Source organism: Aythya marila, assembly GCF_965140915.1.
Source record: "Aythya marila genome assembly, contig: HAP1_HAP1_SCAFFOLD_235, whole genome shotgun sequence".
Taxonomy (NCBI): domain Eukaryota; kingdom Metazoa; phylum Chordata; class Aves; order Anseriformes; family Anatidae; genus Aythya; species Aythya marila.
In genome coordinates, this window is record NW_028136791.1 from 25713 (window position 1) to 96185 (window position 70473).

At 50.3% G+C, this 70473-nt stretch overlaps 3 protein-coding genes and 2 pseudogenes across 5 annotated transcripts; 4 read left to right on the forward strand and 1 right to left on the reverse strand.

Annotated features, from left to right (window-relative positions):
- Window positions 1-13805: 13805 nt before the first annotated feature.
- On the forward strand, window positions 13806-14738 carry LOC309891463 (olfactory receptor 14A16-like; the record flags this gene model as incomplete). Its single annotated transcript, XM_082785831.1, has 1 exon — window positions 13806-14738. The coding sequence occupies one exon, from the start codon at window positions 13806-13808 to the stop codon at window positions 14736-14738; it is 933 nt and encodes a 310-aa protein (XP_082641957.1).
- Window positions 14739-23205: 8467 nt separating this feature from the next.
- On the forward strand, window positions 23206-24145 carry LOC309891451 (olfactory receptor 6E1-like; the record flags this gene model as incomplete). The annotated part of the gene is given in 2 exon segments (XM_082785819.1): window positions 23206-23372; window positions 23374-24145. Coding segments are annotated over 2 exon segments (939 nt in total).
- A 5185-nt stretch (window positions 24146-29330) lies between these two features.
- Window positions 29331-32532, reverse strand: LOC309891452 (olfactory receptor 14C36-like; annotated as a pseudogene). Its single transcript has 2 exons — window positions 31773-32532; window positions 29331-29514 (listed from the first exon to the last, which is right to left on the reverse strand). The product of its transcript is annotated as an olfactory receptor 14C36-like (transcript).
- A 12539-nt stretch (window positions 32533-45071) lies between these two features.
- Window positions 45072-45986, forward strand: LOC309891453 (olfactory receptor 14A16-like; the record flags this gene model as incomplete). Its single annotated transcript, XM_082785820.1, has 1 exon — window positions 45072-45986. One exon carries the CDS (start codon window positions 45072-45074, stop codon window positions 45984-45986), a length of 915 nt encoding a protein of 304 aa, XP_082641946.1.
- A 15708-nt stretch (window positions 45987-61694) lies between these two features.
- On the forward strand, window positions 61695-66728 carry LOC309891454 (scavenger receptor cysteine-rich type 1 protein M130-like; annotated as a pseudogene). The gene is made up of 9 exons: window positions 61695-62040; window positions 62155-62476; window positions 62557-62871; window positions 63207-63521; window positions 63640-63712; window positions 64090-64445; window positions 65114-65254; window positions 65900-65995; window positions 66673-66728. The product of its transcript is annotated as a scavenger receptor cysteine-rich type 1 protein M130-like (transcript).
- Window positions 66729-70473: the final 3745 nt, after the last annotated feature.

The window sequence follows — 70473 nt, forward strand, 5'->3', positions numbered from 1 at the left end:
TATCAGAAAAGGAGAACAATGAAGAAAAAAAAGGGGGGGGGGAACGACGACACGTGGTATAAGCAACCCAGACAAGTAAATCAATATTCCAATTCTCAACCAGACAAAAGTTCAAAATACTGAAAGGGTGTCAGAAAGCTTCCAGGAATTTTAGCCCACACTGAAGGTATTGGCACCCAGAGAGGACTGACAGCAGGAGTGTCTGCTGGACAAAGAAATTACTAATCACATGCGTCTACCATTTAAGTAACTTTCAAAGGGCAATCTGAATAAAGGAGGCAAAGGATTGATCTTATAGGCTAACTACTGGTATACTGGGTCAAAATCCTCTGTGAAGAGAAGTTTGAGGTCTCTTACCTAAGGAGAAGGCTTAACAACCCTTAAAATTACGCCAAAAAGTAATGTTTTTAATGCCATGGAATCTTGTCCAATCTTTATGACTTCTCTACGGCTTTCTTCCTGCCTTCTCTGTTTTTTATAGTTGCCTGAATATTTACCTGGGTGAGTTACGTTGCCCTACTAGCATTAGCAAGATTTGATTATGTGCTTAAAAGTTGATTCGGATTTTGTATCTGTCCCATTTTTTAGTGATCAATACCCGCTTGTTTTGAAATACTGTTGTTGATGTTTATGAAAAGAGTTATTTATTGACAAATGGTGCTCCACTGTGTCTAAGGACTTCCAGAATGCTTCAGCCTATGTGTCTTGAATAATGTTTTTATTTTAGACTATTAGAAAGCTCTATAGCACATTATCATTCATTAATGGAAACAGCATCCAGGTGCATTATAATAAATAAATATTGTGTTTATTGTATTTATTTGAGTCATATATCAAAATTCTGGAACCTATAATGTTACAATGCACACATGCTACTTGATCTCCACCTACTATATTTTACCACCAGCAGTTATTGCCATGAATACTGCACGAAAAATACAAAAGAGTTGCATGAACTCTATCATACAGGAAAATTAAATATTATGTTTTCTATTTTAGAAGTGTATCTGATTTTAAGCGGCACTTAGGCACTCACTCTAAGAAATTTTTAGTAGGAAGAGTGTCTGCTGTAAAGCTTTAATAGGATGTAAAATGCTTCATTAAGCATTATCTAACATGTCTAAACCAAAATGCAGACTAAAGATGTGGTACTTTGGATGTTATTATAATTTCCCCTAGCATCATATGTAGAATTACAATCCCAAGTGATTAATTTCCACACTTAAATGTCAGCAGAAAATGAAGTTCTAAGTTTGATTTCAGAATATAAATATACTGCGGTAGTGGAGAATAATTAAGGTCTTGATGTTCTCGTGTACTTTCTTGCAGATGGTTGGAGTCCTGTTAACTGAACCATAGGCTCCACATGGGAGAATAGGTCTGCCCAGGCAGACTGTAGTGCTCATGTCTCAGGCCTTCAAATGCACTGGTGTTCAGACCTTTAGGACTGCCTTTGTCTCCATTTCATAATTCTTTGGGGATAAGGAACAGAGTTTAAAAAAAGACTGGATTTGGAGACGTGGCATTTTTCAGGCTCAAGACTGGCGAACTATCCCTGATTAAACTGGTGTTTTTCAGAAATATTTTCCAACCTTTTTGCCATTTGACTGACTCGTTGTTGGAGAAAAATGTGTGAATGGCAATACTGTCTAATAAGCAATAAAATGAGAAGAGATAATGTGCTATTCAGACTCTCAAAAACAAATCTGAAAGTTGTTTTTTTGTTTGTTTTTGTTTGTTTTTGTTTTTTCCTTGATGTTTTGTCTCAGTGCTAAGATGCTTGAAACAGGATCTAGTCACATTCCCTGCATGGGTATGATCTTCAATGTTTCTGTTCAGATTTTTTAAAATCATTGATTTTAAGATTCATTAAAATCATCTACTGACAGTATCCATTTAGAACGTTTCTCAGATCTTTCCTGTACTGATAATTATTTGGCAGGGACCAGTACTTGCTACTGCAAGACTGTTGTATACTAGGGTGAGACTACTATCAACGGAAGGAGAAATTTGTTGGATTATCGGAAATCCAGAGGAAACCAGCTGTGAGGCCTGCCATTGAACACTGCTCTATGAATGCCAAACAACATCTAAAATGTTAAAAATAGGCTTCAATCCTTACAGCCATAGGCTTTCAAACCTCAACATTTGTTGGAATTGTCTTGGTGTGCGAAAGCTACTGATACTCTCATTTCTTGAGTAGTTCCAGGAATTTAAAGTCTGAGCCTCTTGCTGTGTCATGGGTTTATGTGGCAAGGTTTTGGTGTTAGGGGGCCACAGGCGTGGCTTCTGTGAGAAGGATCTAGAAGCTGCCCCATGTTTGGCAAGGGCCCCACTGCTGGCCAGAGCTGAGCCAGTAAGTGATGTTGTTTTGCGCCTCTGTGAGAGCAGATTTAAGAAAAAAAAACACAACACTGTGCCACACAGCAGCTGGGAGAGTGAGAGGAGTGAGGAACAGCCTTGCAGGCGCCAAGGTCAGTGAGGAAGGAGGGGGAGAGGTGCTCCAGGCATGGAGCAGAAGTCCCCTGCGGCCTGTGGTGAGGCCCATGGTGAAGCAGGCTGTCCCCCTGCAGCCCATGGAGTACCACGGTGGAGCAGGGTTCCACGCTGCAGCCCGTGGAGGAGCCCACGCAGGAGCAGGTGACCTGGTAGGAGCTGCTGCCCGTGGGGGACCTGTGCTGGAGCAGTCTGCTCCTGAGGGATGGACCCCATGGTATTAAGCCATGTGGGAGCAGTTCTGGAAGAGCTGCTGCCTGTGGGAAGCCCACGCCAGGTCAGTTCAGCAAGGCCTGCATCCTGTGGGAGGGACCCCACAGCACAGGGGACAAGAGGGATTGAGAAGGAGCGGTGGAGAAGCGCTATAGACTGACCATAACCCCCATTCCCCCACTCCCCTGCGCTACTCGGGGGGAGGAGGTGGAAGAGGGTGGATGGGGGGGGGGGCAAAAAGGTGCTTTTGGTTTCTTTCCTTTGTTTCTCGCTTTTCTAGCTGCTTAGGAATAGAGAATAAATCTTACTGCTGAGTCTGTTTTACCAGTCACAATAATTACTGTGCGTCCTCCCTGCCCTTATCTCAACCCTTGAGCCCTTTTGATTTTATTTTCTCCCCGTTCCTCTTTGAGGAGGGGGAGTGAGAGAGCGGTTGTGGTGGAGCTCGGCTGCCCACCCGAGTAAAACCACCACACTGTTTAAGGAGAAAAACAAGACAGAGTACACATACCCACACTTCAGGTGACATAGCAATCCAGGTGGCCATACTGTGACCTGTGATGTTTATTCATGTATCTACTCCTTAGTGTTTTTCCCCTAAAATACTGTTCCTTTCAGGGAAAGGATTACATACTGCTTTTTCTCTTTAATCATCAACTTGGTGATTAGTTTAGGTTTAACCTGACTTAACTACTGCATGTGTGAATATTTTTGTGTGGCTAAACTTCCAAATAATAAATGCAATTACATTATATAAAATTAACTTTTTTTTTTTTTTTTTTAAGAAATAGCTTCCTCAGAGAACTGAGTCCAATCTCTGTTAGCCAAAATATGGTCTTGAATCACGGTTCCTCACATTGGCGTGAGTGTCTGCCTGTAATGTGCTGTGGAGGTTCGCTATTAGGCTTTGTGCGTGGCAGCAAGGTCATTTGTGAACCTCATTCACTGGAAACAGGGAAATGTCAGAGAAACTATTGAAACATGTATCGTTTCTCTCTTCACACCTAGTCTCTACTTTTCATCTGCAGTCCCTTCTCATATACTCACATTTTTCTTCCAGCACAAGTAGCAAAACAGATGGGCTCACAGGTCATGTGGAATTTATGCTGTTACAAACGTATGTTACTGGCCACAAGATGCTTCTTTTCCTCTTGTTCAGTGAACGGGACTAGATAAAGCACTACACTTCCCTGATACAATTGCAGGGTTTTTTTGCCTTTTTTTTTTTTTTTTTTTTTTTTTTTTTCTGGCTTCATCCCTGATGAATTACTTGTATTTTGAAAATATATTCTTAAATATACCTCGGATTTTTCCCTGCATTTCCTTTGGTGAAGCTTGATGCTTTTGGGCTATCTTTAATTTATTTAATGTTCAGTAAGGGTCTGATTTTATTTAACATGCAAGTGCAACTTACCCCCCCAGTCTTAATGGCATTGCAACCACATGCACTGCACTATACATTTATTGTAATACTCCTCCCAGCTTTCACTGTATTCATCGTGTCTAGTTTATTTCTAGTCACTATATCTACATTACCCTTTTCCTGTGGCCTGAGTGGCTTTTGAGCATATTCCATAAGGAAGCAATCCTGTATTACTCTTATATTAATGCTTGCTTAATAGTTTTTCCCACTAACATTTTCCTAGGAAATGTCTAGGTAATTGAACTCCTCCACTGGATCATTACGCTGGATTCGATACAGACTTCCTTCATCTGTAAAAACGTTTCCTGATACGCTTTCTCATCCTCTCCTGAAAGTCTCTGGCAAGGTCCAAGGACTAACTTTTTCCATATCCCATTGATCAGTTTACTTCCAATAGTCCCTGTTGTGTCATCCAAAATCCTAGTGTCATTTATTTCTGTTTATTCAGTATTCTCCCTGTACGCAAATTACTCCCTCCCTCATTACTTTTGTTTTACCTCACCCATCCGCAAACTTTATACCTTGGTAATTTTATCTCCCAGTTGATAGCTTGATTTAACCAAGTCTCTGTCATTCCAATGTAATCATAATTTTCCCTCAACACATGTTTCTAATACAGCAATCTTGTTTCAGACATGTATATTTCTAGCATTTGTAAAACACATTCATCCTGTTTTTGTCATTTTTGGTCACTTTTTTTTTTTGAATGTGTAGAAAGTAAGGGTGTTCACATTGACTTAATTTACAAATTCAGTGCCCCTTTCTCTAAGCGTTAAAGTCCTTATCTTTTTTGTCTATGTGAACTCTGGCTTCTGAGTAATACAAGAAAATTAAGACTCTTTAAATTACTTTTCTCATCTCAGTCTGAAAGTGTTTCTGCAAAGTCAATCTCTTTTGATTTTGAAGGGTTGTAAAGCCTTCTCTTTAGGTAAGAGACCTCAAACTTCTCTTCACAGAGGATTTTGAACCAGCATACCAGTAGTTAGCCTATAAGATCAATCCTTTGCCTCCTTTATTCAGATTGCCCTTTGAAAGTTACTTAAATGGTAGACGCATGTGATTAGTAATTTCTTTGTCCAGCAGACACTCCTGCTGTCAGTCCTCTCTGGGTGCCAATACCTTCAGTGTGGGCTAAAATTCCTGGAAGCTTTCTGACACCCTTTCAGTATTTTGAACTTTTGTCTGGTTGAGAATTGGAATATTGATTTACTTGTCTGGGTTGCTTATACCACGTGTCGTCGTTCCCCCCCCCCTTTTTTTTCTTCATTGTTCTCCTTTTCTGATAGAGATAGGGTGATACAGAAGAGTTTGGATGCTTATTAATCAAAAATAAATCGAATTTTGGAAATGGAAAACAATCACTTATCTATCTGTAAATGGCAGAGAGCTGCTCTCTAGCTATCTTGCAGCTGCCCAGGGAAAGTAAAAATCTGGGCTCAGAGGGCTGAAATAATTACACCCTGTCGTGTTTTGAACCAGTCTAATCTTCACTCCAGCTGCTTCTGCCTAAACACAGGGCAGCACCTTAACTATCCAAATGGCTGATTAAATTATAGGTTTACCACTTTTCCTAATCTGTGAAAAGTGCAGTTCAAAACTATGTGTTTCTTAGTTGAATAAAGCCAGAGGAAAAAGTGATTCTTCCGTAACTCAGATTTATAGCTTCGCTCTTCCTTTCCTCCTTTCTCACTTTCACTATGTCCTATTGTCAGCTGTTCCTCTCCAGTTGCCTTATTTTACAGCTATTGCTTCCCACTTCTTCTGATGTATTTACCTACAACCCATGTCTACATCTGCACACCAACCTTCTCTTGTCTAGCTAACCGGAGACATATTTCACTGCAGTTCTGTGAGCTGCATGAGCTCTTATGATTCTGCCAGCTGATGAAGATTGACCTGCTGTCGAGGGAATGAAAAACTGGGACGTCTTTTCATTCTTCCTGTCAGTAAAACACCTGCTTCTAAGCCTTCCATTAAGAAAAATAATAATAATAAAAAAAATCCACCATATTATATTACAGTAAAACTACACACTGCAGGGAGATTGATTTAGGCAATATGTGTTTATGCAGATGGGAATATACTTCGAAGTCTGAGGGTGAGGGCCTCATACTTCAAAGAGCTCTAAGGATTTATGGAACAGATGGTAAGACTGAGAGTGCCGTGTGAACCCATCAGCGTGGACACAGATCTTGGAATCTAGATGTTCGTGTTTGACACATGACTGAACACATGAACCATAAATAACAGCGATCCCTGTTTGTAGGAGATGAGCCTTTGATGCGTGGAAGTGGTTCTATTTTGCTGTATCATGGGATAGCGAGCATGGGAAGCAGTGCATCACTAGTTAGTTCAGAAGTGACTGATAGATAGGGTGGACCTTGCTAGCTCTTGTGTAATCTGTTTGCTACTTGGAGAACTCCTTTCTTTCTGCAGTGAGATATATCTTGCTCAGAAGTAAATGGAATCTAATTATTTGTGGGCTGAAATAAGAACAAATGGAGATATAGAAAGAACTATGTCTAGATCAGCAGAGCAATGAAGAAAAAGTCCAAGAGGATATGGAAAGAGGATATTTCCAGGATATGGAAATGATCCGTTATGTATCAGTACAATTTCTGAACACTTGACAAGAGATACTGTGGCTTCCCCTTCAGAAAAGAGTCTCGAGAGCCGAGTACAGGGAGACAATCACTTCCCTAGCCCTCCTGGCCACACTTCTTCTTATACAAGCCAGGATGCCATTGGCCTTCCTGGCCAGCTGAGCACACTGCTGGCTCATATTCAGCCAACTATCCATCAATACTCCCAGGTCCTTCTCGGCCTGGCAGCTTTCCAACCATTCATCTCCCAGCCTGTAGCGCTGCTTGGGGTTGTTGTGCCCCAGGTGCAGGACCCAGCACTTGGCCTTGTTGAACTTCATGCAGTTGGCCTCAGCCCATTGTTGCAGCCTATCCAGATCCTCCTGCAGAGCCTTCCTACCCTCGAGCAGATCGACACACGCACCTAACTTGGTGTCATCTACAAACTTACTGAGGGTGCACTCGATCCCTTCATTCAGATCATCGATAAAGATATTAAAGAGGACTGGCCCTGGTCTTGACCCCTGGGGAACTCCTTTAGTGACCGGCCTCCAAGTGGCTTTAACTCCAGTTAAATGTAACTGGATTACAACAGCAGGCATGCTTCTAGCCACACGTGCCTTTTTCCAGAGAGAAAGCTGAAGAACATGGCAACCCACAGGCTGCTGCACCCTGCGGGGCAAGGGCAGAGCAAAGCCCAGGCTGGCACAACACAAAGCGTTGGGGACGGCCATGGCTGCGGAATGCTGGCCCCAAGGGCGGTTGGGCGGTTGGGCAGGCCTGTACCGGCTGCCCGTGCTGACGGGGAGGCTGCTCGGCTGCCTGCTCCTCCCGCTCAAGTGTCCGCTCCAGACACAACCTCAACCAGAGGGAGTCAGCTTCTTTTTCCTCTCTCTTCAAGCAGGATGGTGACACGATTGGGTTAGGAAGGGAGTGCCCGCTGCATGAGGATGAGGGGACAGGGACGGCCTCGGTGAGTCGCTGGAGACCCTCGGGCACAGAGGCAGGGGATGCCCATGGTTAGAGGGAAATGCTGCTCCGTTTGGTGCTTTTCCTTTCAGACAGAAACATCCCTAGCGATGAGACCGGACCATGGCACACTGCTGGCCTCTCTCGTTTTGAGAACTCAGCCAGAAAAGATGCCAACGCTCTCCAGGACAGATAAGACAGCCCCAAGCCATTCCCCACCACGGTGTCACTACGCTAAGTGGGAATATGGCACATTTAATCTACAAGGAACATCTCCTGGACATCAGGAAGATGGGAGATGGACAGCCTTGGTGTGAGGCTGGGAGAGCCTCATGCAAGGAGGAAGGAATGGCTTCCAGTGCTGAGAGGGGGTGGCTGCTCGGTTCGTCGCCTCCTCTATTACAGCTGGAGACACTGACAGTGCTGGAATGAAGCCATGGCACACTCCTGGACAGTCTCGCATTGAGAAGTCAGCTGGAAAAGGTGTCAACAATCTCCAGGACAGGTAAGATCACCCCAACCCACACCCACCAGCCTCTAACAGCAAGCAGGAAGGTGACATGCTCGGGCCAGGAGGGCAGCGACCACTCCATGAGGATGATGGGACAGGGACAGCTTTGGACAGCCTAGGGCATGGAGGAAGGGGCTGCCTGTTTGACAGAGGGATGCTGCTCCGTTTGGTGCTTGTTCTCTTTCAGCCAGAATCACACCGCGATTCGACCAGACCATGGCACAATCCTGGCTGCTCTCCCCTTGAGAAGTCTTCTGGGAGGAAGAGCTGCCAACGCTCTCCAGGACAGGTAAGTTTGCCCCAGTCCACACCCACCAGGGTCTAACAGCAAGGAGGACGGTGACACGATCGGATCAGGACGGGAGTGGCCGCTGTATCAGGATGACGGAACAATGACAGCCTTGGTGAGTCGCTGGAGACTGTCGGGCACAGAGGCAAGGGCAGCCTGTGGTCTCAGGAGGATGCTGCTCTGTCTCGTGGTGCTTCTCTTTCAGCCAGAAACGCACAACGATGGAACCAGACCACGGCACAAGCTTGCCGCTCTCCCCTTGAGAAGACAGCTGGGAGGAAGATCTGCCAACGCTCTCCAGGACAGGTAAGATCGCCCCAACCCACACCCAGCAGGTTCTATTTGCAAGCAGGACGGTGACACGATCTGGTTAGGACGGGAGTGACCGCTCCATCAGGTTGACGGGACACTGACAGCCTCGGTGACTCACTGGAGACCCTCGGGCACAGAGGCAGGGGCTTCCCGTGCTTAGAGAGGGATGCTTCTGTGTTTGGGGCTTCTTCTATTTCAGCCAGAATCACACAGCGATGGCATAAAAACACAGCACACTCCTTGCCGCTCTCCCCTTGAGAAATCAGCTGGGATAAGAGCTGCCAACCCTCTCCAGGACAGGTAAGATCTCCCCAACCTACGCCCAGCAGGCTATAACAGGAAGCAGGATGGTGACACAGACTCACAGAGTCACAGAATCACAGAATTTCTAGGTTGGAGGAGACCTCACGATCATTGAGTCCAACCTCTAACCTAACACTAACAAGTCCTGCACTAAACCATATCCCTAAGCTCCCTAAGCTCTATATCTAAACGTCTTTTAAAGACCTCCGGTGATGGTGACTGAACCACTTCCCTGGGCAGCCCATTCCAATGCCTACCAACCCTTTTGGGAACGAAGTTCTTCCTAATACCCAACCTAAACCTTCCCTGGCACAACTTCAGCCTGTTCCCCCTCGTCCTGTCACCAGGCACATGGGAGAATAGACCAAACCCTACCTCGCTACAGCCTCCTTTGAAACACCTATGGAGTGCGATAAGGTTGCCCCTGAGCCTCCTCTTCTCCAGGCTGAACAATCCCAGCTCCCTCAGCCACTCCTTGTAGGACTTGTTCTCCTGATACGTCACCAGCTTCATTGCCCTTCTCTGGACTCTCTTGAACACCTCGATGTCCTTCTTGTAGCGAGGGGCCCAAAACTGAACACAGTACTCAAGGTGCGGCCTCACCAGAGCCAAGTACAGGGGGACAATCACTTCCCTAGACCTGCTGGCCACACAGCTTCTTATACAAGCCAGGATGCCATTGGCCTTCCTGGCCAGCTGAGCACACTGCTGGCTCATATTCAGCCGACTATCCACCAATACTCCGAGGTCCTTCTCCGCCTGGCAGCTTTCCAACCACTCATCTCCCAGCCTGTAGCTCTGCTTGGGGTTGTTGTGTCCCAGGTGCAGGACCCGGCACTTGTCCTTGTTGAACTTCATCCAGTTGGCCTCAGCCCATCAGTCCAGCCTATCCAGATCCTCCTGCAGAGCCTTCCTACCCTCGAGCAGGTTGAAACACACCCCTAACTTGGTGTCATCTTTAAACTTACTGAGGGTGCACTCGATCCCCTCATCCAGATCATCAATAAAGATACTAAAGAGAACTGGCCCTAGTCCTGAGCCCTGGGGGACTCCACTAGTGACCGGCCTCCAACTGCTGGTCACTAGCAGAGTCCTCCATTCACCACAACTCTTTGGGCCCAGCTACCCAGTCAGTTTTTAATCCAATGAAGTATACACCAGTCTAAGCCACAAGCAGCCAGTTTCTCCAGGAAAATGCTGTGGGAAGCGATGTCAAAAGCCTTGCTGAAGTCAAGGTAGACCACATCCACAGCATTTCCGTCATCCACTAAGTGTGTCGCTTTGTTATAGAAGAAGATCAGGTTCGTCAAGTAGGATCTGCCTTTCATAAACCCATGCTGACTGGGCCTGATTGCCTGGTTGTCCTCCAAGTGCCTCATGATGACACTCAAGATAACCTGTTCCATGAGCTTCCCTGGTACTGAAGTCAAACTAACAGGCCCGTCGTTTCCTGAGTCCACCCTCCAATCCTCATTGTAGATGGGCATCATATTTGCTAGTCGCCAGTTGACTGGCACCTCCCCTGATAGCCAGGACTGTTGATAAACAATAGAAAGCAGCTTGATCAACTCTTCCACCAGTTCTCTCAGTACCCTCAGGTGGATTCCATCTGACCCCACTGATTTGTGTACATCCAAGTGCCATAGCAGGTCTCCAACCATGTCCTCATGGATTATGAGGGCCACATTCTGCTCCCCATCCCTTCCACCAGATCAGGGGGATGGGTATCTAGACAACAACTGGTCTTGCTGCTAAAGTCTGAAGCAAAGAAGGCATTAAGCACCTCAGTCTTTTCCTCATCTCTTGTCACTTTGTTTCCTCCCACATCCGGTAAAGGATGGAGATTCTCCTTAGTCCTCCTTTTTGTGTTTCTGTATTTATAAAAACATTTTCTGTTATCTTTAACAGCAGTAGCCAGGGTGAGCTCCAGATGAGCTTTGGCCTTTCTAATTTTGTCCCTGCACAGCCTCGTGACATCCTTATAGCCCTCCTGAGAGGCCTGCCCTCTTTTCAAATGTCCCAAACCCTCTTTTTCTTCCTAAGCTCTAGCCACAACTCTCTGTTCAGCCAGGCCAGTCTTCTTCCATGCTGGCTCATCTTTGGGCATGTGGGGACAGTCTGCTCCTGAGCCATTAAGATTTCCTTCTTGAAGAGTGCTCAGCCTTTCTGGACTCCTCTGCTCTTCAGGACTGTCTCCCAAAGGACTCTGCCAACCAGTGTCCTGAAGAGCTCAAGGTCTGCCCTCCGGAAGTCCAAGACAGCAGTTTTACTGATCCCCCTCCTGACTTCACCAAGAATAGAGAACTCTACATTTTCGTGGTCACTCTGCTCAAGCCAGCTCCTGACCACCACATCTCCCACCAGTCCTTCTCTGTTCTTGAACACCAGGTCTAGCAGGGCACCTCCCCTGGTAGGCTCACTAACCAAATGGGTCAGGAAGCTATCCTTGACACTATCCAGGAACCTCCTAGACTGCTTCCTCTGAGCTGCATTGCATTTCCAGGCTATGTCTGCAAAGTTGAAGTCCCTCATGAGAACAAGTGCTGGTGATTGCGGAACTTCTGCCAGCTGCTTGTAGAACACCTCATCCATCTCCTCATCCTGGTTTGGTGATCTATAAGAGACCCCCAGCACGATGCCTGCCTTGTTGGCCTTTCCGCTACCCCTAACCCATATGTACTCAACATTATCATTCCCAGATTCAGGTTCCACAACATCAAAACACTCTCTAATATAAAAAGCCACACCACCACCCCTTCTGTGCTGCCTGTCCCTTCTGAACAGCTTATAGCCATTCATTGTAGCAGTCCAGTGATCAGCGTAGTCCCACCATGTTTCAGTTATTGCAACCAAGTCATAGCTTGCTTTTTATTTCTTTGCTCTTGAGAAATGGCTACAACTATATTATACTGAACATACATCAATAAAATCTCTGTTTATGGCCCAGAGGGATTTGGCACTTCAAATATTACTCTAATGTCTCTCTGGCACCTCCATTTTCACCTGGTGTCTGCATCTGAACAGCTTCCTCCTGGCCTCTGTCTTCATTCAATGTGCTGGGAGCTGAGACAAGCAGCTAACATGCAGATTCCTGATTTGTGCATATTTAAAACAAGGCAAGAGGAATCCCAAATCCTGTGAGCTTGTGTGAGGCATGGGAGAGGCAACTAAGCCCCCTTCTAGCATCTGGACTGCAAATAAAGAAGGAGATGCCTTGAATGACCCAGCTGAAACTCTTCCCTCAGGAGAGTTTAGTTCTGACTAAAACCAGGATATAGAAAAAGTGATTCTTGGACATCATACCTCTTCTGAAATGAAAAAGGACATTGTCCCCTATCCAATGGAGGGAATCAGCATGAATGTTTACTTCGGTGTGTTTCAAAGTTGATTCCTCTGGAGGCCCAGGGACTTGTCAAGAGGTCCCTGTGCTGATGAGCTGGGCTGGGCTCCTGGGCCCAATGGGAGCTCCTGGCAAGCGGGCAGTGCTGCAGAGAGACAGCTCTGCCCAGGAGCAGCTCCTCTGCACAGCACAGCAGGGCTGGGGGCACTGCCTGCAGGGGACAAGAGTGGCTGAGAGAAGGGAGGGAGATGTTAAAGGCAGTGTGTGTGTGGGGGGGGATGCTGAGAGCTGACTGCGGGAGAAATCTTCAGAGCCCTGAACAGGGTAAGTCTCTGGCTGATGGGCAACACAGCTGTTGTTCCTGGTGCCATCTCCAGATTTGCTGGCAAATCCCACAGCCTGTGGGAGCTTTCAGGAGGACTGTCAGAGTTTCTTTGGAGAAGAGGAGAATGAGAAGCTCCAGAGCATGGATTATCTGTCATAAATAACAGAGGAACAGGACATGAGGGTTCCTTCTCACAGGGCCAGATACAGGTTGTACATGTGGCGTGCAGAGCAGGGTCCCTGCTGTGCCCCAGGGGCTGTGTGCCAGGGCAGGGCCTCTGCCGCCTGCCAGGTTCAGCACTCAGCCTGCCTGGGGAGCTGCCCAGGGTGCTGTGGGGAGAAGCTGTGGGTGGAAGGAGCCCCCCAACAAGGGCAGGACAGGGCAGGGTCCTGCTGCTTGTGGTAGGCTGCTTCCTGGGGCATGCTGCTCAGAGCTCTACAGGACACCGAAAACACATCAGAGAGGACTCCTCAACTAAGAGGTCAGAGCAAGGGATTCTTGAGGAGAAGCATTCTTTCCTTTGAAATTTCTACTTTTGCTTTGCTGGGTGGCAGTAGGAGATGCAAATTTATTTCTACATTATTATGAATGCCCTGACTCACCAGTTCTATTTACCTCCTATTAGGTCAGAGCTGCTCATTACCCACTGAACATGGGGAATTGTCCCTGAAAATTATCCTGGGACAGGGGATGTCTGCAGCGCAGAGCTGAGCACACAGTGGATGTGATGGAGTCTCTGAGCAATGGCAGGGAGGAGCTGTGGGGACAGGGAAGCAGCTGCCAGCAGGGCCAGCTTCAGGCAGCACAGACCTGGGCAGGTCACCTCCTGGGCCACCTCCTCCTCAGCTGGACCTCCAGGAGAGGAGAAAAGCCTGTGTCTTGCACTGTGATACACAACGAGGAGGCTAAGAGTACATGCCCTGCAGTGTCACTTCCATAGCTGAAATGCAAGCTAAGAGAATGGTGATTTCTGTGAGAGAAGCAGGGGGGTTTCCCTAACTTGTCACTCTTTTCCTCCATGGGCAGGTCCCCGTGGCATCAAATGTCCAACAGCAGCATCCCCACTGAGTTTCTCCTCCTGCCATTTGCAGACACACGCGAACTGCAGCTCCTGCACTTCGCGCTCTTCCTGGGCATCTACCTGGCTGCCCTCCTGGGCAACGGCCTCATCCTCACAGCCATAGCCTGCAACCACCACCTCCACACCCCCATGTACTTCTTCCTCCTCAACCTCGCCCTCCTTGACCTGTGTTCCATCTCCACCACTGTCCCCAAAGCCATGGCCAATTCCCTCTGGAACCAAACAACCATTTCCTATGCATGTTGTGCTACCCAAGCCTTTCTGTTAGTCTTTTTCATCTCAGCAGAATTTTATATTCTCACCATCATGGCTTATGACCGCTATGTTGCCATCTGCAAACCCCTGCACTATGGAACAATAATGGACAGCAGAACTTGTGTCAACATGGCAGCAGCTACCTGGGGCAGTACTTTTCTCTATGCTGTGCTGCACACTGCCAATACCTTTTCCCTTCTCCTCTGCCAAGGCAATGCCCTGGACCAGTTCTTCTGTGAAATCCCCCAGATCCTCAAGCTCTCCTGTTCAGATGCTTACCTCAGAGAGGGTGGGCTTCTTGTGGTTAGTGCTGTTTTAGCATTTGGGTGTTTTGTTTTCCTTGTGCTGTCCTATGTGCAGATCTTCAGGGCTGTGCTGAGGATTGCCTCAGATCAGGGCCAGCACAAAGCCTTTTCCACATGCCTCCCTCACCTGGCCGTGGTCTCACTGTTTCTCAGCACTGCCTTTTTTGCCTACCTGAAGTCCCCCACCATGTCCTCTTCCCAGTCCCTGAATCTTTTGCTTGCTCTTTTGTACTTGGTGGTACCTCCAGCAGTGAACCCCCTCATCTACAGCATGAGGAACCAGGAGCTTAAGGATGCAGTGTGGAACCTCATGACTGTTTTTCAGAAGCGATAAACTGTCTATCTTCCTTCTCATATCACTCAAAATAAAACTCATTCCAGGTGAGATGTATTTTTTTTCCTTATTTTGCTTTTCATATCTTGTGGTAATATTGTCCAAAATGAAATGATTTGTTCATTTTCTTCCATGTAAACATCCACCTGTCTTGAGTGACTCTGAGAACTGGTGGAAACAAGGTTTATTTAAAGTGTGTTTGAGATATATTTAAATAAATGGATCCTTCCTCAGAGACCTGTGGTGGAGCTGCAGGGGCACTTGGCTGTGCGCAGAGATGGAAGGAAGAAGAGTCCTGGCACAGCAGCACTGCCAGGAAACCCCAGGGATTGGTTTGGTGGAAGCTGCTCTCCTTTTCACCTCCCATGCTCTCCTTCAGAGCCCTTGTGTTGCTGTGAGGACTGATTGCTCTTGTTGCTTGCTCACTGTGCTGCTGTGGGGCAGTCCTGTGTCCACAGGCAGGGACAGGCCAGGGGCACTTCTCTAACATAGCTGGCTCTGTACCAGCACCTCCAGCATAAATGGGGATCTGCTTGGGGCAGTGTCTGAAGGCTCAGCTCTTCTCCCAAAGCTGCTCTCATGGATATTGCAAAGGAATGGACTCAAAGGAGGCTTCTTGCTTTGCTTGTTTCTCTGTGCGCTCAGGGCATGAGATCAGCTGATCACCAGGGATGAGCTTTTAGGCAAGAAGGGCTGATTCTGCAATTGCCTTCTGGTGCCTGGCACCCACAGAGATGGTGGCTTCACTAGAATGGATCCAGAGCATGCAATAGGGCTGAAGGCAGGCAGGCATCTTTCTAGAGGGATGCAGGAGCTGCCAGGAGAATCCAGTGGACTAGCAGGGACAATATGTGCCAGGGAGTCAGCAGGCCATAGAGCTCATAGAGTATGACCATGTCCAAGGTCAAGTGACCCAGAGACAAGATGCTAAATCTAGGTGCAAGCAGGTGAAGGAGAGCTCTGCAACTCCAGGAAACACAGCAGACACAGGGAAAGCAGTCTGCTTAATTGGTTGTTATATCTCTGGTGAAATTTCATAGACTGGATCACGTGAATCACCGTAAAATCTCTCCTGACATTGGAAATGAGTTGGACTTGATGATCCTTGTGAGTCCCTCCCAGCTTGGGCTACATGTATTCCATGAGTCTCTGACTCTGAAGGAGGCCGGCTATCTGTGTGTACCCTCCATGGCCAAAGAACCACTTGTGTGGGAGGCAGTCAGTGGCAGTGCCCCCCACCAGATGACTCTGCCTTCCCAGCCTGACCAGCAAGGCCCTGCAGAGTGCCCCCACGGCCCCGCACACCACAGCCCCCTCACTCTGCAAAGCAGCACCACGAGCTTGGGGGCTGTGGGCACATTGGACAGGGGGACATGGGATGTCCTGGGAGAAAAGCAGGGTGCTGTGTTTGTGCAGTGGTGCTGTCTGAGGAGCCTCAGGGCCAGCAGAGTTTGGGTGTGCTGTGCTGGGGAGTGGCACTGGCCTGGGGATTGCAGGATTCCTGGGGGAGAGAAAAGGGTTGGAGGCAGGGGGGAAAGGAGGGAAGGTTAATTGCAGCATCAGAGACACGACCACTGACCTCCCCTACTTCATTTGCTGCTGTGGGGCCAGCCCAGCCTGGGCTGTTCTGCTGGGCTGGGTTAGGCTGTGAAGAGGTCAGAGAATTTTGGAGCACTGGGGAGGGTCTGGGCTGTGTTGTCCTCCTAGCAGAGACAGGGAGGACCAGCAGAGCAGGGGTTGGTCTGGACCCTTGGGAAACACCCTGGACACCCTGGGAGATCCTGCCCCAGGACAATGGTCCCAGAGCAGCCCCCCACAACCACCATTGCCAGCACTGAGCTCTCGCCCCAGCTCTCACAGGTGGTTTGTTCCTCCAGCTATGGACACCAAATGACTGCATCAGGAGTCCATGTTTGCCTTGTCCGTATGAGAGTACACATGGTGTGGGTGTGGTGAGATGAACCTGAATGAGCCCAAGTGCCACAAGCTGTTACCTAAGGGTGCCATCATGTCCAGTGGGACAGATAGAGTCTCAGGGTCACTTCCCATTGGAGGTATGGCCCTCTGGAAAACCAGCTGAATAAAGCAATGCTAGTCATCATGACATGCAGTCACAAGTGGTGTCCCTCAGGGGCCAGTCTTGGGCCCAGTGTTTTTCAACATCTTTATCAACGACATAGATGACGGAATTGAGTGCACCCTCAGCAAGTTTGCAGATGACACCAAGCTGAGTGGTGCAGTCAATACAATAGACCAAAGGGATGCCATCCAGAGGGACCTGGACAGGCTGGATAAGTGGGCCCATGAGAACCTAATGAGGTTCAAGAAGGCCAAGTGCAAGGTGTTGTACTTGGGCTGGGGCAATCCCGGGTATTCATATAGACTGGGAGAAGAAGAAGTTGAGAGCAGACCTGCATAGAAGGACTTGGGGGTCCTGATGGATGAGAAGATGGACATGAGCCAGCAGTGTGTGCTTGCAGCCCAAAAAGCCAACTATGTCCTGGGCTGCATTAAAAAAGGGAAGTCCAGCAGGGAGAGGGAGGTGATTGTCCCTCTCTACTCTGCTCTTGTGAGACCCCACCTGGAATACTGCGTGCAGGCCTGGGGCCCCCAGCACAAGAAGGATGTGGATCTCTTGGAAGGTGTCCAGAGGAGGGCCACAAAGATGATCAGAGTGCTGGAGTACCTCTCCTATGCAGAAAGTTGAGGAAACTGGGCTTGTTTAGCTTGGAGAAGAGAAAGCTCTGGGGAGACCTCACTGCAGCCTTCCACTACATAAATAGTGCATATAAACAGGAGGCGGAACGCCTGTTTACATGTGTTGATAGTGATAGGACAAGGGGGAATGCCTTAAACTAAGGCAGGGGAGATTTAGGTTAGAAAGTAAGAGAAAGTTTTTCACTCAGAGGGTGGTGAGGCACTGCAACAGGTTGCCCAGGGAGGTTGTGGATGCCCTATCCCTGGAGGCATTCAAGGCCAGACTGGATGCGGCTCTGGGCAGCGAGCTCTAGTGGCTGGCAACCCTGCCCAGAGCAGGGATGCTGAACCTAGATGATCTTTAAGGTCCTTTTCAACACATGGCCATTCTATGATTCTATGACTTTCACACCAACTCCTTCACTGAAGAGTTCTCGACTTTTTCCTAAACTATATATACAGTTCTTAATTCACTTTTCCACAAAGAGGTGGTAATTTCTTTCAGTATGACCTGGACTTGCTAAAGGCAGCATCGGGAAACGTGAATCTGGACATGTGGGAGGCCTTCTGAAGCATGAGCTGGTTGGCAGGCAGAGTACCTGAGGGATTGTGCAGGACATCCCCTGCACCAGGTGTTCCTGGGTGGGCTGGGAAGAGGCTTCCTGAGTACAACAGCTCCTTGTAGCCCTGTAGATGCTAGCTGTGAGGTCACTTCTGTCCCAGAAACTGGCTGGCCAACAGCAGAAAGGAAGAGCCTCTAAGGTCATAAAGGCCATCAAAAAGCTGCCCCCAAAAGGGTGACACATTTAGGGAGGTCAGGGGAAATCTGGGAGAATAAAGCTAGGAGATTTGGGGGAGAGAAGATTGGCTTGGCTAATGGAAAGGAAAGATTTTGAAGAAGTGACAATGGTTCAGGTAAGGCTGATGGTTCTGCAATACTCACAGGGAAAATATTTATGTTATGCCCTCGTAATATTTCTAACCAGGAACATTAAAACCTAGTGCTACCCTAATTACTATGCTTCACCATGGAAAGAATATACTGCTCTAATCCCCAACTTCAAATCCTACCTTTATCTTAAACCCCCAAACACATCACCTGTTACCATTTGTCTTATCCAATTGATCACACTCATCCCTAGCCCTTAATCACTAGCATTAAATTGCCAGCCTTAACACCAACCCTTGTCCCATAACAAAGCACATAATAAAACCCTAACCAGAGACTAGTGGGGATGAACTGCTCAGGTCAGCTGTGCCTAGGGATCTCCAGAGGCAACACAAGGCCCATGGCCGTGCAGGTGGGTGTCAGGGCACTTCTGACTGAGGATATCATGTGCCACATTCAACAACATGGCCAGTGTATACTTTTATCATTTTAGCTGTCATAAGTAACTGAGGAGATGCTGACATGAAGCTAGTGTAAATATTTATTTCAAGGTCAGTCCTGACCTAGTACCTAACAGAGCTTGCATGCAGGGGTCTTCTGTCCATCAGAGAAGCTGAAAGGCCATCAGGAGGTATATGGCCTTGGAAGATGAAAACGACCTTGCCTTTATCTTGCTAGGTGCCAGGCGTCAAGGAGAGTGCCAGTTTTGGATGTTCTTAGAGGGTGTCGATTGTGCTTGAGAAACTCTGAATCCAGTCGGAAGCAGTTGGCTTTGGTGCGGACTGTGAGGTCACTTCTGCTGAGAGGCCAGCAGCAGGAGGATGGCTGGACAAGGGACTGGGAGGTACCATCTTTCTGAAGTAGCTGCCAGGTCAACCCTTGCCTCCTGGCTGGCAGAAGGGCCTTTTAGGCTCACATCTCCCAGCGTCTGTCACAGGCCAGCAGAAGGCACCTGTCTGGTATGGTGCTTGTGTGATGCCCTCTGCCCAAGTACCTGAAAGGCCCATTCAGAAGCAGCCTTGGCAGTGGGTTGTCAAATGTCTTGTGCCTGAGTACATGACTGGAGAGAGACAGTCGTGTGGCTTGGTTGTGTCTATCTGAGGAGCTGAAAGTCCATCAGGAAGGTCACATAGCCTGGAAGATCATGGTGAGGTTCCTTGTGTCTGGTCATCTGACAGGCCCCATGAAAGCTGATGGGTGTGGATGCCTGTGTGAAGGATGCCAGCATTTTCTCAACCTCAGAGCCACCTGCACAGGGCCTTGGCCTACCTCTGATCATGGCCTCCAATTGCCACCACAGTGCTCTAAGGTGTCCATGGGGCTTTTTCAGAAATGGCCCTCATTGCGACCAATCAATGCTTTGAAGAACTCTGGGGTTTGGCTTCTGACTTTGACTTTCTGAGACATTTCATCAGTCTGCTCTCAGGAGCTGAAGTTGATAGACTTAGCATCAACTACACTTTGGGGCTTATTAAGACACAGAAAGGCCTAGAGGTCTCTTAAGGAGGTCTGGACAGGTAGAAGTTTGACCCTGTAGAGACAACCTTGCTCCTTACCTCCCCAGGTTGCACCATTTCTCTCATTGATCCCCTAGGACTTGCATCACTTCTCCTGACATCAGACTTCTCCACTTAAGTCTGCAGTTGCCCCTTGTAGTTCCCTTGTCCCAGATCCCTCCTACTTTCCTTAGAACATCCTATAACTTAAAGAACTATACATGATACGTATATTACTACATTTAGCCTATGTATATTACCATATATATATATTACCATGTTTTTCTTGTATATTGAACAATATCATGCATCTTTCTTGTAACATCAAACAATACCTTCACACACAAAAAATATAAACAGCACCTTTAATGAGTACCTTAATCAAATCAAGTTCCCTCTATCAAAATTCAGGGGTGAATAAATAAAACTTTTACTCCTTTCTCTACCCATGTCTCAGAGGCTTCCTTACCAAGGTTCTGGTTTGCTCAGTGTCAGCTGGCAGCATCCTTCCTCAGCACAGAAGAGAATTGAAACACAGGGCTGCTTTAGCCCACCAATGATCACAATTCCAGGACTGTCTGCTTCTCAACTTTCAGCAAACACAACCCACACAGATCCTTGCTTGATGAACACTTTGATTGATGAGGATATTTCTCTGGAGTTTCACAAAGAGACAACATTTTTCTGAAGTCTGTAGCTCATCAGCTGAGATTTCTTCCAGACAAGAAAGCCAGGTGTGAGACAAGAAGAGGAAAGGAAATTCTCTTAACCCCCACCATGAGCAATAGCCCAGGTGCAACATGGCCAATCAAGTTGCCAAAGTACTGAGGTGATGCAGCCCACTGGGAGCAAAGGAATTAGATGTGAAGGAAGGGGTCCAGCTGGAGGAGAGATACCATGCAGATGAGAGCCTGTGAATAAAAATAGATGAGATAACCCAAACATTGGTTTCTGGGGTCATTTCTGATACCTTTGGGTATCTGATAAATCTGCATGGATCAGAAAAGCATGACATAGACCTTTAAGGTGACTGTCCCCCATTTCAGTAGCTGCATGAGGTGGAAAAGACATGGACTGGGACAGATGCTGTGCACTTCTTTCCTGGGTGCTTACAAAAGAGTGTTCCTCTTCCTTGGCTATCTCCACCAGAATGAGGAGTTCATGTATCAGGCTTGCACATGAACCCTGTGCACCTACATTTCAGTGTGAGGCTTCTGAGACAGACTGGGATGCATATCTCTTGACCTTAGCAGCAGCAGCACAAACAACTGTGCCCAGTGGGTCTTCCTGTCCTGCATTTCCATTCAAGACAGAGGTAGCTTTTAAACTAAAAGAGGGTAGTTTTAGACTGGATATTCAGAAGAAATTGATTTCTCTGAGGGCGGTGAGGTACTGTAACTGGTTGACCAGAGAAGTTGTGGGTGCCCCATTCCTGGAATTCATCAAGGCCAGGTTCAATGGGGTTTGAGCAACCTGGTCTGATGCAATGTACCCCTGCCTACTGCAGGGCTGTTGGAACTGTATGATGTTTTAGGTACCTTTGAGACCAAATCTTTCTATGTTTTTGTGGTCTTATGATTAATGTGGCTGACCAGACTTGATTCCCATCACTGCCTCCCATGCTTTTTTACCCTTGTTGTAGGGAAAAAGGTCCTTGACCAGATCCCCTCAGTGCTTAGCTGCCTGTCAGGTCTAAACCACAACATATTGCTGTTGGTGACTGGGCCAATCTTCAGCTAGAACAACTACAGCCAATGGATTAATCTGAACAAGTTTTCCAGAGGAAGCCAGTGCACAGATTCCCCTTTGCCAGTCAAGAGGCAAAGAGCAAGGCAGGTTATTTGGAGTCTAAGAGCAGCCCAAACCCCAGTCTGAAATGTCCATGCAAACATGGTTGTACTCCCCACTTCTGAGCTTCCCATTTTCCTGCCTAAGTGCACCCATTCTGCCCTGGGACAGGTCCTGAGGGGACAATACAGCCCACTGAGAAACTAATTTTCTGCCTCCAACCTGTCTTCTGCTCCTCCACCCCTGTATTTTGAGGCTGTCTCTTTTTGCAGTCATTTCTCTGATCCTTTCTGTCTAAAAACATAGGGAAAGGTGAAGGAGAAAAGGTCTGTTTTATTAAACAAGTTTCTCTCTCTTTATTTATTTATTTATTTATTTATTTATTTATTTATTTTCTGTTAGAAGAGTAGTTTGATTTACAGAAGAGAATAATTTACCAAAATCATCAGACACCTGAGACTTCAGTAATGAGTTTCACCCACTTCACTCCTGGTGCCTGTGAGAACTTGTTCTCCCGAGGCTCCCCCAACAGTCAATGGAGACAAGAGAAAGTGCTCATGGCTGGGTCATCACAGCCTAGAACTGTAATGCAAAATAAAGGTGAGGAATCTCTTTCAGATGCTCTTCTTTCTCTCAGCATTGACAGGATAGGAGTAAGTTAAATCGTTCAACCTGAATGATATAACTTTTAGACAACTGAAATATATACCTGTATGGTAATACTTGGCACTTTGTTTTTTCTAGGTGCTTCCTCTTTCTACATCAAGGACTGTCCTTAAGCTTTCAAAGATGACAATTTTTTTTCCACCTCTCAGAAAAGTAAGGCAGTTAGGTGAGGCCACTTGATTGTACAAGAGAAGAGCAAATGTTTGGAAACAACTGCATTTCTACACAGAATGAGGTCAGATGCGACTCTGTGACAGATCTGTTTCCACTGACCTGGTGGGACCATAATGAATTTTGACTTTAATTTAGAGTACTGAAAAAAGCAAGCTACACTTGCTACTTGTATTCCATCTTTCCTAAAGAAACAAAGGAAGATAATGTAGAAGAAAACAGGGCATTACAAAAGAGGTACTTGAAATTTGCTTAATTTGAAATCAAGCAAGGGATCCCCAGTGGTTGCTAGTCCAAAAAGGGTGGATACTGAAGAGGAGAGATAATAAATTCCAATGTACATATTTGAACTGATGATTTAGCTTTTACATAATAGAAAGCATTTATGCAGGACATGAAATTCCCTTTGGAAACACTGGTATGATGGATGCTTGCAATTCTTCTGAGTGGAATTTCACAGGAATAGAGTATAACAGAGTAACAATCCGTTCTTAGCCCTGTGTTTTTGTAGCGAGAATCATTTGTAGCTGATGGACAAAGGTGGAAAGAAGACAAGAAATTCTCTGAGGATTCTGCATGATATGTGAAACAGAAAAGTCAGGGTGTGAGGAATGTGCAAAAGAATCTGTGTGTGTGTTGTATAGTAAGTCTGCAAGTAAGGCAAGAGAGAAGGAAGGATATAGCCTTCTGTCCAGACCATGAAATTATTGGACTTGTTTTTGCCATGTTCTTATGTCAGCAGGATGAATGGAACTTGGGTATGGGAACAGGCAATGGAACTGTCATTTCTGAATTCATCCTTATGGGCTTCTCAGGGCTTGATCAAAGGCTACGGCTATTTCTCTGCCTGGTCCTTCTACTCATGTACCTGACAACGGTGATGGGGAATGCAGCCATCATTTTCCTGGTGTGTGTGGATAACCGCCTGCATGTACTTTTTCATTGGCAATCTGGCATTCCTGGAAATCTGGTTTACGTCCTCCACAAGCACCAAACTGTTAGTGATTCTGAGCTCTGGCAGGAGAACAATCTCAGTAGGCAGATGCTTTGCCCAGTCCTCCTTCTATTTTGCCCTGGGTGCTGTAGAGTTTTCTCTCCTTGTTGTCATGTCCTTTGACCGTTATGTTGCCATCTGCCAGCCTTTGCGCTATGCTGCCATCATGAAGCATTGGCTCTGCATCCAGCTGGTTGCTGCTGTTTGGGTCATGGGCTTCACATTCTTGAGTTACCACTTGGCGCTGCTCTCCAAGCTCACTTTCTGTGGTTCGAACAAGATCCAGCATTTTTTTTGTGACAACACCCCCTTATTCCAACTGTCCTGCTCTGATGTCACCCTGCTTTGGAAAACAGAATCGGTTTTCATATTGTTTATTGTGCTGTCTTCCTTGTGTTTAACTGTGGCATCTTACAAGTGTATCTTTTTCTGTATTCTACAAATGCCAGCAGCCTCTGCGAGGAGAAAAGCTTTTGCTACATGCTCTTCCCATCTCACCACCTTGGCCATTGTCTATGGCAGCTGCATTGCTCTCTACACACCCTCGTCAGGACATGTTTCCTTGGAGACCAACAGCATTGTAGCTTTGCTGAACATTGCCCTGTACCCATTCTTAAACCCATTCATTTACAGTCTTAGAAACAAGGCTGTGATGCTGACCCTGAAGGAAGCCATGGCCCATGCAACAGCACAGCTTTTCCCCTAACCATGATGCATTTCTGAAAAGCAATTTGAGTTCTCTGCTGTCATATCTTATGTAATACCACCATCATATACATGTGACCTCCACATGCAGATGTCTCCAGAGGTTTATGTTCTTGCTGGATTGTGTTAGGCTGTGTGATAAGAAGCATGTCTGTACACAAAACGAAGGCCCAAGGAAATGATGTCAGGATGAATAATTCAGTTCATGCCCTGCTCTGACTGCTTCCAGGCCCATCACAGGAGAGCCCTCAGCTCAACAAAAGCCCATCTCCATGAGCCCTGAAGAGCACAAAGCACAATGGCAGGTGGGAACCCAAGTCACAGGCTCCTGTGGAACCAAGATCTTGTCCCAGCTCCTTCCAGGACTGCCTTGGGAGGGCTGTCAACCCAGTGTCTAGGTGGAAACCCATCCAGATGTGTCATTGGCAGCAACTCTCCACATCACCATTTGGACCAATGGGATTGTTGCCAAGGGCTGTAGGTCATCTGATGGTCGTACATAGGGGTAGGTGCAGCAGCTGGACTAGAACCAGACATCAGAGGGCCCATGTGTCATTGTAGTCAGCAACAAGAGAGATGGGAGTGTGTGGACTTAATGTGTGTGTGCCTGTTTCTTTGTGAGTGTGTGTTAGATTGGGGTGGTGTGTGCCAGCAGCTACAGTGGGGCTGTGCCCACGGGGGCTCATATGTCCAACCGTTTTCAACTGGGCAGACTGGGAGCCAGGAACTTGTCCTGGGCAGGCTGAGTATCTGATCCCAGCTGCTGAAGGGATCTACCTTGCACACATGCACATGCACACGCATTTGCGCACAAAAGCACTGCATTTCCCAATAATGGACCTCCATCTTTGGAGGGCTACGAAGATGGTGAAAGGCCTGGAGGGGAAGACGTACGAAGAACGGCTGAGGTCACTGGGCCTATTCAGCCTGGAGAAGAGGAGGCTGAGGGGAGACCTCATCACAGTCTACAACTTCCTCGTAAGGGGGTGTCGAGAGGCAGAAGACCTTTTCTCCATTAACACCAGTGACAGGACCCGCGGGAACGGGGTTAAGCTGAGGCAGGGGAAATTTAGGCTGGACGTCAGGAGGGGGTTCTTCACAGAGAGGGTGGTTGCACACTGGAACAGGCTCCCCAGGGAAGTGGTCACTGCACCGAGCCTGTCTGAATTTAAGAAGAGATTGGACTGTGCACTTAGTCACATGGTCTGAACTTTTGGGTAGACCTGTGCGGTGTCAAGAGTTGGACTTGATGATCCTTAAGGGTCCCTTCCAACTCAGGATATTCTATGATTCTATGATTCTATGATCTTGCTCAGCCAGAGAGGCAATCAGGATAGTGCTGCTGCTGTTTGTGGTTGTGTGAAAGCTGAGTGTGCCTGCCTGCATTCACCTGTGTCCTGTGTCATTGTGGACTGCACTCTGCTGCTAAAGGGATTGAGAAAAACACATTCGTGATATCAGTCGTGGCATGCCTCTTGTCTGGCTTTGATTCTAGTTCATATTGGAGTTCTACCACGTCCAGCACTGCAGCACTCAGTAGTGGCATGATTTCATTCAGGCCATGATAGTCCACTGTTAGTCTCCACTTTTTGTCAAGAATTCACACTAGCCATATGGGACTATTAAAGGGTGAGCAAGTCTTGCTGATCACTTCTTGTCTCTCCAGTCAATAAACCAACTCATGAATTTGAATCAGGGAGTCTCAGTCAGTGCAATATTGCTCCCTGTGCACCACTGGGGTAATGATCAGCATCTGCTGCTCTTTGACCCTCAGCAACCCCACAACAGAAGGATTCTCCAAGAGACCGGGCAAGGTAAACAGCTGTTTAATGTCATCATCTTAATGTAGCTCTGCTTCAGCCTCCAATACAGTTAACTGTCAGGATTTCCCTGTCAATCCAGAAATAAAAATGAGTTCTGCCCCTTTATAGCTGGATGGCATTACAGTACACTGTGCGCTGGTGTCCACAAGAGCCTTAAACTTCTGTTGGTCTGATGTGTCAGGCCATTGAACCTACACAGTCCAATAAACTCAGTTGTCCCTCCACCCGAAGGGAGGCAGAGCACCTCTAGTTCTGGTCAGAGTATTCATGGAAATTGGAGCAGCAATTTTCCTGGAAGGGCCATTCCCCGTCCCCCGTTCCCCCCCCCCCACCCATTTTTCCTTGTAACTTATATACCCCATGCCTCTAGGGTTGAGGTAGATTTCCCATCCCATTTTCTCATGTCTCCTTCATGGGTAAAACCACAGAGTGGTATGTTGTGTGGACCGACCATATCCCCTTTCTTGAGCAGAGGCATGCTTACTCCTAACAGCTGAGGTACTGGTTCGTACATGTAGAGCGAGGAAAGTATATGCTCTTTGAGTTGGTGGACCTCTTGGGAAAGTTTCTTTACAACCAAGACACAGGCCCATAGTGCAGAAGAAATGCCTGCCATGACCATGCTGCATCTAAGGGCTATCTGCACAGGAAAAGTCTTAGAAAAACAGACCATAGAAAGAAAAATACTGTAAAGGAGTTCATGAGAGTTCTGGGAGATGGGGCAGTTTTTTAACTCCCTGAAGCTCATACATGTACAGCAACTGGGCAGAATAGAATCATAGAGTAATAAAGGTTAGATAGACCTCCAAGGTCATCTGGTCCAACCATGCCCCTACTACCAATGTCACCCACTAAATCATGTCACTAAGTGCCAGGTCCAACCTCTCCTTAAACCCCCCCCCCAGGGACGGTGACACCACCGCTTCCCTAGGCAACCCATTCCAATGCCTGACTATTCTTTCTGAGAAGAAAATTCTAATTTCTTCTTATTTCCAAACTAAACCTCCCTGGAGCAACCTGAGGCCATTCCCTCTAATCCTATCAGTAATTATCTGCAAGAAGAGGCTGATCCCCAGATCCCCACAACTTCCTTTTGGTAGCTAGAGAGAGAAATTAGGTCTCCCCTGAGCCTTCTCTTCTGCAGACTAAACAACCCCAGTTCCCTCAGCTGCTCCTCATTAGAATTGTGTTCCAGACCCTTCATCAGCTTTGTAGCCCTTCTCTGGATATGTTGCAGGGCCTCAATGTCCTTCTTGTAGTGAGGGGCCCAAAACGGAACACAGTACTCAAGGTGCAGCCTCAGCAGAGCAGAGTACAGGGGCATGATCACCTCCCTGGTCCTGCTGGCTGCACTATTCCTGACACAAGGCAGGATGCCATTGGCCTTCTTGGCTACCTGGGAAGACTGCTGGCTCATGGTCAGGTGAGCATCAACAAACACTCCCAGAACTTTTTCCTCTGCACAGCTTTCCAGACACTCTGCCACAAGCCTGTAGCGTTGCATGAGGATGCACTTAGCCAAGTTGAACCTCATCCCATTGGCCTCTGCCCATTGATTCATCCTGTCCAGGTCACTCTGAGCAGATAGACGCTTCTCCCTAACTTGGGCTCTATCCCTACACCAGCCTGTCCTTTCTGTCCCACACATGGTTCCATGGCCCCACTGTTCAGGCACAGCACAGGGAAGGGTGAGGTCAGGGTGGTTAATGGTCCCCAAGCATGATCCCCACTGCAACCCTTGCTTCCCTTTCTCTATAGCTCTCCCCTTCCCCCTGCACGTAATGCCTGCCTTGCCCTGACCATGTCCCATGGGGGGTTTCACAGACATCCCTGCTCTGGGGTCTGAAGGTGTCTGGTCCAGGGAAGAGGTTGGACAGGGTTGGCCATTCCCTCACAGAGGCAGAGAGCTGAAGGTGGGGATGGGGGTGGCCTGGCAGCAAACCCCAGCCATAAATCCGAGTGAGCAGCCAGTACTAGGAACAGCCATTGCTAGAGGCTGGGGATGACGAATGTCCTGGGCCACCTTCCCTTGCTAATCATTCCACCAATGGCCCAGAGTGACCACCTGCCTTCTGCACTTGCGTGTTACTCCTGTCCACGAGCTCTGGCTCTGCACCACAAATGCCCTGCTGTGAGTCCTCACCCAGCATGGCAACACAACTCAGACAATATCTGAGTTTTCCTCTGGTAGGACAGGACCTGTCACTCCTGTCCCCTTCCTGTGGTCCCTGAGGTGCACAGAGCTGGTGGTGATGCTCTGCAGAGTGAGGGGCCTGGTTTAAAGCCATTCTCTCTTGTCCTGTCATTATTGGCCCAAGCAAAAAGTTACTCTATCTTATTTATAAGACTCCTTTAAGCACTGAAAAGATGCATTGAGGTCTCCCAGGACCCTTCTTTTCTTCAGGCTGAAAAGCCCCAGCTCTCTCAGCCTTTCTTCACCGGAGACGTGCTCCAGTCCTCTGATCAGCTATGTGGACCTCCTCTGGACCCACTCTAACAGATCAACTTCCTTTTTGTGTTGGGGACCCTACACTCCAAATGAGGCCTCACAAGGGCAGAAGAGAGGGGCACAATCGCCTCCCTCATCCTGACATTCCTCTGTTGATGGAGCCTGGGGTGCAGTTGGCTTCTGGGCTGCAAGTATGCACTGCTGGCTCATGTCAAACTTTTTGTCCAACAGAACCCCCAACTCCTTCTCAGCAGGGCTGCTCCCAAGGACTTCTTCTTCCAGTCTGTCCTCATGTCTGGGATTGCCCTGGCCCAGGTGCAGCGCCTTGCACTTGGACTTGTTGAACCTCTTTAGATTCACATGGGCCCACTTCTCAAACTTGCTCAGGTCCAAACAGATATCATCCCTTCCTTTTTTTTTATCAACAGCTCCACTCAGCTTGGTGTCATTGGCAAAGTTGCTGAGGGTGCACTTGATCCCACTCTCTTGTCTACATCACTGATAATAATATGAAACAGTGCTGGTCCCAAGACAGGCCCTGAGGGACACTACTCCTCACTGGCCTCCACCTGGACATAGAGCCATTGACAGCAATTTCATAGAGCAATGACCTCCACTTGATAATAAAACAATTTCTTCATCCTGTTCCTGACCACAACATTGGAAGAAGAACCCAACGTCCAGGCACCAGCACTGAGGAAACACCCTTTTATTAAAGAGACCTGACAGGAGTAGCCAGCTATACCTTAACAATAGATACAGATACAAGGGCCTCTGGGTCAAAAAGAGTGGGTTTAGGCCACTCTGCAGAAGTGGAGTGAAGGCAGACAAATAAGATTATCATGGAAAAAAGCAAAAAGACCATCAGTTTCTTGAGACAAATTGGAAATCCCTTGTGAAGAGACATGTGCAGCTTATTGCTGCTGAAGGACTACTGATTGACTCAGCTTCTTCAGTGCATCCTTGAGCTCCTGGTTCCTCATGCTGTAGATGACAGGGTTCACTGCTGGAGGCACCACTGAGTACAGCACTGTCACCACCAGGTTCAGGGATGGGGAGGAGATGAAAGGGGGGTTCAGGTAGGCAAATATGGCAGTTCTGGAAAAGACGGAGACCACAGCCAGGTGAGGGAAGCAAGTGGAAAAAGCTTTGTGTTGTCCTTGCTTGGATGGTATCCTCAGCACTGATCTGATGATCTTCACGTAGGAGAAAAGAATAAAAATAAAACACCCTGAAGCTAAAGAGAGACTAATCAGAACAAGCCCAACTTCCTTGAGGTAGACATCTGAGCAGGAGAGCTTGAGGATCTGGGGGATTTCACAGAAGAATTGGTCCAGGGCATTGCCTTGGCAAAGGGGGAGGGAAAACGTACTGGCAGTGTGCACAATGGTTTTGAGAAAGCCACTGTCCTGATGAGGAGTAGCCCTGATGAGAAGGACCTGAGGGTGCTGGTTGAAGAGAAGCTCAACATGAGTCAGGAATGTCCACTTGCAGCCCCAAAAGACCACAGTATCCTGGGCTGCATCTAAAGCAGAGTGACCAGCAGGTTGAGGGAGGTGATTCTCCCTCTCTACTCTGCTCTTGTGAGACCCCACCTGGAGTTCTGCATCCAGCTACGGGGCCCCAGCACAACAGACACATAAGATTTTGGACATAGGACTTAAAGAGCAGAGCCACAGCAATAATCAGTGGAGTGGAACACCTCTCCTGTGAAGGCAGGCTGAGCCAGTTGGGTTTGTTGAGCCTAGAGAAGAGCAGACTCTGGGGGAACCTTCTTCTTGCCTTCCAGTACTTAAAGGAAACTTACAAGTAATGTGGGGGGAGACTTTTTCCAACTCCAACCAATTTGTGATTCAGTCATTCTGGAATGTCTTGCAATGTCTCTGAGAACTTTTCTGTAGTATCATTGCACCAGCTGTACTCCAGGTTCCCAAGGGCAGAGACTCATTTTGAGAATGATACCACTCACTGTGTAACCTTGAGGAGCAGGGATTACAAACAGTGGCGAGGCCTCAAAACACAGCATGGTCATGCACTCTAACTCCACAGTCTAGCCCTTTCTTCCCTGAGTCAGAAGGGACCTCTGGAGGTGTTCACTACCATCATCTTCTCTGAGCAGTTATAGCTTTACGGTAGATCAGGATAGTCAGTGCTTTCTGCAGCTGGGTATTGAAATGTCTGAGCCCATGACCCAGTGCTGATCCACAGTAGCTGTTCCACCATTACAGACACTGATGCCAGCAGCAGGATGGAGCTGGTCAAATTTCAAAGATTAGCTCCCCTTGGGTAGTGGGGAATGGCCATCCCCACACTCCCCACATGTGGTCCCCAAGCTGCTGCTACTGCTGTGCAGAACAACCAGGCTGTGGTTCTGTACCAGACAGAGGTACTTTACGAAGGGATAAATGAATCACTCCACAGCTTCCCTCTCCTCTGCCTGCTGGGTGCCCACTCTCTTCCCTGAGACTGCAGAGTCACAGGTTCCCTGAAATACCTGGGTTTAGTTCTTTCACTGTGGCTGAGCTCACAGTGGGAGATCTCTCACTTTCAGAGGGGCTGCAGTCACTGCCCACACCAGGTTCCAGTGTCCCTGGAGGTATCCTGGGCTCTGCAGGCAGCTCCAGATTCCCCTCCTGAAGGACATCACCTATGGATCACATGTGGGAATGGCCCTGGCTATGTAATGCAGTGACCATTTGCTGCCTCTGCTGTCAGCAGACACCCATGGGTGAGTGTTAAATCTAGTCCTTGGTCTCTGACAGGTCACAATGCAAAAATGAGCTATTCCCTCCTGAACTGAAGCAGGAACAGATCCTTGTGGGGAGCAATTCTTTGGGCCTATTCTTGACACATTTTTTGGGAGAAGGAAGTCCCAGCCTTCAGGCATTGCACTGGGGTAATTCCGTCTTATTACTGAGATGTCATGAGAGAGTCTTCACTGATTCACAGTGTTAGATGCACATCTATACGGCCTGCTAATGGGACAGAACAAGTTTGTTCGTTCACAGCAGTAGGGGGAATCCAAATATTTATGTACAAATGCAAGGAACAGAAGCAGTAATAATGACCCACCCCCTAAAAAAATAATAATTAATAATAATAATAATGAGTACAAAGACAACACAAGCTTGGAAGGGGATGTACTTGTATTCATTATTGGACAGTGAAGGGATCTTTATAAGTACTGGAAAACATTCCCCAAATCTGTCTCCTAACAGCACACTTGAGCTCCTTGTTTTGCATGCTGTAGATGAGGGGGTTCAGAGCTGGGGGCACCACGGAGTACAAAACAGCCAGCAAAAGGTTGAGGAATAGAGAAGAGATGGAGGGGGTCTTCAGGTAGGCAAATGTGCCACTGCTGATGAACAGGGAGACCACAGCCAGGTGAGGGAGGCATGTGGAAAAGGCTTTGTGCCGGCCCTGCTGCGAGGGCATCCTCAGCACAGCCCTGAAGATTGGCACATAGGACAGCACAAGGAAAACAAAACACCCAAATGCTAAAACAACACTAACCACAAGAAGCCCAGCTTCTCTGAGGTAGGCATCTGAGCAGGAGAGCTTGAGGATCTGGGGAACTTCACAGTAGAACTGGTCCAGGAGAGACCAGTTTCCCTGGCAGAGCGGCAGTGGAAATGTATTGGCTGTGTGCAGCACAGCGTAGAGAAAAGTACTGCCCCAGACAGCTGCTATCATGTTGACACAAGTTCTGTTGGCCATTATTGTACCATAGTACAGGGGTTTGCAGATGGCAATGTAGTGGTCATAGGCCATGATGATGAGAAGATAAAACTCTGGTGCGACAAAGAGAATAGAGAAAAAGACTTGGGTAGCACAGCCTGCATAGGAAATGGTCGTGGTATCCCACAGGGAATTGGCCATGGCTTTGGGGACAGTGGTGGTAATAGTGCCCAGGTCAATGAGAGAGAGGTTGAGGAGGAAAAAGTACATGGGAGTGTGGAGGCGGTGGTCGCAGGTTACAGCAGTGAGGATGAGGCTGTTGCCCAGGAGGGCAGCCAGGTAGATGCCCAGGAAGAGCCCGAAGTGCAGGAGCTGCAGCTCGCGTGTGTCTGCGAATGGCAGGAGGAGGAACTCTGTGGGGAAGCTGCTGTTGGACATTTGCTGTCCTCTCAGGGCAGGGTTGGCTATCCATGGAGGAAAAAAAGAGGGACAAGTTAGAGAGATTTCTCAGCAAAATTTACACCTTCTCCCACAGAAATTACCTTTCCATGAGTTGAATGAGGAATGAGTCAGCTCATCTCCAGCCCTCCCAACTGGATGACAGCATGTCTGACAGTTTAAAATGAAGCTTGGGCACCTTGTTCCCAAAAAGATGCCCTCAGGGCAGGGCCCAGCAATCCATGTCGGAACAAAAGCTTACACACACCTGCACCCCTGACAAGGAGATTAAGAGACCCACACACAGGTGGATAAATAAGAAAGAATACCACAACGCTCCAAACAGCCGACATAGAGAAAGGGAGATGGGCATGCAGGGAAGCCTTCACATTACTAAGCTTGCCATCCACCTTTGGAAGTGACACTGCAGGGCAGGTACTCTTAGCCTCATCGTTGTGTATCACCTCTCAAGACACAGGCTTCTCTCTTATTCTGGAAATTCAGCTGAGGAAGAGCTGGCTCATGCCCTAAAGCCCCTGAGGGCAGAGGCTGTGCTGAGTGTCAGAGGAGAGCAGGCGGTTGCTGCAGAGAAGGGGCCTGCACTGCAGGCCTGGCAGGGAGTACCTGAATCCCCCCTCCCTTGGTGTTTCAGGCAGCAGCTCCCTTTCCAACCCTGCCCAGGTCTCTACTTCCTTGAGCTGTCCCTGATGGCAGCTGCTTCTCTCTCCCCACATCTCCTCCCTGCCATTGCTCACAGACCCCATCCCACCTGCTGAGTTCTCAACTCTGTCTTGCAGACACCACCTGTTCCTGTATAACTTTCAGGAATATCTCCATGTGTTCAGTGGTAAGGAGTAGCGCGTACCTATCAAGAGCTAAGAAGAACTGGGCTCTCAGGGTCTTCATCAAAATGTAGAAATACATTCCCATCTCCCACTGCCACCCAGCAAAGCAAGAGGAGAGAAGTCGAAATGCAAACACCTTCCCTTCAAGAATTCCTTGCTCTGATCTTCCTCCTGAAGAGTCTCCTCCAAAATACCCTCAGGGTGCTCTGGAGCCTGACTCATAGAGCAGCATCTGGACAGGAGGATAGTCCTGCTGAGTTATGGAGTTCCTCATAAACCTACAGATCTCTTTTCAGTGTAATGATTCAGGGGCACCTGTCACTGATACAAACCTGACAACTTCCTAATGATTCCCCTGACTGCCCTTCAGGGAAGGAAAGTTAAAGCACAGACTCCAGAGAGTGTCTTCCCTTCAGGTAGTCCCTGCATTGGTTTTCACTGTCAAGAATATCCCTAAAGATGCAGTGGGGGTTCTGTGCACCTGTGAGCTGCCCATCCCAGGCAGCAAGCTCTGGGCACCAGAAGGACCCTGACCTTCTCTGTCCTGCCAAGGGGCTCCTAACACTCACAGCTTCTCCCTGCAGTGCCCTGGGCAGCTCCCCAGGCAGGCTGAGTGCTGAGCCTGGCAGGCGGCAGAGGCCCTGCCCCGGCACACAGGCCCTAGGGCACAGCAGGGACCCTGTTCTGCACCACAGCCCTGGCCACCCCTACCTGCACCCTGGTTACACAGCCTGCAGCTGGTCCTGTGAGAAGGAAACCTCATCTCTGACAGCTTTGGAAGGTAATCTCTGCTTGTCATTCTTCTCTACAGTAGAGGAAGTAGTGAGTCCTCCTGAAAGGTCCCATAGGCTGTGGGATTTGCCAGAAAATCTGGAGATGGCAACAGGAACAGCAGTTGCGTTGCCCTGCAGCCAGAGACTTACCCTGTTCAGGGCTCTGAAGATTTCTCCCGCAGTCAGCTCTCAGCATCCCCCCTCCACAATGCCTTTAACATCTCCCTCCCTTCTCTCAGCCGCCCTTGTCCCCTGCAGGCAGTGCCCCCAGCCCTGCTGTGCTGTGCAGAGGATCTGCTCCTGGGCAGAGCTGTCTCTCTGCAGTGTTGCCCGCTTTCCAGGAGCTCCCATTGGGCCCAGGAGCCCGGCCCAGCAAAGCAGCATAGCTCCAGCCCTAGGCTTTGCTACCTCTTTACTTCTTGTCTCCCTTGAGATGTCCCTGGGGCTCCAGGGCTGACACCTCCTGCAAAGCAACAGTCACCTCTGCAGAACATACTTTGAAGTCAACTGAAATAATGAAGTCATCTGAAATAATTAACAAATATCCCTTTGAAACAGCAGAGAGAGGCTGAGTTCAGAATTATGGTTAGTCCTAACAGAGTTTTACTGTCACTGAGAGGTGCAAACGTTCCCTCTGGAAAACTCTGTTCATGGCCAATAACAAATAGGACACACAGGCAGGGATGGGGAAGGGTTAGGTACCCTTGTGCATTGCATTCATCCATCTGAGGCATCTCATTCTGAGCTGGAAACCCTTTGATCCATGTGATAATCCTTTTGTGAGATGCTCCCATCACACTATCCACAAACCCTAACTTGTTCAGTTAGTTCAGTTCAGTGTGACCTCTATGTGAGTGAGCAACTGGAGTGCATGGAGCTCTGCCTGGGGATGAGCGAGGATCTGACAGTGAGCTGATTGGTCAGGAGTAAAGGGAGGGTAGGGACAGGGGACATTATAGTGGGAGTCTGCTGCAGGCCACCTGATCAGGAAGACCAGCAGGTGAGGCCCTCTATAAACAGATAGAAGCAGCCTCACATTCAAAAGCCCTAATCTTCAGGGGGGACTTCAACCACCCTGGTATCTGCTGGAAGGACAGCACAGCAGGGCATAGTCAATCCTGGAAGGTCCTGTTATGCATTAATGATACCTTAGTCCTCCCATTGATAGCAGAGAGAAGTGCTATGCTGGACCTCGTTCTCAGCAACAAAGAGGGGCTGGTGGGAAATGTGAAGCTCAAGGGCAGCCTGGGCTGCAGTGGCCGTGAAATGGTGCAGTTTAGGATGCTAAGTGCAGCAAGGAGGGAGCACAGAAGTCTCACTACCCTGGACTTCAGGAGAGCAGACTTTGGCCTCTCGGGGCATTTCCTTTGTAGAGTCCCATGGGACAAAGCCCTTCAGGAAAGAGGGGCCCAAGGAAGCTGCTTAGTCTTCATGGATCACCTCTTCCAAGCTGTGGTGGTTTTACTTGGGTGGGCAGCTGAGCTCCAACACAACCACTCTATCGCTCCCCCTTCCTCAAAAGGAAAGGGAGAGAAAATACGATGCAAAGGGCTCAAAGGTTGAGAGAAGGACAGAGATACTGCTCAGAAACTATTGTGATGGGCAAAACAGACTCAGAGTAGGGAGATAGACTGTAAAATTTATTGCCTATTACTAGCAAGCTAAAGAGGTTAGAAACAAAGTAAAGAAAGCCCAAAATACTTTCCCCCATCTACCATCTTCCACCTCCTCCTCCCGAGCAGCACAGGGGAACAGGGGAAGGGGGTCTGTGGTCAATCTATAGCACTTTGTTTCTGATCTTCTTGGTCACTCTCTTTCCCTGCTCCAACGTGGGGTCCCTCCCATGGGATCACATCCTTCCCAAATTTATCCTGTGTGGGCTTCCCACAGGCAGCAACTCTTCAAGAACTGCTCCAGATATGGGTCCGTACCACGGGGTCCATCCCTCAGGAGCACACTGCTCCAACCTGGGTCCCCCACGGGCAGCAGCTCCTGCCAGGTCACCTGCTCCTGAGTAGGCTCCTCTCCATGGGCTACAGCTCTGGCCCAGAATCTACTCTAGTGGGGTTCCGCCATAGGCTGCAGCCTTCTTCAGTGCAGGTCCACCTGCTCCACCATGGTCTCCTTCATGGCCATTTCTCTAAGGAGGGAGCTGGTGCAAGGGATCTACAAGGTGCAACTGCAGACTTCTGTGGAGAAATCTGATGTCAGGAGAGGTGATGCAAATCCTGGTGGGGCAATGACAGAAATAGTGGGGTTGGAAAGTGAGGAACAAAGTTGTCCATAAAGGGTCAGACCTCTCCTACCTGTCCAGACCTCCTTAAGAGACACTCAGGGCTTGCTGTGTCTTAATAAACCCCAAAGTATAGCTTCTGCAAAGTCCAACAACTTCAGCTCCTGAAAGGAGACTGATGAGTTAATTAGAGGTCATGATTACAGGTTGGCCAAGGCACTTTGGAGGTGGCTCTGAGGCTGAGAGAATGCTGGCTTTGGTTCATCAAGCACAAAGACCAAACCCTGATGCCAGCTCTGGGCAGAGAGGTCCTGTCCCTCATGTGAGGCTCCAGGCTCTTCCTCAGACAGTGGGATGTGGGGTATGCAGTGACAAGTGAAAGACAATGGTGTGATACCTCCTAGCCTCTGTCAGGAGGTGCAAAGAGGTGACGAGCCCCCATTGCTAATAGGACAACATGTCTCCTCCTAGGCCTTGGTGGCAGAGAAACCTGCAATAGGCAAGGGGACAAGACCTTGGTTTTCCTGGTTAAGTCTACTCTTGCCAGTGTCCTTGTCCATCTCCACTACTGGCTGTCCTATGCTGTTCCACACCCATCCCAGTTTCCATGCAGGCTGAAAACATGCATCTTGTTTTCCTACTCTGCTCCCACCTTAGCATTTCTGTGCCTTCACTGATGATTCATGTACCCTCTCCAGCTGTGCCCTGAAACACAAAGCTATGGACGGAGAACAGATTCCCTCCAGGTGACCTCTGACACTAAAGCATTAGTCTTTCAATGATATATCTTCCCTCTCATGCCCTGTCTCTGTCATCCAAGTTTCAGTTTCTAGCATGTTTTCTCTCACCGTGATCAGGGTAAGTTTTCTGTGACAAAGGGAAGTTCCAACATCTCAGAAACCATCCTTCACACAGGCATCCCAACCTATCAGCTTTCCTGTGGCCAGTCAACTGACCAGACAAAAGGAACCTCTCCATGATCTTCCAAGCAATATAGCCTTCGTGCTGGCTTTTTAGCTCCTCAGATAGACACAACCAAGCCACATGCCTGCTCCCAGTCCCTTGCCCAGCCATGTTCCTGCTGATGGCCTATCAGCTCCAGAGGCAAAAGTGACCTCAGAGTCACCTCCACAGCCAGACACTTCACTTTCATTATTAAAGTCCAGAAATGAGGGATTTGAGGATTAGGTGTTCAGGTTAAGGTCTAGGGATTAGACCTTGCCTTCCAGGTTAGGGATTGGGCAGAGACTTAGGGGGAGGCTTTGGCGTTCTGCTTTGTCAACCCATTCAGTGTTTAGGTTATAGGCTGGATTTTCGGTTATGGTTTTATTTCTGCCTGGGTGAGGGCTAGGGTTAAGGCAATTTGATGCTAGGAATTAAGGGCTGTGGATTATGGTGAGCAATGGGGTAAAAAACGGTAAGTGGTAATGTCTAAGTGGTTATGGTCTTTGTCTTCAGGGTAAGGTTCGAGGCTGGTGATTACTACAGAGGATTCATTTCAGTATGAGAGATAGTGCTTAAGGCTAGGCCTAGGGTTTACAGTTACTTGTTAGAAATATTGTCAGGATCTAACATGAATTTATTCCCACTAAGTGTTGCAGCAGCAGTAGCCTTACCCGAACCCCTCTCTCTTCTTCAGAATCTTTCCTTTCTCTTAGCCAAGTCCCTGTTACCTCCCCCAAATCTCTCATTTTTATTCTCCCAGCATTTCCCTGGCTTCCCCAAAGGACTCACCCTATTGGGGGCAGCTTTCTGAAGGCCTTTATGACCTCAGAGGCTCTGCCTCCCTGCTGTTGGCCAGCCAGGTATTGGGACAGAAGTGACCTCACAGCCAGCATCCACAGGGCTACAAGGAGCTGTTGTGCTCAGGAGGCCTCTTTCCAGCACACCCAGGAGCAATGTGTGCAGGGGATGTCCTGCACAATCCCTCGGGTACTCTGCCTGCCAACCAGCTCATGCTTCAGAAGGCCTCCCACACATCCAGACTTATGTTTCCACATGCAGTCTTTAGATGACAGGGGCCTAGCCCAGCCCCTGCTCTGCCAGTCCTCCCTGACACTTGCAGGAGGCCAACCCAGCTCAGCCTCCCCAGCTCTCCACACCTCCCTGTCCTCTCCCCAGCCCAGCCCAGTAAATTCTTTTCTAAAAAGTTAGTAAGTTATTGTATTCTCCTAACTCCCTCTCTCATTTCAGTTTGTTTCAAAGTTGATTCTCCTGGAGGCCCAGGGACTTGTCAAGAGCTCCCAGTGCTGATGAGCTGGGCTCCTGGGCTCCTGCGCTGCAGAGAGACAGCTCTGCCCAGGAGCAGCTCCTCTGCACAGCACAGCAGGGCTGGGGGCACTGCCTGCAGGGGACAAGGGCAGCTGAGAGAAGGGAGGGAGATGTTAAAGGCAGTGTGGAGGGAGGATGCTGAGAGCTGACTGCAGGAGAAATCTTCAGAGCCCTGAACAGGGTAAGTCTCTGGCTGCAGGGCAACACAGCTGTTGTTCCTGTTGCCATCTCCAGATTTTCTGGCAAATCCTGCAGCCTATGGGATCTTTCATGAGGACTCTCAGAGCTTCTTTGGATAAGAGGGGATCCAGAGCAGGGATGTGGTGGTTTTACCGTGCTGGGCAGCTAAACACCACAACCGCTCTCACTCACAGAATCACAAGATTTCTAGGTTGGAAGAGACCTCAAGATCATCGAGTCCAACCTCTGACCTAACACTAACAAGTCCTGCACTAAACCATATCCCTAAGCTCTACATCTAAATGTCTTTTAAAGACCTCCAGGGATGGTGACTCCACCACCTCCCTGGGCAGCCCATTCCAATGTCTAACAATCCTTTTCGTAAAGAAGTTTTTCCTAACATCCAACCTAAAACTCCCCTGGCGCAACTTAAGCCCATTCCCCCTCGTCCTGTCACCAGGCACGTGGGAGAACAGACCAACCCCCACCTCTCTACAGCCTCCTTTAAGGTACCTGTAGAGAGTGATAAGGTCACCCCTGAGCTTCCTTTACTCCAGGCTGAACAAACCCAGCTCCCTCAGCCTCTCCTCATAGGACTTGTTCTCCAGGCCCCTCACCAGCTTCGTCACCCTTCTCTGGACTCGCTCAAGCACCTCGATGTCCTTCTTGTAGCGAGGGGCCCAAAACTGAACACAGTACTCAAGGTGTGGCCTCACCAGAGCCGAGTACAGGGGGACGATCACTTCCCTAGCCCTGCTGGCCACACAGCTTCTTATACAAGCCAGGATGCTGTTGGCCTTCTTGGCCACCTGAGCACACTGCTGGCTCATATTCAGCCGACTATCCTCCAATACTCCCAGGTCCTTCTCTGCCTGGCAGCTTTCCAACCATTCTTCTCTCACAGTCTGTAGCTCTGCTTGGGGTTATTACACCTCAGGTGCAGGACCCGGCACTTGGCCTTGTTTAACTTAATACAGTTGGCCTCAGACCATCGGTCCAGGGTGTCCAGATCCCCCTGCAGAGCCTTTGTACCCTCGAGCAGATCGACACACGCACCTAACTTGGTGTCATCTGCGAACTTACTGAGGGTGTACTCAATGCCCTCGTCCAGATCATCGATGAAGATATTAAAGAGGACTGGCCACAGCACCGAGCACCTTAGATGAGGAGGGGGAGAAGTAAAGCAAAGAACAACTCACGGGTTGAGATAAAGATAATTTAATTAAAGGGAAATAATAATAATAATAATTAAAGAAAGATTATTATGAACTAAACAATTTAACTAAAGGGAAGTAAACAGGGAAAGGGGAAAAGGGAGAGGGAGAGGGAGAGGGAGAAAAAAAAAAAAAAGGAGGAAAACAAACAAATAAAATAAATGAAGGCTATGTGGAAGTGCAGAGGAAAGAAATTACTCTCTATTTCCCACAAATGAGCGATGATTGACCACGTCCTTGAAGCAGGGCCTCAACGCACGTAGCCGGTGTTTGGGAGGAGGACTGATGTTTTCACAACGAGAGCCCACCCCTCCCCTCTTCTTCCTGTTTCCACCTTTTATTGCTGAGTGTGACATCATATGGTATGGAATATCCCTTTGGTTGGTTTGGGTCAGCTGACCTGGTGATGTTTCTCTTCTCACTTTTTGCCCACCCCCTAGGAGGGTTAGAGAGAGTCCCGATGCTGTGCCACTGCTGCTCAGCAGTAGACACAACACAGGTGTGATAACACTGCTGTTCCAGCTACAAGTGCAGAGTATGGCACTGTATGGGCTGCTGCAGGGGAAGTTAACATTCCAGCCGGACCCAGTACAAGGGATTACCTTCCAAAGCTGTCACAGGGACAGGGGATGATGGTTTCTTCTTGTGGTGACAACTGCAGGCTGTGCAGGCAGGGTGCAAGCAGGGTGTACCCTCAGCAAGTTTGCAGATGACACCAAGCTGAGTGTTGCAGTTGATACAATAGAAGGAAGGGATGGCATCCAAAGGAGCTGGACAAGGTTGAGATTTGGGACAATGTGAACCTAATAAGTATAAAAAGCTATCTATAAGTATCTTAAAGGAGGCTGTAGCGAGGTAGATATTCTCCCATGTGCCTGGTGACAGGACAAGGGGCAATGGGCTAAAGTTGCGCCAGGGGTGTTTTAGGTTGGGTATTAGGAAGAACTTCTTTACTGAAAGGATTGTTAGGCATTGGAATGGGCTGCCCATGGAAGTGTTGGAGTTACCATTCCTGGAGGTCTTTAAAAGTCATTTAGATGTAGAGCTTAGTGATATGGTTTAGTGGAGGACTTGTTAGTGTTAGGTCAGAGGTTGGACTAGGTGATCTTGGAGGTCTCTTCCAACTTAGATGATTCTGTGATTCTGTAATGAGATTCAAGAAGTCCAAGTCCAAGGTGCTTCACCTAGGCCAGGGCAATGGTGGACATGAGTACACACTGGGTGAAGGACTCGTAGAGAGCAGCCCTGCAGAGAAGGACTTGGTGGTTCTGGTGGACAAAAAGCTTGTCATGAGCCAGCAGTGTGAGCTTGCAGCCCAGAAGTCCAACAGCATCCTGGGCTGCATCAAAAGAGGACTGGCCATCAGGTCAAGGGTGGTGATAGTCCTTCTCTACTCTTCTCTTGTCAGGCAATGGACCTTGGAATACTGTGTCCAGGCCTGGATCCCCCAGAACAGGAAGGGTATTGATCTATTAAAACTGGTCCCGAGGGGTGCCACAAAAATGATCAAGGGCTTGGAGCACCCCTCCTCCGAAGGAAGGCTGAGAGATATCGGGCTGTTCTGCCTGCAGAAGAGAAGGCTAAGGGGTCACCTCATTGTGGCCTTTCAGTACTTAAAGGGAGCTTATTAAAAAAAAAAAAAAAAAAAAAAGATGGAGAGCAACTCTTTGCTCAATCTGATAATGGTAGAGGGGAAATGGTATGAAACTAAAAATGAGATTTAGATTAGAGGTTAGGAGGAAATTCTTCACTCAGAGGGTGGTGAGGCACTGGAAAAGGTTGCCCAGAGAGGTTGTGGATGCCCTATCCCTGGAGGTGTTTAAGACCAGACTGGCTGAGGCACTGGGTAGCCTGATCTAGTGGGTGGCATCCCTACCCATGGCAGGAGGCTTGGAACTGGATGATCTTTAAGGTCTCTTCCTCACCAAGACGTTCATTGATCCTGTGTTTCTATGATCCAAGTGCCTGTTGAACACTGACAGTCATGGGACATCAACCAGGTCTCTAGAAAGCCTGTTCCAGTGCTTGACCACCCTCACAGTACAGAATATTTTCCTAATGCCCAGTCTGAAGAGCCCCTGGTGCAGCTTTGTGCCTTTCCCACATGTCCTGCCATTGGTTACCAGGGAGAAGAGACCGGCACCCCCCTCTCCACTTCCCCTCCTGAGGAAGTTATTGAGAATAATGAGGTTGCCCTTCAGTGTTCTTTTCTCCAGACTAACCAGCAGTCCACAGGCTGTCTTCATAGGACAGACCTTTTACCAGCATTCCCCCTTTTCTCTTGGTTCCCCATCTAAAAAGGTCCCTACTGAGATAACCTCGCTGGAATAAACTTTTTCTCTCTGTCCCATGCTCTCACCATTCAGTGTGACTGACCAGGTCTGGTTCCTTTCACTGCCTCCTTTATCACTTGTCAGTCAGGTTTATGTCCCTGGATGCATTGTGGTTTATCCCCAGGAAGTAGCCAAGCACCACACACACACAGCCAGTCTCTCCTTCCCCCTCCTCAAGAGACCAGGGGGAGATAAACAGGAGATGGGGAGAGACTATCAGGGAGAGTAGCAGTAGGACAAGGGGCAACAGTTAAAAAAAAAAAAAAAAAAACCAAAAAACAAAAAACAAAACAAAAAACAAACAAACAAACCAAAAAAAAAAAAAAACAGATTTAGTTCAGATATAAAGAAGAAACTCCTCACAGAAATGGTGGTGAGTCACTGGAACAGATTGCTCAGAGAAGTAGTGGAAGACTCATGCCCCCTAGTAGTGTTCAATATCAGGGTGGATGGGACCTTGAGCAACCAGGTCTAGTGGCAAGAGTGCTCGCCCATGGCAGCGGGGTTGGAACTAGATGGTCTTGAAGGTCCCCCCAGACCCAAAGAGTTCTATTATATGGCGATCCTGGAGTCCAGCAATTGGTTATGTAGCTTATGTACACAGACGGATTTCAGTTTCTGTGAAAAGTTTCATGTCCCTGATTATAAACAAATGCTTGGAAGTGATGGGATTCAGCCTGCCTGTCACTTTGTGGGTGTCTGGTCTGAAAATGGGACACAAAAAGATGATTCTTATGCCAAACTCTTTTTTTTTTTTTTTTTTTTTTTTTCAGTTAGGAGAAAAGACGCCACTGGAAGCAAATGTCCATCCCCAGCTCAGAGCAAAAAAAACAGTGACTGCTTCAGTTATTTTTGAAGTTGATTCCCCTGGAGGCCCAGGGACTTGTCAAGAGCTCCCAGTGCTGATGAGCTGGGCTCCTGGGCTCCTGGGCCCAAGGGGAGCTCCTGGCAAGTGAGCAGCGCTGCAGAGAGACAGCTCTGCCCAGAAGCAGCTCCTCTGCACAGCACAGCAGGGCTGGGGGCACTGCCTGCAGGGGACAAGGGCAGCTGAGAGAAGGGAGGGAGATGTTAAAGGCAGTGTGGAGGGAGGATGCTGAGAGCTGACTGCAGGAGAAATCTTCAGAGCCCTGAACAGGGTAAGTCTCTGGCTGCAGGGCAACACAGCTGTTGTTCCTGTTGCCATCTCCAGATTTTCTGGCAAATCCTGCAGCCTATGGGATCTTTCATGAGGACTCTCAGAGCTTCTTTGGATAAGAGGAGAAGAACAAGGTCCAGAGCAGGGTTTACCTGTGAAAACTGTCAGAAGGAGAGGACTTGAGAGTTTCTTCTTTCAGGGCTGGCTGTTGGGTGTGCAGGCAGAGGTGCCCAGGGCTGTGGTGCAGAACAGGGTCCCTGCTGTGCCCCAGGGCCTGTGTGCCAGGGCAGGGCCTCTGCTGCCTGCCAGGCTCAGCACTCAGCCTGCCTGGGGAGCTGCCCAGGGTGCAGCTGTGGATGGAAGGAGCCTCCTGGCAGGGCAGGGCAGGGCAGGGCAGGGCAGGGCAGGGTCCTGCTGATGCCTGAGGCAGGATGCTCACAGCTCCACAGCACCCCCAGGCCATATCAGAGGGACTTTTCAGACAGAAGGTCCAGTCTGTGGTTGCCTGATGTGGTCTGGGCTTTCCTGATGCTGTGCTTTCAGGTTTCTTTGGTTCGTCAGGATAGGAATGGAAACAGAGCTTTACGGAGTACAGAAGATTTTGAGTTTCCGTTACCTCAATTTTTATGAGGAACCTCAGAAAGTGCATTCGGCATCCTCAGTCCTTCATAATGCAGCAGCATCACCTTCCCAGTTTCATCAGGGCTTGTGTGGCCTGCCCTTCAGCACCTACACACACTGAAAAGGTGCAGGACAGAGCTGAGCAGACAGCAGGTGGGATGGGGTGTGTGAGCACTGGAAGGGCACAGACATGGGGACAGAAAAGGAGCTCCTGGAAGGGACTCCTGCAGGCAGCAGAAATGGGCAGGGAGAAAAGGAACTGCAAAGTGAAACCCCGCTGCAGAGGATAGACAGGCACCTCCTACCATCCCCTGCAGTGCAGGTTCCATCCCTGAGCAACCCGCCTCAGCTCTCCTCTCCCACCCAGCAGAGCCTCTGCCCTCTGGGCTGGGGGGTCCTGGGCAGGAGCTGCCTCCTGGGTAGCCAGAGCCCCAGAAGAAGGAAGGTCTGCCTCTCCAGTTCTGTGCCCTGTCCCACTGTCCTGCAAAGGGCTGAGAGCCACTGTTCTGTCATGGTGCTGCCTGGTAGGCAGCAGGCACGGCTGGGCAGAGTGACCCCTTCCTGCTTGCTCATCTATCCCTCCCCTTTCTCGGTCATGCTGCTTCTCCTTTTCCCTCTACCTCTCTGTGTTGCTTCCTTTCTCTTATGCTGGGGCCATTGGGTATGTCAGCTCTTTGGGGCAGCAGGGTTGGGGTAAGCTGAGTGTCCTGTGAAGGAGCCCTCAGGCAGGGAATTGTGTTCCTCACAGTTCACTCAAACAAAACAGAACAGAGCACCAGCCAGGGAGCTGTAAGTATGCCATCCTGAGCAGGGGAAAATGGAACTGAGTGTGTAAGGAATCTGTGAGAAACAGAGTCGATTCTGCTCAGAGACCCTGTCCTGACGGTTTGTGTGTTTTCCTCCATGGACAGACAACCATGCCCACAGGAAGAAGATGTCCAACAGCAGCTTCCCCACTGAGTTCCTCCTCCTGACATTTGCAGACACGCGCAAGCTGCAGCTCCTGCACTTCGGGCTCTTCCTGGGCATCTACCTGGCTGCCCTCCTGGGCAACGGCCTCATCCTCACAGCCATAGCCTGCGACCACCGCCTCCACACCCCCATGTACTTCTTCCTCCTCAACCTCGCCCTCCTCGACCTGGGCACTATTACCACCACTGTCCCCAAAGCCATGGCCAATTCCCTGAGGAAGACAACAGCCATCTCCTACTCAGGTTGTGCTACCCAGGTCTTTTTTCTCTTCTTCATGCTTGGAGCAGAATATTCTCTTCTCACCATCATGGCTTATGACCGCTACATTGCCATCTGTAAACCTCTGCACTATTGGACATTCATGGACAGCAGAGCTTGTGTCAACATGGTAGCAGCTGCCTGGGGCAGTGGTTTGCTCAACTCTGTCCTGCATACTGCCAATACCTTTTCCCTCCCCCTCTGCCAAGGCAATGCCCTGGACCAGTTCTTCTGTGAAATTTCCCAGATCCTCAAGCTCTCCTGCTCAGATGCCTACCTCAGAGAAGCTGGGCTTCTTGTGGTTAGTGTCTGTTTAGTACTCAGCTGTTTTGTTTTCATTCTTTTCTCATACATGCAGATAATCAGAGCAGTGCTCAGGATCCCCTCGCAGCAGGGCCGGCACAAAGCCTTTTCCACGTGCCTCCCTCATCTGGCTGTTGTCTCCATCTTTTCCAGCACTGGCATGTTTGCCTACCTGAAGCCCCCCTCCATCTCCTCCCCATCCCTGGATGTAGTTGTGACAGTTCTGTACTCAGTGGTGCCTCCAGCAGTGAACCCCCTCATCTACAGCATGAGGAACCAGGATCTCAAGGATGTACTGAAGAAGCTGACTCAGTAAGCAGTACTTCAGAAGCCATAATCTGCCAAAGTCCTTCACAAGGGATTTCCAATTGATCTCAGGAAACTCCTGGTCTTTGATCTTTTTGGCTGAGATGATCTTGTTTGTCCAGGAATTTCTGCATGCACTCCACCTCTGCAGAGGTCTGAACACACTCTGTCGTACCCAGAGGCCCATGTACATATATCTGGTGCTATGGCACAGCTCTGTCATATCTCCGTAATAAAAGAGGATTTCCTCAGTGCTTGTGCCTGGAGGTTGGTCTCTTCTTCCACAGCTGAGGTCAGGAACAGGCTGAAGAATTTGTTTCATCTGGAGGAAACTGCATTATATTCAGGTGGAGAACGTTGCTCTGTGGAATTGCTCTCAATGGCTCTACGGCCAGTGACAAGTGGTGCCCCTCAGGGGTCTGTCTTGGGACCAGTACAGTTTAGTATTTTTATCAGTGACATAGATAGTGGGATCAAGTGCACTCTCAGCAAGTTTGCAGATGACACCAAGCTGAGTGTTGCAGTTGATACAACAGAAGGAAGGGATGCCATCCAAAAGGACCTAGACAAGCTTGGGAAGTGGGCCCAATGTTAACATAATGAGGTTCAACAAGTCCAAGTGCAAGGTGCTGCACCTGGGTCAGGGCGATCCCATACATGGGTACAGATGGGGAGAACTCATTGAGAGAAGCCCTGCAGGGAAGGACTTGGGGGTTCTGGTGGACAGAAGGTATGACATAAGCCAGCAGCGTGCACTTGCAGCCCAGAAGGCCAACTGCACCCCAGGCTGCATCAGCAGAGGAGTAGCCAGCAGGTCAAGGGAGGTGATTGTGCCCCTCTGGTTGCCCTTGTAAGGCCTCATTTGGAGTGCAGGGTCCCCAGCACAAGAAGGATGTTTATCTATTAGAGTGTGTCCAGAGGTCCACAAAGTTGATCAGAGGGCTGCAGCACATCTCCTGTGAAGAAAGGCTGAGAGAGCTGGGGCTGTTCAGCCTGGAGAATAGAAGGGTCTGGAGTGACTTCATTGAAACATTTCAGTGCTTAAACGGGGGCTTATTAAAAAAAATAAAAAAATAAAAAATAAAAAAATGGAAAACAACTTTTTGCTCAGGCCATTAATGATAAAACAAAAGGAAACTGTGAGATATGTTCATCTGATTCGCGTCAATAGAGAGCAGTTCTGTCTGTCTCTGGGTCCTGCACTGGCAATTTAATTCTTCCACAGAAGTGGTTTCTTCCCTTTCCTCCCCGTGTCCAGTCTCCCCCTCATTATAGTCAATTTATCAAATCTTCAGAAATATTCCTCAAATCCATGAGCCTATTTGCTTTTGTTACTGATTCCGAACTCTGATTCCTAACAGTTACAGCTTTTTTGCCTCCTTTGTGATTGATTTAGCACTGCTATAGATGTGACTGGAGTGTCTCTGTGAATGGCCTGTGAGGAATGTTTTAACAATTCGTGAAGTGTCAATAGAGAGCTATTTGTATTTGTGTGTTCTTTGTTTGAAGTCTCTGATGTCTAGGGTTTTCAGAACAACTGCTAACAACTAGTAACTGTTATGGCTTCTGAATGGGACACTATGCAAGCCCCTGGTATCTGGCCAGGAGATTAAGGAGAAGAAAGAAGCTGAAGGACAGCTAGAAGACAAAACTTGCAGGGAACACTGCGTAAGCTTTTGACATGCTGCCAAGGAGTACAAAGGGGAAGGACAAGAAAAAAAAACTGAGAGGAAGACTATGAGCCTTCAGCATGAAAGACCCTCGGAGACCCCCAGGGGGACCACCAGAGACTGATACGCATGCTCCAGTAGGAGGGTTTGGATTCTGGAAACTAATTATAATAACCCATTTTTCTTTTAGAAGTAGTAATGAATATGTATCAGCCTAGGAGCATAAAAATCAGATACTTGATGTAACTGGTGTGTGTCTGGGTGGAGCAGAGACTCTTGACACACCCAGCACTGTTTGCTTACCTCTATTCTTTTAATAAATTGTAAACTTTGATTATAATCCTATTTTGGGACTGAGCTATTTATAACAGAAACAGTTTTAAACTAGGCCCCTCACTCTGCAGAGCATCACCAGCTCTGAGCCCTGCAGGGAGCACAGGGAGGGGACAGGAGTGGCAGGTGAGGCCAGCATGAACACACTCCCCTAGGGAAAGCCTCTTTGAAGGCAAGGACATGCTACAGAATCACAGAATCACAGAATCACAGAATTTCTAGGTTGGAAGAGACCTCAAGGTCATCGAGTCCAACCTCCAACCTAACGCTAACAGCCCTCCACTAAACCATATCCCTAAGCTCTACATCTAAGCGTCTTTTGAAGACTTCCAGGGAGCAATAAACAAGCAAGGAAACATTTCTTCTGCATGCATCAGTTCAAGGCAGTCTGCTCTGTCACTGGGACAGCAGCAGCCCGAAGAGCTCCAGGTGCAGGAGTCCTGTGCTGGGGAGAGGGGCTGGCACAGAAGGGATTCAGTCAGTCAGGGATAAGGATCTCTTGATAAGGATCTCCAAGCACTTGAGCTTGGAGCTGCTGTGCCCTTCAGAGGGTCTGTGGCTGTGCTTGAGCACTCAGAGCTCTGCAGCACCCCACGGTGGGCACTTCAGTGGCGCCAGCCCAGAGTGTGCTGCTGGTCTGGTTGGAGACAGGGGAGGGGCTGGGCAGGGTTTGGAAAAGCTGGGGAGGGGCTGGGCTGGGCTGGAAGTTGCCTGGCAGAGGAAAACTCGGATGTTGTCTGAGTTGTGTGGCCATGCCAGGTGAGGACTCACAGCAGGGGATTTGTGGTGCAGAGCCAGGGCTTGTGGACAGGAGTAACATGCAAGTACAGGAGGCAGGTGGCCAGTCTGGGCCATTGGTGGAATGATTAGCATGGGAAGGTGGCCCAGGACATTCGTCATCCCCAGCCTCTAGCGATGGCTGTTCCTAGTACTGGCTGCTCACTCTGATTTATGGCTGAGGTTTTCTGCCAGCCCACCCTCATCCTCACCTTAAGCTCCCTGCCTGTGTTGGGGAAATGACAAGCTCTCTCCAACCTCTTCCCTGGTCCAGACCCCTTCAGACCTCAGTACAGGGATGTCTGTGGAACCCCCTGTGGGACATGGTCAGGGCATGGCAGGCACCAGGCGCATGGGGAAGGGGAAAGCCAAGGGCTGCAGTGGGGATCACACTGGGGGACCACTGCCCACCCTGAACATACTCTTCCCTGTGCTGTGCCTGAACAATGGAACCATGTGTGGGGTAGAAGGGACAGGCTGGTGTAGGGACAGAGCCCAGACAGGGACCGTGAAGCCTCTGTTTCAGGAGGTGACTGCAAGGAAGGGCATAAAAAATGAATTAATGGATGATTCTTTTGTTATGCAGTTACGACTGGGGGAAAGGCAGTGTTCACCTGGAACTTGTAGCTGCAAGAAAAGTCAAGAGTAAAAATTCAAGCTTTAGTGACAGCATTAGAGCTCAAGGCTGGACAAGACAAAAGCAGGGCTGCTGCTGAAAGGAGGAGTGTGACTGCAGAACAGCAGACCCTGATGGGGCTGGAGGCACTCAGTGCCTTCTTTGCCTTAGTTTTCACTTCTCACTCCACAGGTCTTCAATCCTCTGTGCTTCAGAAGAGGGATCAAGAAAGAGAAGAGCAGGAATGGACAGGAATTTCATGAAATCCCACAGGACAAATGCCAGTTTCTGCCAGCTGGGGGCTGCCTGGTGGGGAGCAGCCCAGTGGGAAAGGTCTTGGTGGGCAGGGGGCTGTGCAGGGGACTGCACTGAGCCCTGGCTGCAAGGGAGGCCAGCAGCATCCTGGGTTGTGTGAGCAGGTCCCTGGCCATGAGATGGAGGCAGGGCATAATCCAGAATACTGCATCCAGATTTTAAATCCCAAACCCAGGGAAGATGTCACCATCTGGAGTGGGTTTGGGAAGGGCTGCCAGGATGGTTGGGGCCCAGAGCATTTCACCTGTGAGGAGAGGCTGGGAGAGCTGGGCTTGTCCAGCCTAGGGCAGGGAAGGCTGAAGGGGATCTCCTGGAGCCTGCCAGAACCTATGAGGAGCTCATTGAAAGGGAGAGAAGCCACTGAAGTGTAAGAGACTGGGCTACCTATTATCTGACATTAGTGGAGGAAATGTAGTGAAGCCTCAGGCCATAGCAGGAGCTCCGCCTCACCTGAACATGGCATGTGGCATGTAGTGGTGACTGAGCAGCATTGTGTGGGGCTCTGGGTGGCACCGATGGGGGACGGGGGATGTGCTGACCATGGAGGTGCCAGATGGGAGCCTGCCCTGGGACATAACATCAGCCATCCTACCCTGCAACAGAGAACCACCAATCTGAAGGAACATAACATGTATGTGTTAACTGGTTGGACTCTAGCAGAGGAAATTAAGCTTTTGTGGGTAGGAGAACCCAGGGAAAGCTTTGAGCACAGTCCCTCCTTGGAAGCACCCAGCTCAAGCTGATATATGGCTACCATTAAATTCTTGCTGTGTTAAATAAAAGTCAACTCTGAATGAATTTTGGATGCCTGGGAAGACCCATTCTTGCTAGGGGAAACAACGGGATCCCCTAACAATCCAAACCAATGAAGAGAGGTCAAGACCTCAGTGTGACTTGCTCTGTGCAGAGACTGAGGGGTGTCACGGGTAGTCCTGAGCAGAAAAAGTTGTGGTGGTACCAGGCCTTTTGCAAGACTCCTATCCATCTTTTTCTTTCAAGCTCTAGGTCTGTAGGTGTCAATTGATGTCAATTAGTATCAATTAAAATGAAACAAGAAAATGAAAGATTAAAATCTAAGAAAATATGTCCACACACTTTTCAGCTTCTACAATTCTTTCGGGGTTTGTTTTCTTTTGGTTTAATACAGTAGTCATTGAGGAGAGTCTGTGTCTATTAGCATTTTGTTTGTTCATTTGTTTCTTTCTCCCAGAACTGGGGTTCTCTGTAGGAGACAATTGTCTTCAGCTACAGGATCACAGACACCTGGGGAACTCCAGGCCTGCCAGCCTGACTTCGGTGCCAGGAAAGGTGAGGGAAGAGGCCATCTTGAAGGCAATCACGCAGCATGTGCAGGACAACCAGGGGATCAGGTCCAGTCAACATGGGCTCATGAAAGGCATGAACCTGCCTGACCCAACCTCATTTCCTTCTATGAACGAGTGACCCACCTGGTGGATGAGGGATAGGCTGTTGACATAGTTTACCTACACTTCAGTAAGGCCTTTAACACAGTCTCCCACAGCATTCTCCTAGAGAAGCTGGCAGCCCCTGGCTGATGACACCAAGTTGGAGAGAAGTGTTGATCTGCCAGAGGGTATGAAGGCCCCTCAGAGTGACCTGGACAGGATGGATCAATGGGCAGAGGCCAATGAGGTTCAACTTGGCTAAGTGCATCCTCATACAACGCTACAGGCTTGTGGCAGAGTGTCTGGAAAGCTGTGCAGAGGAAAAAGATCTGGGAGTGCTGATTGATGCTCACCTGACCATGAGCCAGCAGTCTGCCCAGGTGGCCAAGAAGGCCAATGGCATCCTGCCTTGTGTCAGGAATAGTGCAGCCAGCAGGACCAGGGAGGTGATCATGCCCCTGTACTCTGCTCTGATGAGGCTGCACCTTGAGTACTGTGTTCAGTTTGGGGCCCCTCACTACAAGAAGGACATTGAGGCCCTGAAACATATCCAGAGAAGGGCTACAAAGCTGATGAAGGGTCTGCAACACAATTCTAATGAGGAGAGGAGGCTCAGAAGAGGAGGCTCATGGGAGACCTGAGCTCTCTCCAGCTACCAAAAGGAAGTTATGGGGAGCTGGGGGTCAGCCTCTTCTCACAGATAACTACTGATAGGATTAGAGGGAATGGCCTCAGGTTGCTCCAGGGAGGTTTAGTTTGGAAATTAGAAGACATTTCTTCTCAGAAAGAGTAGTCAGGCATTGGAATGGGTTGCCCATGGAAGCGGTGTTGTCACCGTCCCTGGGGATTTTTAAGGAGAGTTTGGACCTGGCGCTTAGAGACATGATTTAGTGGGTGACATTGGTAGTAGGGGCATGGTTGGACCAGATGACCTTGGAGGTCTCTCCCACCCTAATGATTCTATGATTCTATTCTGCCCAGTTGCTGTATGAGCTTCAGAGAGTTAGAAACTTGCCCCATCTCCCAGAACTCACATGAACTCCCTTACAGTATTTATCTTTCTATGTGGGAAAAGAATTTGCAGGTGGCTTTGTGCTGTTTCACACATCCCTGAATTAGAGATAATGAGGAAACAAGCAGTAGAAACAAAAACTTGAGCAAGGTCGAGATAAAGTAATTTGGCTACAGTGTTATAGAAGAGCTTGGCAGTGGCCAATTGCTGGCTGGCTCAAGGCACGTGGCTGAGGGTCTCTAACCAATTGTATGACAAATTTGGGCATGTGGACAGCGCATAGGGCTACAGGAAAAGTATATGTAGTAGTGAAAAAATGGCAATAAATGTCTCCTGTTCAAGAGTCATCAGGAGTCCTTGTCTTTCATCCCTTCATTTCTATGGTTTGTTTTTCTAAGACTTTTGTGCAGATAGCCCTAATGGAAAGTAGATCCCCTTAGATGCAGCATGGTCATGGCAGGCATTTTTTCTGCACTATGGGTCTGTGTCTTCTGCACGATGGTCCACCAACTCAAAGAGCATATACCTTCCTCCCTCTATGTGTATGAACCAGTACCTCAGCTGTTAGGAGTAAGCATGCCTCTGCACAAGAAAGGGGATATGGTCGGTCCACACAACATACCACTCTGTGGTTTTACCCATGTGACCATGGAGGGGACATGAGAAAATGGGATGGGAAATCTACTTCAACACTAGAGGCATGGGTATGTAAGTTACAAGGAAAAACAATTGTAAAAGGGGAGGGCAGGGGAGGGGGATCCTTCCAGGAAAATTGCTGCTCCAATTTCCATGAATACTCTGACCAGGACTAGAGGTGCTCTGCCTTGTTCACATGGAGGAACAACTGAGTTTATTGGATTGTGTGGGTTCGATGGCCTAACACATCAGACCCACAGAAGTATAAGGCTCTTGTGGACACCAGCGCACAGTGTACTGTGATGACATCCAGCTATAAAGGAGCAGAACTCATTTTTATTTCTGGAGTGACAGGCGAATCCTGACAGTTAACTGTATTGGAGGCTGAAGCAGAGCTACATTAAGATGATGACATTAAACAGCTGTTTGCCTTGCCCAGTCTTTTGGAGGACCTTTCTGTTGTAGGGTTGCTGAGTGTCAAAGAGCAGCAGATGTTGATCACTACCCCAGTAGTGCACAGGGAGCAATATTGCACTAACTGGGACTCCCTGATTCACATTCATGAACTGGTTTATTGACTGGAGAGACAAGAAGTGATCAGCAAGACTTGCTCACACTTTATTAGTCACATATGGCTAGTGTGAATTCTTGACAAAAAGTGGAGACTAACAGTGGACTATCATGGCCTGAATGAAATCATGCCACTACTGAGTGCTGCAGTGCTGGACATGGTAGAACTCCAATATGAACTAGAATAAAAGCCAGACAAGAGTTATGCCACGACTGATATCACTAATGTGTTTTTCTCAATCCCTTTAGCAGCAGAGTGCAGTCCACAATGACACAGGAAACAGGTGAATGCAGACAGGCACACTCAGCATTCACACAACCACAAACAGCACCAGCAGCATTATCCTGATTGCCACTCTGGCAGAGCAAGATGGAGGCCCATTAGTGGGAAATGTAAAGTGCTTGTGTGCACAAATGCATGTGCATGTGCGTGTGTGCAAGGTAGATCCCTCCAGCAGCTGGGATCAGATACTCAGCTTGCCCAGGACAAGTTCCTGGCTCCCAGTCTGCCCAGCTGAAAACAGTTGGACATATGAGCCCCCGTGGGCGCAGCCCCACTGTAGCTGCTGGCACACACCACCCCAATCTAACAAACACTCACAAAGACACAGGCACACACACATTAAGTCCACACACTCCCATCTCTCCTTTTGCTGACTACAATGACACATGGGCCCTCTGATGCCCTGGTTCTAGTCCAGCTGCTGCACTTACCCCTAGGTATGATCATTAGGTGACCTACAGCCCTTGGCAGCAATCCCATTACTCCAAATGGTGATGCAAAGAGCTGTTGCCGGTGATGCATCTGAATGGGTTTCCACCTGGACACTGGGTTGACAGCCCTCCCAAGGCAGTCCTGGAAGGAGCTGGGACAAGATCTTGGTTCCACAGGAGCCTGTGACTTGGGTTCCCACCTGCCATTGTGCTTTGTGCTCTTCTGGGCTCATGGAGATGGGTCCTTGATGAGCTGAGGGCTCTCCTGTGACGGGCCTGGAAGCAGCCAGGGCAGGGCATGAACTGAATTATTCATCCTGACATCATTTCCTTGGGCCTTTGTTTTGTGTCCAGATGTGCTTCTTATCACACAGCCTACAATCAAGCAAGAACATAAACCCCTGGAAGCATCTGCATGTGGAGGTCACATATGTATGATGGTGGTATTACATAAGATATGACAGCAGAGAACTCAAATGGCTCTTCAGAAATGCATCACGATTAGGGGAAAAGCTGTACTGTTGCACGGGCCATGGCTTCCTTTAGAGCCAGCATCACGGCCTTGTTTCTAAGACTGTAGATGAATGGGTTTAAGAATGGGTACAGGACAGTGTTCAGCAAAGCTACAATGCTGTTGGTCTCCAAAGAAACATGTCCTTAGGAGGGTGCGTAGAGAGCAATGCAGCTTCCATAGGCAATGGCCTATGAGGATGAAGCCTGTGAGGATGAATTCAGGAATGACAGTTCCATTGCCTATTCTCATGCGCAATTTCCATTCATCCTGCTGAGGTAGGAACATGGCAAAACCAAGTACAATAATTTCAGTACTGTAAATTAAGGCTAAAATTCATTATGGTCCCACCAGATCAATGGAAACGGATCTGTCACACAATCTCATCTGACCTTATTCTGCACTGAAATGCAGTTGTTTCCAAACAGTTGGTCTTTTCTCTTGCTATCAAATGTCCTCACCTAAATGCCTTACGTTTCTGAGAGGTGGAAAAATCTTGTCATTTTCAAAAGTTTAAGGACGGTCCTTAAAGTCCTTAACCAAAACAAAGCATTCTACCAGCTACTAGGAAGAAAATTAACTCCGTCCTAACTGAAACCAGGGCAGTCTGGAACAGGTTTCCAAGAGAAGCTGTGAATGTTTCATCATCAGAAATGTTGAAAATCAGGTTAACAGGGACATTCAGTAACCTGATGTAGTGAGAGATTTCCCTGATCATTGCAGGGGGACTGGAGTACATGATTTAGAGTCTTGTTCCAACCCAAATCAATCCAAGACTTTATCGGTCTTTGATTCAATGATTCAATGACTCTATAATGTTATGATCTATATATAATGTTATGTATTCTCACTCTGACTCTAGGCAACTCCTGATCTATGTTTTTATATAACCTTTCATGTCTACTGCCGAAATACAATGCTGATAAGTATATCCCTTGTGGGAGGTGAGTCTCATTAGAAAAAAAATAGAGCTAGCATACAACTGAGCAGTGTGTTTCATTGATTATTAAGCTTTCTCATATTTATTTTAGTTTTTTCACGGTTAAGAATCATTCTTCTCTACCTGTGTGCAGGTTTTCTAAGGAAAGCAGGAGGGGTTGGGACAAAGGAACTACAAGCTGCAACTGCAGACTTCAGTGGAGAAGTCTGATGTCACGAGAAGTGATGCAAGTCCTAGGGGATCAATGAGAGAAATGGTGCAAGGTGGGAAGGTGAGGAGCAAGGTTGTCCTACAGGATCAGACTTTCACCTATCCAGACTTCCTTCAGAGAAACTCAGGTCTTTCTGTGTTCTAGTAAGTCCCAAGGGGTAGTTGCTGCCAGGTCCGTGAACTTCATCTCCTGAGAGGATACTGATGAAATCTCAGAAAACCAAAGTCAGAAGCCAAACCCCAAAGATCTTCAAAGCACTGACTGGTCCTGCTGAGGGCCAATACTGACAAAGTCCCAAGGACTCCTTAGAGCAGGTAGTTGAAGGCCATGATTACAGATAGGCCAAGGCCCTGTGCAGGTGGCTCTGAGGCTGAGAAACTACTGTTTGTTTGTGTTTTTTTTCATCAAGCAGAAAGGCCAAGATTTTCCGCCAGCACTGAACATAGGGAGCTCCTGTCCTCACATGGGGCTCCAGGCTGTTCCTCAGGCAGTGGGATGTGGGACATGCAGTGCCAAGTGAAAGACACTGGTGTGACACCTCCTGACCTCCATCAAGAGGTGCAAAGTGGAGGTAAGGTCCCATTGCTAAAAGGACAAAATGTCTCCTCCTAGGTATTGGTGGCAGGGAGACCTGAAAGAGCCAAGGGAACAAAGGCCTTGGTTTTCATGGATAAATCTAGCTTTGCCAGTGCCTTTGGCCATCTCCACCACTGGCTGTCCTATGATGTCCCACACCTGTTCCCATTTCCCTTCAGGATGCAAGCACCTATCTTGCTTTCCTACCTTACACTAAGCTTGGCATTTCCATAGATTCATTGATATCTCTACCCTCCCTAGTTTTTCTCTCACATGTTGTTTCCAACTATCAAGAAAAGCTCCACCATCTTTTAAACGACCCTTCATAAAGGCATGCTAAATTGTCCTTCTTGTTTCCTGTCATTTGACTAAAGGGAAGGAACTTCACCTTGATCTTCCAGGCCACGTGTCTGCTGCTGGCCTTTCAACTCTTCAGACAGACACAACCAAGACACATGCTTGCTGCTCTCTTTTGCAGCCATGTACTCAGGCAGAAGAGACTTAACAATCCACAGCCAAGCCCAATTCTGCATGGGCCTTTCAGGTACTTGGGCAGAGGGCATAACGCAAACACCATGCCAGCCAGGTGCCTTCTGCTGGCCTGTGACAGACACTGGGAGGAGATGTGAGCCTAAAAGCCCATCTGCCAGCCAGGAGGCAAGGGTTGACCTGGCAGCTACTCCAGAAAGATGGGACCTCCCAGTGCCTTGCCCAGCCATCCTCCTGCTGCTGGCCTCTCAGCTCCAGAGGCAGAAGTGAGCTCACAGTCTCCACCAAAGCCAATTGCTTCTTCCTGGATTCAGAGTTTCTTAAGCACAATAAACACCTTATAAGAACATACAAACATGGTACCTTCCTTGGCTCCCAACCTGCACCAGATAAAAGTAAAGTTGTTTTCATGCTACAAGACTATGCATCTCTTAATGGCCTTTCGGCTTCTCTGTCAGAGTTTAAGAAGCATTTGGACTGTGCGCCTAGTCACATGGTCTGAATTTTTGGGTTGACCTATGTGGTGCCAGGAATTGGACTCGATGATCCTTGTGGGTCCCTTCCAACTCGGGATATTCTATGATTCTATGATTCTAAAAGAGTGTTCTGCAACTTCCATTTGGTACTAGAGCAGGAATAACCTCAAAATAAATAATCATGCTATCTTCAAGTCAGTGCATTATGAGTTCCTTCTGCCCAGCTAAAATGACAAATGCATACAGCAGCCATGTGCCTGAAGATGGCCTGTCAGGTCCTCATGCACAAGTGCCCTGACACCCACCTTCACAGCCATGGGCCTCCTGTTGCCTCCTGAGATCCTGAGGCACAGCTGACCTCAGCAGAGCATCCCCACCCATCTCCTCCTTGAGCCGTATGTCCTCATAACTTGAACCTCTCTCACTTCAGAATCTTTCCCTTTTGTTAGCCAAGCCCCTCTGTTCTCCCCCAAATCTCCAACCTTTATTCACCCAGCCTTCCCCTGACCTCCCCATATCTGTCACCCTGTTGGAGGCAGCTTCTGAAGGCCTTTAGGACCTCAGAGGCTTAGCCTCCCTGCTGTTGGCCAGCCAGCTGGTGGGACAGAAGTGACCTCACAGCCAGCATCCACAGAGCCACAAGGAGGTGTTGTGCTCAGGAGGCCTCTTCCCAGCCCACCCAGGAGCACTGGGTGCAGGGTATGTAGGTCACGTCAACGATGGCCCCCCGTGGTCATGCGGCTCAGTACAAAGCAGACGTGCAGTCAGAGGGGCGTCAGGGGGATAGGAGCCTAGCCTTTGACTGTGAGGCTGAAGGAGCAGCCCCTGCCTGGCACAATCAGGGTGCAGGAGTCTGGGAGGCACCGCAGGGCCATGCCTGGGCATGGGGCCAGGAGGAAACCACCGTCTTCCTGCCCGGGCGCCATGTCACGTGGGCTGCGGTTTGTGCACCTGCAGTGACAGGCAGGCTCCAGCTCACCAGAGGCCGTGGGGAATAACGGCCCCTGGGTGACACGCTGAGAGCCAGGGAGACGCCTGAGGCTCTGGGCTGCAGCTCTGCTGCCAGGGCAGGCCCTGGACCAGCTCTGGCTGCTGCCGGGACCCCACAGGAGGTTCCCTGGGGAGGGACGGGACAGCCAACGCTCCCGGCATGGGGCTCTGGCCCTGCCCAAGGGCCTTTCCCAGCTGCTGCTGCCAGCACAGCGGGGGCTGTAGCAGGGGCAGGGGCTTGTCCCTTCCCAGACTGATACAATCCTGCTGCAGGACCAGACCCATGTATACCATTGTGCAAAGATGGCCAGGATATTGCACCTTGGGCACTTGGATGCACCCAGCATAGGAGATGCTCCGTGCTTGTGATCCTCACAGTGTGCTGCAAGGGGTGTCAGAGCCATCTGCCCCCACACCCAGCCCTACCCCACGATGACCTCCCACCGCAGTGACGTGAGACCCGCAGCAGAGCCGTCCCTCATATATGGTCATGAAGAGCGCTGGAGAAGTTCATTGGAGAGCTGGGTTGCGTCGGAGAGGAGATAGGTGTTGATAACGTCTAAAAAGGTGCCTGCTGCTTCGATTGGCTCCTCTTGCAGCTGGGACTGCATCTGCACAGATATAGTGCCCTCCCATCATCTCCATTGCCTCGTGGGTCCCCAGGAACTCCAGCAGCAGGGCCGTGCTGTCAGGGCAGGAGCCTCAGGATGGGGACAGAGGGATTCCTGTCCCCTCGGGTGCTGTGTCTGCTCCTCTGGGTGCAGCTGTGCAGAGGTAAGTGCCAGCTCCCTTGTCCCACAGCCTGGGACCAATGGGCAGCAGTGGAGTCATTGAGATCCCTTTGGGAGTGGTGTTGCTTTCCAGGTGCTACTGAAATGAGAAGCAGAAGGTTCTTGGTATCTCAGCCATGTGCTTTAACCTGTACCTGTCTGAGTGGGAGAGGATAATCCATTTGCACAACTCCCATGATTATTGCAGCCCATGTCTGGCTACAATTTTAGACACCTTGTCCTTGGGTACTCTTTTGGGGCCCCTTGTTCCCCAGTGTTGTGTCACTGGATCTGGAGGAGGCCCAGACAGTGACAGTGGAAGCTCAGTGATCTCCATTGCACAGACAATGCCTGGGGTGTCCTGGACGGGTTGTGTGCTGCTCCTTCCCCTGGGATCTGTGGATTCACAAGAGAGCAGGTTGTTCCCCATAGAGAGAAGGGGACTGAGGCATCTGCACACAGAGGTGACAGACAGGCTTCCTTCCTGGGGGCTCTGGACTAGCACATGGGCTAAGCTGACAGCAAGGATGAGGAAGGGCCATGGGGGAGATCTTTGTGGTAAGCTCAGTGTCCCCTGTGCACACAGGAGGTCCTGAGGCTGGTGGTGGGTTTCATAGAATTGTAGGGGTTGAAAGGGACCTCAAGACTCCCTGGTTTGGGAGGTGTCTGGGGCAGGTGATAGACAGAGGGAGGTGAGGGCCTAGGGAGATGGGACTGTTCAGGAGGTTCTGGGCTGGGGAGGAGCAGGAGCCCTGTGAAGCGCAGGGGGTGGTGTACGGGTGGGCAGGGGCAGGGGCCCACTGGGGTAGGAGTAGGTGCCGAGGGCTGTGGGGCAGAAAATGTCCCAGGAGTCCTGGAGCTGTGTATCCTCATCCCAGCATAGCCCATGGGGAGAGGAGGGACACTCCACTACCCCTGGGACAACCCATGGGGACAAGACTCCCACCCTTGTTACTCTGTCTGGGCAGGGGGTACTCACAGACCCACAGTGTGGGGCTCGAAGCTCTCCTGACCCTTCCCTGTGTGTGTTTGAAGGGGCTGCAGAGGTGAGGCTGGCAGATGGCGGCAGGCGCTGTGCTGGGAGAGTGGAGGTGAAACTGCAGGACCAGTGGGGGACTGTGTGTAGTTACTCCTGGGACATGGCTGATGCTGCAGTGGTTTGTAGACAGCTGGGCTGTGGCGTTGCTCTTGAAGCTCCTCAGTATGGATACTTTGGGCCAGGGTCTGGCCCCATTTGGATGGATGTTGTTGACTGTAATGGCAGCGAGTTTGCCCTGTCAGACTGCACACATGAAGGGCCAGAAGAAGTTTACTGCTTACCCAGTGAGAACGCTGGAGTGATGTGTTCAGGTAAGGGTTGACCCCCCTTCCCTTACCTCTGGGTCCAGGACAGTTGTAAGGGACCAGTCTGTGCCCTCACAAAGCAACAGGTGGACACCAGAGCACGAGTCAACATTGCTAGTTCTGCTGTCAAGCAGGGACTGTGATTGCTGCTGTCCCCTATTAGTGGGAAAGCCCAGTGGAAGCCCACGTTGGGTGCCTGCAGACTGAATGGCCCCCAAGGTGGGTAAGCACAGCTTGGGCCTGTGCCTGGAGCTGGGAGATGAATCCCCTCACCCTGTACTGGAGTGGCTGCTAGTTCACATCTTTCTTCTGCTCACCCAGGACCTGTCTGGCAGGGACCAAGACCAGGTCCCCACAGCAGAGCCACATGAGTGTGACTCACATGGCCATGGCCACCCACAGCTTCAAGGATGGCTGTGAGAGTGCTGGGGACCTTTGGGACATGACCTAGCAAACATGAGTCCATCAGTTGAAGCCAGGACCCCCTCGGAACAAGTTTTTTTCTGTCAGATCCAAGGGGTTCCTCAGCCTGGCCTGAGCCCAGAGCAGGCTGCAGCAGCCCCCAGGCCTGGACCTTTTTTCCTGGGCCCATGTCCTCGAGGTGCTGCAGTACTGGGGCCAGGGTCAGGCAGCCCAGGGGCTCCAGGCAGCAGAAGTTTGTCTGAGTGGTGCCTATGGCTAGGGGCTGGGAGAGAGGGCAGCCCATGGGGGCTGGAGTGATTTCTGAGGAGCAGCAGAGGGGCCCTGACCTCTTTGTGCCATCAGCACAACCTGAGAGCTGCTGTGCTGGCCATGGGGCTCTGCATGTGGCCACCTTAGGGATGAGGTGGGAGGTGGACACGGAAGTGCCAGAGGGATCTGGGAACTCACAGATCTCCTTGGTTGCTCCAGGATTTGTCCGGCTGGTCGGAGGAAACAGCCCCTGCTCAGGAAGTGTGGAGGTCTACGACAGGAACCAGTGGAAAGCTGTCTGTCACTCCCACTTTGGTGCCAAAGCTGCCGAGGTGGTCTGCAGGGATCTGCAGTGTGGCACAGCCCTTTCTGTCCATGGGGCAGCTCACGTGGGAGAAGGGGCTGGTCCTGTCTGGGACAGGGAGCTGCAGTGTGTGGGGAATGAATCCGTCCTCTCCTTCTGCCCCACGCAGGCCTCCAGACACCAGCCCTGCACCCATGGCATTGGCACTCATGTCACCTGCACATGTAAGGACTTGGGGTGAAACGGTGCCCACGAGGGCTGTGCTGGGGGCAGAAGAGGTGGGATGAGGTGGTGGTCTGCAGCCCTAAAACTAGAGTGCTGCAGGAGGAGAAAGGCACGCTGTCCCTTCAGCCTCTCCTGCAGCTCCTGTGGGAACAAGAGCACAAATGTGGCCTCTCTCATCCTCCTTTGTCCTTGAGTACACAGGGTTCAGGCTGGTGAACGGCAGCACAGCGTGTGAGGGCAGGGTGGAGGTCGACGTGCTGGGGACGTGGGGGACCCTGTGTGCCTCCCGCTGGGACCTCTCAGACGCCCACGTTCTGTGTCGGTACCTCGGCTGTGGCTTTGCTGAGTCCATTCCTGGAGGAGGGCATTTTGGGAGAGGAACCGGCCCCGTCTGGAGAGACTCGTTCCACTGTGACGGGACTGAAGCCCACCTGGGGCAGTGCCCGGTGACTGCCCTGGGGGCCTCGCCGTGCTCCCAGGAGAACGCTGCTGCTGTCATTTGCTCAGGTGAGTGCTGGGCAGTGCTGCAAAGTCCATTTGCCCCTGGTGTGTGACACGGCCACCCACAGCTGGGGACCCCACGGCAGCACCAGGCTGAACTTCTCCTCTCACCAGGCCCAGCTCACCACATGTCTGTACGGTTGGTGGGTGGAGGGAGCCGGTGCGATGGGCGCGTGGAGGTCTTCCAGCACGGGACGTGGGGCAGAGTCCTGGATGAGCAGTGGGACATGCAGGAGGCCAGCGTGGTGTGCCGGCAGCTGCAGTGCGGAGAGGCAGAGGCAGCCTACACCCCCGTGAGGGCCGAACGAGGACCAGGACCTGTGGGGCTGCGTGGGGTGCGGTGTGCAGGGCACGAGGCTGACCTGAGCCTCTGCAACACCTCCCTGCCTGAAAGCCACCCGGCAGCAGGGATTATGGAGGATGTGGGGTCCGTGTGCCGGGGGTGAGTGGTGCTGCACGTCCCCCAGGTGTGGGGCTGGGAGGGCAGCCAGCCCCTGACGGCCGGGGTTCTCCCCACTGCAGGGAGCCGACAGGTCCGGTTGGTAGATGGGGCCGGGCGCTGTGCCGGGAGAGTGGAGATCTACTACCAGGGGCGCTGGGGCACCGTCTGCGACGATGCCTGGGACCTGGCCGACGCCACCGTCGTTTGCCGCCAGCTGGGCTGCTGAGGGGCCCTGGAGGCAGCCGGCTCTGCTCGGTTTGGGGAGGGCTCCAGGCAGATCTGGCTGGATGGCATCAACTGCTCCGGGGCCGAAGCTGCTCTCTGGGACTGCCCTGCCGAGGCCAGGGGGCAGCACGACTGCAGGCACAAAGAGGACGCAGGAGTCATCTGCTCAGGTCTGTGCTGGATGCGGGGCTGGGAGCAGGGATGGGGAGGCCAGGGTGAGGGTAGAGCTGGGCATGGCCGAAGCTGTCCCTGGCTGCATTGGAGGCCCTGCCACCTGAGCTCATTCTGGGGACACCTGCACCCAGACCCTGGGGTTCCAGGGAGCACATCCACCCTGACGGTGAGCAGGGAGGGCAGGGTGCACCTCAGAGACCTCTCTGTTCCCAGGTGCAACAGGGATTTGCTGGCTGTGCCTCCACCTACCTGAGGGCCCAGGGTGCAGACAAGCCTCTGTTCCTCCAGCCCCGGACCAGCCTGTTCCTCCTGGGGCCATTTCTCCTTCCAGAGTTCATGGCCCTGAGGCTGCAGAACAGCGACGGCTGCTCCGGGCGCCTGCAGGTTTTCTACAACGGGACGTGGGGCAGCGTTTGCTCCAACTCGATGACTGCTGAGACAGCGTCACTGGTGTGCAAGCAACTCAGCTGCGGGGACAGAGGGTACCTGAAAACAACCTCAAGGTATGCCAAGCTGTCTAGAACCTCGTGGCTGGATCATGTGGAGTGTGGGAAGAGCAACAGCTCCTTCTGGCAGTGTCCCTCTGCTCCCTGGCATCCGCAGTCGTGTGATGACCGCCGAGAAGAGGCCCACATAACCTGCAATGGTAAATCTAATCCATCAAGGCAGATGAGCTCCCCACTGGGTGTGCTCAAATGCAGAGAAGGAACCAGGAGGGGCTTTGACTTCCTGCATTAGACCCTGTTGCTGCTGGTGGCACAAAGGTGACTTCAGCTCTCAGAGCCACCCATGTCCACCAGCAGCAGTCAACAGCCGGGCTGCCAGCAGCTCCCTGGGGTATGTAGAGGCAACTCCAGGCAAGGGCTCAGAGGAGACCATGCAGGGCTTTCAGGAGTCCCCCCTCCTGGGACAGCCTCCTGCTGCTCTGTGAATCAGAGACCTTGTGGGGCCAAGCACTTGGGTCCCCCCTGCAGTGCCGTGTGTGTCCCCTGAATGAACAGGGTTCTGCTGCTGCCCTGACCCAGGCAGCATGGGGACGTGTGAGCAGAGGTCAGCTCTGCTCTCTTCTGCACAACCCCTAGAGCAGCCCTTTTCAGCCCAACTTCTCTTTCCTTTGGGACATGGACAGAAAGGCCGCAGGTGGCTGCATGCCCCAACTCCACCAGCTGCACAGGTAGGGAGCTGCCCCTGCACGTGCCCCCCTCACCTGGCAGGGCTGTCCCAGCTGTCCTGGTGCCATGGGACATTGCTGCCTCCTCAGACAGGGAGAAGATCCGTGCTGTGGGAGGCAAGGACGGCTGCTCGGGCAGAGTGGAGATCTGGCACCGTGGCACCTGGGGGACGCTGTGTGACAATGCCTGGGACATGCGGGATGCCGAGGTGGCGTGCAGGCAGCTGGGCTGTGGCCCCGCAGTCTATGCCCTGGGCCAGGCTGCTGCTGGAGAGGGGACGGGCCCCATGTGGCTGATGGAGTGCAGGGGGACGGAGCTGTCTCTGCAGGACTGCTGGGCCCAGCCAGGGGACAGTGGTGCCTGCCAGCATAAGGCAGATGCGGCTGTGCATTGCTCAGGTGAGCAGTGGGGCTGGGAGACATGGCTGGGGGCTTGGCAAGGAGCTGGCTTGGGTGTCTGCCCTGCTGGATCCTGGCATGGCCCCGCTGCTGGCCTGAGCAAGGGTGTTTCTGCAGAGTGGGGGGCTGGTGGTGGGTGGGGAGCAGCCTCTGTGGGGCTGGATGTGCTAGCACATCCCCTGGGCTGCCTGCACTGTCCTGTGAGCAGCCCAGAGCAGTGGTGCTGGGCCCTGTCCCTGCCACCCTGCCCAGCCCTAAAGGATGGAACATTCACATGGCTAATTTTGGGGTCATTTGCCAGAGAGGCTGCCTGGTGCCACAGCCCCAGCCTCTCAGCCCAGCTCTCCTTCTGCTCCCCTGCAGCTGCACCCAGGACAGCAACATCCCCCCCACAAGCAGGTAAGCTGTTCTTCCCCAGGGGCTGGGTCTGTCCATATCCACGCTGTGACCCACAGACAGAGGAAGGGACTCCTTGCGGGGCTGTGAGACTCCCAGGAAATCGAGGGAGCTGGTGGAAGTCTGTGATGTACCCAGCAGTGTGGGAGCTGCTGCATCACCCAGCCCTGTCCCCCCAAGACCCTGCTGCCTTGTGTGGTCAGGAGTGCTGTGTCCCACCCCCAACCTCTCCCATGCCTGATGCTGCCCCTGCCATGTTTCTGCCCATGCAGATCCCCCACGGGGCCGTCCGTCCACCAGCAGTGAGAGACTCTCAATGCCTGTTGTCATCTGCATCATCCTGGGGGCCCTCCTCTGCCTGCTCCTGGCCCTCCTGGCTGGGCAGGTGCAAAGCGCCAGGGCTCAGCATAAAGGTGGGTCCTTCCCCAGTGGTGCTGGGGGGAGATGCCTCCTGGCAGGGCTGGGGGTGTTGGTGAGGGTCACATGCAGAGCTGTGTGCTGCCTCCTGCCCCATGTGCTGCCCCACTGCCTGACAGACCATGGGGCACCAGCATCAAGAGGCGGAGAGAGCCCAGATCCCAAGGACGTGAGTCCTGGGTGAAGGAGAGAAATGTGAGATCTGGGTTGGGGGATATGGGGAAGATGCACTGCTGGCATGGGGCAGATGCACAGCAGCATGGGGCAGCAGGATCCATCACTGTGGTGTCAGCCACCCACACAGGACACGGGCTGTGCTATTGATGTGTGGGGCAGAGATGGAGCAGCTCCATGTGAATGGGAAATGTGGGAATTGGTTCAGGGTCTGCACTGGGACGTGACCCAGAGAGCAAAAGGGGCACAAGGGCTGTTTCCAAAGGGATGGTGCAAGGCTGACACTGCCCCAGACCACCCATGGGGATTCTGCCCTCCCTGGGGATGTGGCCGCAGTGCCAACACAACACAGTGGGGCTGTGCTGTGGGGACAGCCCTGTGCTGGCCCAGGGAATGAGGCAGGGGAAGCCCCGTGGGGTCCTGTCCCTCTCTGCCCATTCCCAGACCAGCCCTGCCTCTGTCCCCAGGCTCTGGGAGAGCTGGGGAGCCCTTCCCTGAGGCCGTCTACGAGGAGATCGCTTACAGCCTGGCATGGGAGAAGCAGCTGAGGTTCAGTCCCTCAGGTGGGTGCGGGTCCCTGTGAGGGCACATCTGCAGGGCCCCTTCTCACTGCCTCAGACCACGACTGTCCCCTGCAGCTCCTGCCCATGGTCCCTGAAATGTTTGGGCCACGGGGTCTGTGGGAGAGCATCCAGGTGCTGGCCCCCACAGAGGAGCTTCCTCCCCACCAGCTCTGCCCATCCCAGAGGGGACAGCCCCTCTCTGACTAGCCCTGCACCACTGGGACAGCCAAGGTCTGAGCAAAGGGTCTGTCCCAGGGAGCTCTGGGAGCCCCTCTGAGAAGGGGCTGGTCCCAGGGAAAAATAGGTTCTCCTCCCCACGCAGCCCTAGCTCTGTGGGTGCCAATCCCCAGCAGTGCTGACCATTATCCGGGGAAGCAGGGTTCACCGCATACCACTCACTGCAGCTCTCTGCAGGCTCATTTTCAGAAGGGTCCCTGACCCAGCTGCAGCTCCACCCCGGTCAACATGAGAAAGATGAGGGTCTGGGGTCAGCCCCAGGAACTGGAGGGGGAGGAGGAGGAAGCACTCCATCTCTCCTCCCTGCAGACAGACAGACAGCAGTGTCACCAAGTGATACATTCATCAGAGTTGCAAGGATGAAGGCCCTGCTGTGACCCTGACACCAGCAGCATGTCAGCCCTGTGTCCCCACACACCCTCCCATCCTCTGCTTTGCAGGACATCTCTTCTCACTGCCACCACCTCTCCTCTCCTTTCTGATGTCCCTGTCCTGACCGAAAGCGACCCAGCAGATGGCTATGACAATGCCAGGGAGTTTTCCGAACCTGGGGAGGATCCTGTCTGTGGGCAGGGGGACTGGGAAGTTCCTGGGGCACCAGTGGAAGGAGATGGGCCCGGGGATGCAGCCGCAGGTGAGAGGGCAATGCAGAGCAAGTGCTTCCTAGGTGCCAATTCCAGGGCCAGATGAGTCCATGGCATAATGAGAGCCTGACCTCTCAACATGGAGAACCTGCCCTGGGAGGTTTCCTGGGAGCTGGGAGAATGGGCCGAATGTCTCAGGGCTGGCGAAGAGGAGGAAGGTGATGTATAGCCCTGAGGGGCACCCCACATGCTCAACCACAACAGTCTGCCTTGATGCTTACAGGGGGAAGCCTGCACTCCTGGAGAAGTGCTGGGGACCCTGGAGCTGAGGGATATATCTCATCCCCTTACCTGGGGACCATGGGCTATGACGATGCTGAAGAGGTGTCTCTGGCATGTTTTCATGAGGACATCCAGGATGTGTCACCGGAGCCCAGTGCACAAGTGTCCCAGAGCCCCAGACCAGCAAAGCCCAGCCCTGCCGAGCAGCTGGGCGCAGCTGGGAGGGAGGAGAGCTCAGTGCCACTGGGAGACCCATGAGTGCCAGGGAACGGTCTTCCTTTTCCAGCAGTCAGCAGACACACATGGGTATTCCCTCTCTTGGTATTCCCCTCTTTTTATGCTGTGAGTCAGTATTTCTTCATATTAAAACCCTCTGGGGGCTTTCCCTAGAACCCTTGCTTCCCTGCCCAGGTGTTGGGGTGTCTCCCTGAGGCTGATGGAGATGCACTGGTGGGGAAGGGGCACATCTTGGGGCCAGCAGGATCAGGGTCTGGCTATGGGGTTGCCAGAACCCCTTGTCCTTGGACACTATTCCTTCTGACAGACATTTCCATCCTGCCAGCCACAGGCAGTTTCCAACCAAAGTGGCTCTGTGTGAAACCCCATAATGGGGGGCACCTTCTGCTGCCTTGGGCCCCCATTGAGCCCCATTGAGCCCAAGGATGCCCGCTCAGCACCCATGGGCACAGAAACCTCTCCTGCAGGAGCTGAGTGGGGAGAAGGCTTGGACCTTTGGGCAGGACATGGTGTTCAAACTGCTCTTCCTGCTTCTGCTATTGGGTTCCCACCACCCTCCAGCTTTTCCCCAGCAGCCTCCTCTGCTGCAGCCTGGGAGTTGCTTTTGATAGTGGAGTGGTAGGCTGCAGGGAGTGCTGGATGGTCTGGAACATCTATTTGATCTGTTTCGGTGAGCTGTCCTGGCTATGTCAGGGACACCTTCCTCTAAATCAGGCTGCTCAAAGCCCCGTCCCACCTGGCTTTGAACACTTCCAGCGATGGGGCACTACCCCATAACTTCTCTGGACAACCTGTTCCAGTGACTCACCACCCTCAGAGTAATGAATTTCTTTTGAATACCTAACCTAAATCTATCCTTTTTCAGTTTAAAGCCATTACTCTTTGTTCTGTCACAATATTCCATGATAAATTTCTCTCCAGCTTTCCTGTAGGCCCCTTTTAGCTACTGGAAGGTTGCTGTAAGATCTGCCAGAGCCTTCTCTTCTCAATTTTCCAATTCTCTCCAGCCTCTTTTCATATGATGGGTGCCCCTCTGACCATTTTTGTGGCCCTCCTCTGGATTTGCTCCAACAGGTCCATGTTCTTCTTCTGAAGCCCCAGAGCTGAACACAGTACATTAAGTGGGGTCTCAAAGGAGCAGAAGAAAGAGTGAGAATCACTTCCTCTGACCCATTGTTTGTAGTTCTCTTGATGCAGCCTGGAATTTTGCATTCAGGGCTGCAAGTGCATATTGCCATCTCATGTTGACTTTTTTCAACTACCAACACCCCCAGAACCCTCTCCACACAGCTGCTCTCAGTGCATTCTCCATCCAGGTTGTATTTATGCGCAGCATTGTTACAGCCCATGTGTGGGACTATGCACTCGGTCTTGTTGAACTTCATGAGGTTCTCACAGGCCCAGCTCTCCAGCCTGTCAGTGCCCCTCTGGAGACATCCCTTCCCTCCAGTGTGTCAACCTCACCACACATCTTGGTGTCATTGGCAAACTTGCTGAGGCTACATTTGATCCCACTGTCAATGTCACCAACAAAGATGTTAAACAGTTTGGGTCCCAATACTAGTCCCTGAAGAACACCGCTCTCTACTGATCTCCACTTGGACACTGAGCCATTGACCACAACTCTTTGAGTGCAACCTTCCAGACAATTCCTCATATCCACAGAGTGGTCCATCTGTCAGATCCTTGTCTCTCCAATTTAGAGACAAGGATGTCACGTGGGATGTGTCAAATGCTTTGCATAATTCCAAGATATGAAGTACATTGCTCTTCCTTTATACACAAACACTGTAATCCCACTCCAGAAGGCCACCAGATATGTCAGGAACTATCTGTCCTTAATGAAGCCATGTTGGCTGTTGCTATTCACCTCTTTGTTTTTCATGCACCTTAGCAGAGTTTCCAGGAGGATCTGTTCCATGATCTGGCTAGGCACTGAGGTGGGACTGGCTGGCCTGTGGTTCCCTGGGCATGCATTTTTTTCCCTTTTTAAAAGTGGGGATTATGTTTTACCTTTTCCAGTCAGTAGCAACTTCACCAGCCATTTATGACTTATCAACTATGATGAATAATGGCTTTGCAAATTAATCTGCCAGTTTCCACAGGACTCTGGGATTCATCTCACCTGATTCTATGGATTTGTGCCCCTTCAGATTCCTTAGATGCTCTTGAACCTGATCTACAGTTGGTGGTTCATCATTCTAATGAGGCATGCGGATGCATGCTTCAATGTCTCTGTATTCCTCCCAGGTTACTTGCCCTTGCTTCCACTCTCTGTAGGCTCCTTTTGGCTTCCTTTTTGTGTTTGAGTTTGAGCAGCATCTCCTTGTTCAGCCATGCAGGCTTTCTGGCCTTTTCACCTGACTTCCTCTTTGCTTGGATGCATCGCTCCTGAGCTTGGAGGAGGTGATCAGACTTGGTGGAGGGGACTTCACTAGATGATTTTTCAAGGTCCCTTCCAATCCCTAACATTGTGTGAGTCTCTGATTCTATGAACTTTGAAGAATAGCCAGCTTTCCTGGCACTGGATAGTTCAGAGTAAATGAACTCCATCCAAATGAACTCCAAACGAACTGAGATCAACCAGGCCCAGTATACTGGACAAAACCTTTGTAGTTGGAAAGGATGGTTGAAATAGACAGCCTGATCCTTCAGGGATGATGGGTCTGGAGCAAGGCAGTGGGTGTCCCTGTCTCAGTCCAAGAACACGTAAGGCAAGGAGAGAAGACTTGAGATGCACCCAGAGGAGCACAGCTGGAGATGGGGAGTAAAAAGCCTCAGCTCTTCTGAGACAGCGGGGTCTTGTTGGAGTCTGAAGGGAGCAGAGAAATTCACACGTCCTTCCAAACAGGATTCCTCTTTCCAGCATGGGAGGTGCACAGGGGTCTCTTCTGTTAGCCAAGGGCAGCAAGTGTCCATGACTCCTCCCAGCACTGTTCGACTTCTATTGCAGGAGAAGCATTTCTCTGCCTCTGCCCTAGCTGGAAAGGCAGGACAGAGAGGCACAGTGGACTTTTTTTCTTTTCTTGCTGCTGCTGCTATGGACAAGAGATATGCATCCCGATCTATCTTGGGAGCCTCACACTGAAATGCAGATGAACGGGGTCCATGTCACACTGAAATGTAGGTCCATATCCA